At 41.6% G+C, this 64559-nt stretch overlaps 1 protein-coding gene across 1 annotated transcript; it reads left to right on the top strand.

Annotated features, from left to right (window-relative positions):
* The first annotated feature begins 20185 nt into the window (after nucleotides 1–20185).
* Nucleotides 20186–46134, top strand: LOC118362798 (prostaglandin E2 receptor EP2 subtype-like). Its single transcript, XM_035743417.2, has 2 exons — nucleotides 20186–21484; nucleotides 40420–46134. The coding sequence occupies exons 1-2, from the start codon at nucleotides 20669–20671 to the stop codon at nucleotides 40711–40713; spliced, it is 1110 nt and encodes a 369-aa protein (XP_035599310.1). The 5' UTR covers nucleotides 20186–20668; the 3' UTR covers nucleotides 40714–46134.
* Nucleotides 46135–64559: the final 18425 nt, after the last annotated feature.

Raw genomic sequence — 64559 nt, 5'->3', positions numbered from 1 at the left:
AGCTGCTGTTACAGGAATTTGTTCTGCCATGATTTTGACCACTCCTTTGTTCAGGAACAGATTTTTCAATTTGTGTTAGTCACATGTCTCGAACTTGTTCAGTTTGTGTCTCAGTTGTTGAATCTTGTTATGTTCATACAAATATTTCCACATGTTAAGTTTGCTGAAAATAAACATAGTTGACAGTGAGAGGACGTTTCTTTTTTTTCTGAGTTTACTAAGGCTATTGTAACAAGGCATATATGCCAGCATTGTAGGCCTAATGCCTCTGCCCAGAGGCCTACTAGGCTTTCATGACCACGGCCGTTAGAGCTCACTTTGCCACGTATGATCCCTGGTTAGAGTCCCTGAGTCACGTCCAGCTCACGTCTAATTATGTGATCTAGTTGTGGGAAGCATTCTGTTTTTCAACATTGTGTTGGGTTTAATTAGATTGATATATCTAGTGAACAATGGATAAGCAACAATGGGCGTGACGGATAGAGGTGGTCACTACAGGTGTGATCAAGCCTTACTACATCAAAGTTGCCTGAAGCTGAATGGAAAGTGCTATGCCCTGACCAGTTAGTTATTCAGAAAATAATCCTCTGTGACTGTCAATTTGCACAAGTTAACTTACCAGTGTGGACCCAAAACAAAAACATTACACATTTACAAACTACCTGTTTAGAGTGTTATTACAACCATCATGTTATTTTGTTACTGAAGCTTATATATCTAATAACTTGACAATGATCCACATCATTTGGGTGGACAAATCATGTGTTATGCAGCAAAACACAACTATCCTTTTTTTAGGATGCAAACCAGTAACATGAATCACTATTGATCCATCCTCTTCTGATCTAATGAGATGGATGTAGGCCTTTCCCATTCATGAAGGACAAAGCTAGGCACCCTCTTGGATCTCATTGGCGAAGACTGAACTAAAGTTAGGGGTTATATGTCAGACACTCCTATACCACTTGCCCAACATGTTATACCTCATAGGTTGTAAATAAACCATTTTTAAGGTGATATAACCTGTATCATTGTTATATGGCTGTGAAACCCGTAGCCAAATGGCTTTCAGACTGAGCATTTTTCACTGGAAATTGCTGCTGACATTGAACATAGCTTAGGGTTAGGGTAATTCATTCATTTCAGGATCTCCAATACCACTATTCCCAACATTTTATATCCCATAGGTTGTAAATAAACCCTTTTTAAGGTGATATAACTGGTATCATTATTATAGGGCTGTGAAACCCATAGCCGAATGGCTTCAGACTGAGCATTACTCACCATTTATTTACGGAGAGCAATTTCCATTTTATAACAGGTAGTGTCCATTTATTTACAGTAGTGTGTTTATTATTTATTTCTTCAGTGGAATACAGAATATGTATAAAAATAGACCAAATATACCAAAAGCTAAATCAAGCAGAGATGTACGACTATTTAGCCATGTTAATCATTATTGAAACATGACAACTGCATACAAATGTTTTATAAAAAATAATTCTAAGAAAAGTGAAGAGTTGGCTATAACATGAGTACAAACAAAATATGTGTGTAAGTGTGTGTGTGTGTGTATTATAATTTCCCATCATAAAAACATATCCCCATTCCCCAATCAAATTCCTTCATCAATACCACAAAAAAATCTGTATTTTTTCTTCAATCTGGCAACCCTCATAAAATTCAACATAGCCTTGTATAAAATGCATTATGAAAGAAATTGTGTAATGTACACGAAATATGAAATGCGTTATGAAGGCCTACTGTTACCTACATGAAAAAGTGCACCAGTATTCCAAAGTATAAGTGAAAACAAGCATAGAAAACAGTACTGGCATTAATAAATAAATAAAAACAAGGTAAGGCCACTATTATATAAAAATTATTTCGGTGACAACCTGGTTGATTAACTATATTGGGTTCTTATCACGTTTGCTTTTTATATAAATAAATGTGGGACACGAAAAAAGGAAGTGTGGAGCACCATTGCCCATCATGCATTGCTTTAATACGTTTTAAAAGATTGTTCTGAAGTTTGTCACCATTTTATTTATTTTTTGCTATGAATGAAGTTGTACAAAAACATTGTCTTTTCCTACGAATTAAAGCACACACAAATGTGTATTTTCACTTGATTTAAGCCACAGAAAAAAAGAAAAAAAATCTTGCACAAATTGAGTGTGAGATTGTGTTGTGTCAGCTAGTAGGTGGCCTTTATATGCCCCCCCTTGCACACAAACGACTATTGTCAAAGATTCTGGCCATCTAACTACGATGCCATATTGCCTGCAAGTTGATTGAGCAGTAAGCTTTCCGATTACGGAATAGTTCTCCATTCTCGCCACTAGGATTGGGAATAGGAATGTGTGTACAGTCTATTGCCCCTAGTACACCTGGAAATATAGCTCTCCTGTAAAATCCAGCTGCTTGTTTCCTCTGTAGGATTGAACCTTATATACTGATTCCTTCAGACCGGCAATAGCACTGGACACTCTGGCTACAATCCTGCAGACGGCACCACAGCCACTCTCAAGGTCCTAAACGATATCATAACTACCATCGATAAGAGACATTACTGTGCAGCCATATTCATTGACCTGGCCAAGGCTTTTGACTCTGTCAATCACAACATTCTTATTGGCAGACTCAAAAGCCTTGGTTTCTCAAATGAATGCCTCGCTTGGTTCACCAACTACTTCTCCGATAGAGTTCAGTATGTCAAATCGGAAGGCCTGTTGTCCGGACCTCTGGCAGTCTCTATGGGGGTGCCACAGGGTTCAATTCTCTATATACATCAATGATGTCGCTCTCACTGCTGGTGATTCTTTGATCCACCTCTACGCAGGCGTAGCTCTGGCCCTTCGTTGGACACTGTGTTAACTCACCTCCAGATGAGCTTCAATGCAAGTAAAACTAAATGCATGTTCTTCAACCGATCGCTGCCCACACCTGCCTGCCCGTCCAGCATCACTACTCTGGATGGTTCTGGCTTAGAACATGTGGACAACTACAAATACCTAGGTGTCTGGTTAGACTGTTAACTCTCCTTCCAGACTCACATTAAACATCTCCAATCCAAAATTAAAACTAGAATCAGCTTCCTATTTCGCAACAAAACATCCTTCACTCATGCCTTCATAAAACTGACCATCCTACCGATCCTTGACTTCGGCGATGTCATTTACAAAATAGCCTCCAACACTCTACTCAACAAATTGGATGTGGTCTATCACATTGCCATCCGTTTTGTCACCAAAGCCCCATAATATACCACCCACCACTGCGACCTGTATACTCTTGTTGGCTGGCCCTCGCTTCATACTCGTCGCCAAACCCACTGGCTCCAGGTCATCTACAAATCTCTGCTAGGTAAAGCCCCACCTTATCTCAGCTCACTGGTCACCATATCGGCACCCACCCATAGCATGCGCTCCAGCAGGTATATCTCACTGGTTACCCCCAAAGCCAATTCTTCCTTTGGCTGCCTCTCCTTCCAGTTCTCTGCTGCCAATGACTGGAACGAACTGCAAAAATCTCTGAAGCTGGAGACTCATATCTCCCTCACTAGCTGTAAGCACCAGCTGTCAGAGCAGCTCATAGATCACTGCACCTGTACATAGCCCACCTATAATTAGCCCATTCAACTACCTCATCCCCATTCTGTTATCATTTTTTTTTATTTAGCTCCTTTGCACCCCAGTATCTCTACTTGTACACTCATCTTCTGCACATCTATCACTCCAATGTTTAATTTCTATATTTTTATTTATTATTGCCTTACCTCCGTTATCCTACCTCAATTGCACACACTGTTTGTAGACTTTTTCTATTGTATTATTGACTGTATGTTTGTTTATTCCATGTGTAACTCTGTGTTGTTGTTTGTGTTGCACTGCTTTGCTTTATCTTGGCCGGGTCGCAGTTGTAAATGAGAACTTGGTCTCAACTAGCCTACCTGGTTAAATAAAGGTGAACAATTTTTTTTTTTTTTAAATGCAGCTTGGGATCCAAAGTGCCCTGTGAGATAGAGACATGTTAAGATAGCCAGTGTTCAAGTGGGGCAGAAAGTTTCCTATTCTGAGGCAGTGAAGAGAGTAAAGGTTAGCTCAAGGTTGAGTGAGTCGATTGGGAGGCCCCCAGTGAGTAGGCCTGAAGAGAGCGAGCCAGAGAGGATGAGTTTTAGTAAGGTTGAATTTCTTGCATTTATAGCCATGGTGATCAACTGCACTGCACTGATGGAGCAAAAATCCCAGAAGATAGATGTGGTAGTTGTAGAAGCAGAGAAATATTTGTGTGTGAGAGATTTTAGTGAAGATCTACAGGAAATTTGAGAGAAGGGGTTCCATCCTCCCTGTCATGGTTCCTCCTGGCACCAGAGGCCGGCAGAGACCACCCTAGACACTTTTGCTGGACTCAGGTGTGTCTTATTATTTAATAATTCTGTCCCTGTTAAAATAGGTTTTCTGTGCTCCTTTGTAGAAGCTTGAATTGTTCACCACTGTGGGACTTAGAGTTCATTTGTGATTTAGTATGGTACTCTGCAGTCACCACTTCATTGCTCCAGACCAGCGCAAGGGGGAGTTAGAGCACCAATTATGCTTTTGGGTCCTACTGTGTCTCTAACTGACAATGAATGGGCGACATAAACCTAAATTGAAGCTGATGATTGTGCGTGACTTCAGTAGTACTTTGAAAAAAAACAAGAATAAATCATTCTAAATATCAAACTGGGTTTATTTACAAATTAGTAACAATGTCTCACCCCATGTTCAAGAATGGCCTTTTTCTCACTCATTTTACGTTATTTGAAAACGAAATAATCTCCAAAATATTTAAGGCGCATTGCACTAATAATGGCTCTGACTAAGGAAACGTTCTAGCTGTTCTGTTCTTAGTGCCAGTCTGCACTTTCAAACTAAAACAATGTAACTAATATAATGGCCTCTTTATGCTTTCATTAATAAAATAATGATAAAAATACTCTTTCAAAATGCCAATGTTTATTTAGCTAGGGATCCATTACGAATTACTATGGGAATAAATATCACTGAATAACAGAAATATCCCCCAATCCTCTGTCATGATGTTGCCTTGTTGGGGAGGTTTATGTATTATGAATTTGCACGAGATGCTAACTGGATAACAGTCGTTCAAGTTCTTGCTAACCAAATGACACCTGTATCTCTAGCTGTGTATAGCCACCAAAAAACAATGAGGGGAAAAAGTCAGTCACACACCCACTCCTCCAATGGCATGACATACTCCTAGCAGCTAGTTGGCTAACGTTAGGCTCCATGTTTTTAGCTTGCTACATAAATAGATACGCTAGCCTATACATCTAAAAACCTGTTTTTTCGCTTTGTCATTATGGGGTATTGTGTTTGATTGCTGAGGAAAATTGTTATTTTATAAATTTTAGAATAAGGCAGGTAACAAAATGTGGAAAAAGACAAGGGGTCTGAATACTTTCCGTAAGCACCGTATAATCCATAGAAGGGTTTTGGAACCATTTGCCCTGGAAATTTGACTATTCAACTCATGGGTACACTAGCAATGGCTACTGTACTTTAATGGGAACTGCCATTGATGGATTATATTTCTATGGCTGTCTGTTTTGTCTTTTTTGCAAATTTCTAAATAAAATCAATGGAAAATGTACAGTTTGAATGCAAATTACTACTGCTGAAAAAAATAATTTAAGGAATTGTAGAAGTCAAGGATCATATCACCTCTACCTTACCTGACACCCTAGACTCACTTTGCTTACCGCCCCAATAGATCCACAGACGATGCAATCGCCATCACTCTACACACTGCCCTATCCCAGCTGGACAAGAGGAAAACCTATGTAAGAATGCTGTTTATTGACTACAGTATAGTATTGACTACCATAGTACCCTCCAATCTCATCATTAAGCTCGGGGCGCTGGGTCTGAACCCCGCCCTGTGCAACTGGGTCCTGGACTTCCTGACGGGCCGCCCCCAGGTGGTGATTGGGGTCATTGTCCATTTGGAAGACCCATTTGCGACCAAGCTTCAACTTCCTGACTGATGTCTTGAGATGTTTCTTCAATATACTGTATCTACATAATTTTCTTACCTCATGATGCCATCTATTTTGTGAAGTACACCAGTCCTTCCTGTAGCAAAGCACCCCCACAACATTATGCTGCCACCCCCGTGCTTCACGGTTAGGATGGTGTTCTTCGGCTTGCAAGTCTCCCCCTTTTTCCTCCAGACATAACGATGGTCATTATGGCCAAACAGTTCTATTTTTGTTTCATCAGACCAGAGGATATTTCTCCAAAAAGTAATATCTTTGTTCCCATGTGCAGTTGCAAACTGTCGTCTGGCTTTTATATGGCGGATTTGGAGCAGTGGCTTCTTCCTTGCTGAGCGGCCTTTCAGGTTATGTCAATACAGGAGTCGTTTTACTATAGATACTTTTGTACCCGTTTCCTCCAGCATCTTCATAAGGTCCTTTGCGGTTGTTCTGGGATTGATTTGCACTTTCGCACCAAAGTACGATCATCTCTAGGAGACAGAACGCCTCTCCTTCCTGAAGCGGTGTGATATCTTTGTGGTCCCATGGTGTTTATGCTTGCGTACTATTTTTGTACAGATGAACGTGGTACCTTCAGGCATTTGGACATTTCTCCCAAGGTAAACCAGACTTGTGGAGGTCTACAATTCTTTTTCTGAGGTCTTGGCTGATTTCTTTTGATTTTCCCATGATGTCAAGCAAAGAGGCACTGAGTTTGAAGGTAGGCCTTGAAATATATCCACAGGTATACCTCCAATTGACTCAAATGATGTCAATTAGCCTATCAGAAGCTTCTAGAGCCATGACATCATTTTAGCAACCCATACCTTACAGGATTAATTGACAAACAAACAAACATTGCTATGATTCACAGTGATAATTATTCTGGTGTTTTGCGCCGTGCATTGTATTGCAACAAATTGAACATTTACATGAACTGATCCAGTGTGTTTGTATGTGGTAGGTGGTCAGGGTAGGGTTGACGTGGTGGAGGGCACCTTTTCTCCCCAAGTTCCTTGTCCTTAATTTGTTTAATTCTTCAGAACGCTACACTGGTAAATGTATCACAAGGCCCTGTGGGGCTCCTGGGTCTGTTTCGACATCAGAATTTTTTTATGTGGCCCCTTTTCACAGCTTCTCATTAATGGGGAGCTCCCTCACTCATTGAATAAAAGCCTGTGCAAATGGAAAAAACAAGCAATGTAGTGAGAGAAAGACACATTTTGACACACATTCTGTCAGTGAGAATCCAAATATGTCCAGGTCAGATACGGGCCATATCATGACTTTGACACTCAGTTTGACACACCCAGAAACAGACTACATTCTGTCAAACTGAATGACAGTAATGTTGCATGGATGGTGACAATATCACGTGTCCCTGCTGGAATAACCAGTATGATGAACAGGTATGTTTACGTAAGATCCACCCACCTGAATTATAGCTTTTCTATCTTTATTCTGAATCAACTAACCACTGGAAGTAATGAATCTGGGAAACTACTTGGATGCTACAGCAGTTGAGGTGGATGGTGCTGTATTGTTAACTGTCCAACAAAGCTGAACACCAGTGTTGGGTGTAGTTACCCTAAATATCCACAGGGGGGCGGAAGAGAAAGATATCGAATTCATATATAATATCACACCTCATGGTATTTGGAATGCTGTCCTTACTGCAAATCCTAAATATCTGGATGTTTTTTCTCATCATGTTCTCTGTCTAGTCTATTATGTGTATGGGTGTGTACATGTATGCAAAGCTAAGGAGATATGGACAGCTGGGAAGTACAGATCATAAAAGTAGTGGGAAAAAATAACAGATTGTATGCTCTCTGTAAACTTTTCGGAAGACCTCATCCCAGTGGGACCCAAGCCATGATTAAAGGGTCGGTCTGTGATTGGTGCATACATTTTTGGAATTAATTATATATTTTAGCCATTGAATCTTGAAGAATATAACTTGACTTCAGTTTAGGCTGGGATTCTTTTCGATCTACGCTAGATCTGCTTAAGAGCGCACTTGACATTTAAAGATCATTTAAATACTGTGAATGCGGTCTCCGCGAACGCAGGAACATTGCTTTTAAAAGATGCATAGCCGAAAATGGTCAATCGGATTGAAGTGGCTCCAGCAATTATATGAGCAGACATTGCCATTGGCTGCATGGAGTCGCATTAAGAGAAATCCCATGCAGCCTTGTTTACAAATTCGAACACTGGAATGTGAGATGTAATCTATCTACACCTCTATTAATCCTCATTATTTTGTTTAATGATTATTCAATTTGGGTAAATATTTCTATCTAGCCTACACTTTCTCATTCTGAACTTCTAACATGAGTGGGGTGGGATGGTTTCCAGGAAATCACAAGAGCAGCTGCTTACCTATTTGAAGTCTCCAAGGCAGTAAAAACTGCCAATGTGGTTGCCTGTTATCACCAGTTAACGCTTGAAATTAATGACTCTATGCCTTAGTGCAATTGTTGTGCCCCAGCAGACTCAAACTATAAGCATATTGCACACCATTGTTTGTAAACAATGTAATTGTTTCAAAGCCTAACACGATCAAAATTATTTTATAAAGACCTTCTTCCATCAGCTGATGTCACAAAGTGCTGTACAGACACCCAGCCTAAAACCCCAAACAGCAAGCAATGCAGAAGCACGGTGGCTAGGAAAAACTCCCTAGAAAGGCCAAATTTGTAGGAAGAAACCTAAAGAGGAACCAGGCTATGAGGGATGGCCAGTCCTCTTCTGGCTGTGCTGGGTGGAGATTATAACAGAACATGGCCAAGATGTTCAAATGTTCATAGATGACCAGCAGGGCGAGATAATAATCACAGTGGTTGTAGAGGGTGCAACAGGTCAGCACCTCAGGAGTAAATGTCAGTTGGCTTTTCATAGCCGATCATTCAGGGTATCTCTACCACACCTGCTGTGCACCTCCATAGCCGCAGGCAGAATAGTTGAAACTGGAGCAGCAGCACGACTCGGTGGACTGGGGACAGCAAGGAGTCATCAGGCCAGGTTGTCCTGAGGCACGAACCCAAGGGGGGGGCGCCAACCCGGACAGGAAGATCACGTCGTTGACTCAACCCACTCAAGTGACACACCCCTCCTAGGGACGACATGGAAGAGCACCAGTAAGTCAGTGACTCAGCCCCTGTAATAGGGTTTGAGGCAGAGAATCCCATTGGAGAGAGGGGAAACGGAAAGGCAGAGACAGCAAGGGCGGTTTGTTGCTCCAATGCCTTTCCGTTCACCTTCACACTCCTGGGCCAGACTACACTCAATCATAGGACCTACTGAAGAGATGAGTCTTCATTAAAGACTTAAATGTTGAGACCGTGTCTGCGTCTCTCACATGGATAGGCAGAATATTCCATAAAAATTTAACTCTATAGGAGAAAGCCCTGCCTCCAGCTGTTTGCTTAGAAATTCTAGGGACAGTAAGGAGTCCTGCATCTTGTGTCAGTAGTGCACGTGTAGGTATGTACGGCAGGACCAAATCGGAAAGATAGGTAGGAGCAAGCCCATGTAATGCTTTGTAGGTTAGTAAAACCTTTAAAATCAGCCCTAGCCTTAATAGGAAACCAGTGTATAGAGGCAAGCACTGGAGTAATATGATCAAATTATTATTTTTTTGGTTGTAGTCAAGATTCTAGCAGCCGTGTTTAGCACCAATTTAAGTTTATTTAGTGCTTTATCCAGGTCGCCAGAAAGTAGAGCATTGCAGTAGTCTAACCTAGAAGTGACAAAATCATGGATACATTTTTCTATAAAGAAATGGACAGCTTTCTAAGGTGATGATTAATACAAAACACCTATACACATATTAGAGCTTTTGCATAATCATAGACTTATGAGCCCAAGCCGTCCGAAAAAACAAATGTAAAAATTATGATTGTGCCTTATACAATACATAGCCTACCACATATCATTCAGACAGAAAAACATAAAACAAAACCGAATTAAGATGTCTTTGGTACATAATTGGTCTCTAGCCTATACTCCAAAATGTATCAAATTTGAGTAATCGCCTTTGATTGTTGACTGTATTATTATGCATACTGGATGGACTGGTTACCTTATGCTATGCTCCCACATTTCTATCCATGAGTCTGGGAGAGAACGTATAGCCCTAGGCTGTTGGTTCATTGGTTGTGCAGGGCAGCTTACAGTTAGCCTACAATTACAGTGAATTTGTATTTGATTTTCAAATATTTTTTTTTCATAATAATTGGGTGGCACATTACCTTTAGCTACACAGAATATCTCACAACCATGTGTTTCATCTCCTCCTCTCGCTCCTTCTTTATTGCTTTCTCGAGCATGCAGAGGGGCTGTCAACAGTTTGGTTAAATGTTTATTTGCTAGAACATAATACTATCGATGTTACCAAACAGATTTAACATGGTTTACCAATTTAAGCACTGGTTTGGAGAGCCCATGGCATGCAGTTTGGGCGAAATAGGGCATCAGCTGTAGCGCAGCGAAAGCAAGCTCCTCAAACAGTTTGATAAGTGGAGTGAATTAAGTTTTATTATTTATTTCTCAGCCACTCATATTAAGCACAGCTCCGCTATAAAACTGAAGGAGCCTATCAGGCATCATTAAAAAAACGGGACCGGTGGGAAAGCAGGCAGCCTCCATTCACCATTCAAGTGCATACAGATAACATGTCTTTTTCCCCTGCTACAGTTCCTGCCCACTTGATAATGAGCCAGTCGAAATCTAAACTAATTTCACATAGTAAAGACAAGATTCAACTGAGAATAGTCTGATGGGTGAAAATATGATCACTTAATGAAAGCTGTGCAGCCTGAGACTAGGAACAGAGCGCAAGCTTTTTTTGTGTAACGTGTATGTTAAGACTCGGGAAGCAAGTACAGGGAGTGAATTTAATAAATACATGAATGAATGAAACGTACACAGGAACAGAAGCAATAATGCCTGTGGAAAGAACCAAAGTGACAGATATAGGGGAGGTAATCAGGAAGGTTATGGAGTCCAGGTGAGTCTCATGAAGCGCAGGTGTTACGGTTTTCTTCCTGGGAAGGAGAGGAGGACCAAAATGCAGCGTGGTTATGGTTGAACATCTATAATAAAGATGATAACGTGAACAATATACATATACAAAAAAAGAAAATGTGGAAAAACCGAAACAGTCCTAACTGGTGCAAAACACAGAGACAGGAAACAATCACCCACGAAATACCCAAAGAATATGGCTGCCTAAATATGGTTCCCAATCAGAGACAACGATAAACACCTGCCTCTGATTGAGAACCACTCTAGGCAACCATAGACTTACCTAGAATACTACACTGAACACAACCCCATCAATCTACAAAACCCCTAGACAAGTCAAACACATAATCACCCATGTCACACCCTGGCCTAACCACAATAATAAAGAAAACACAAAATAGACGCCCCCCCCCAAAGGGGCCGCACACCTAAACCCATAGGGGAGGGTCTGGGTGGGCGTCTATCCACGGTGGCGGCTCTGGCGCGGGACGTGGACCCCACTCCAACATAGTCTTAGTCCACTTTCTTAGCATCCTTAGAGTGGCGACCCTCGCCACCGACCTTGGCCTAAGAACCCTAACAGAGGGTCCCACTGGACTGAGGGGCAGCTCCGGACTTAGGCTCAGCTCGGGACTGAGGTAGCTCAGGACTGAGGGGTAGCTCAGGACTGAGAGGAAGCTCAGGCAGCTTGACGGCTCTGGCAGATCCTGGCTGAATGGCGTCTCTGGCAGATCCTGGCTGACTGGCGGCTCTGGCTGATCCATGGTGACTGGCGGCTCTGGCTGATCCATGCTGACTGGCGGCTCTGGACAGACGGGAGACTCTGGCGGCTCTGGACAGACGGGAGACTCTGGCGGCTCTGGACAGACGGGAGACTCTGGCGGCTCTGGACAGACGGGAGACTCTGGCGGCTCTGGACAGACGGGAGACTCTGGCGGCTCTGGACAGACGGGAGACTCTGGCGGCTCTGGACAGACGGGAGACTCTGGCGGCTCTGGACAGACGGGAGACTCTGGCAGCTCTGGACAGATGGGAGACTATGGCGGCTCTGGACATACGGGAGACTCTGGCGGCTCTGGACAGGCGAGGCGCACTGTAGGCTTGGTGCGTGGTGCTGGCACTGGTGGTACTGGGCCGAGGACACGCACAGGAAGCCTGGTGCGGGGAGCTGCCACCGGAGGGCTGGTGTGTGGAGGTGGCACTGGATGGACCGGACCGTGATGGCGTACTGGAGATCTTGAGAGCAGGGCTGGCACCAACCGCCCTGGCTGGATCTTTCACCCTAGCCCGGCAGATGTGGGGAGCTGAAATGTAGCGTACCAGGCTAAGCACGCGTACTGGGGACACCGTGCGTTCCACCGCATAACACCTTGCCTGACCAGTACCACGCCCGCCACGGTTAGCACTGCTAGGAGCACTGTAGCGCTGAGTTGGCACAGGATGTGCAAGGCTAGGGAGGTGCACAGGAGGCCTGGCACGAAGAAGCAGCCCTCCAAGCACTTGATTGGGGTAACCCCCAGAGCGGGGGTCCTTGGCACGGGTTGGAGTGACCAGTACGCCCCTCCGCAAAAACATTACTGTGACAAACAACAGTGCTCCCACGTTTGGCAAACAGGGTACTCCATCAGCCATTGCCAGAGACCCCTTCATGCAGGCTATACGGTCTCACGGAAGCACAGCGTACATTGGAAGCTTGTCCATGTTTAATGCTGCCCCCTCTGTTAAACCCACGTTCCACAGTGTTGAAGGGGTATATCAATTAGAGGTCGACCGATTATGATTTTTCAACGCCGATACCGATACCGATTATTGGAGGGCCAAAAAGGCTGATACCGATTAATCGGGTGGTTTTTTTTACATTTTATTTGTAATAATGACAATTACAATACTGAATGAACACTTATTTTAACTTAATATAATACATCAATAAAATCAATTTAGCCTCAAATAAATTATGAAACACGTTCAATTTGGTTTAAATAATGCAAAAACAGTGTTGGAGAAGAAAGTAAAAATGCAATATGTGCCATGTAAGAAAGCTAACGTTTAAGTTCCTTGCTCAGAACATGAAAACATATGAAAGCTGGTGATTCCTTTTCACATGAGTCTTCAATATTCCCAGGTAAAAAGTTTTAGGTTGTAGTTATTATAGGAATTATATGACTATTTCTCTCTATACCATTTGTATTTCATATACCTTTGACTATTGGATGTTCTTATAGGCACTTTCGTATTGCCAGTGTAACAGTATAGCTTCTGTACCTCTCCTCGCTCCCACCTGGGCTCGAACCAGGAACACAACGACAACAGCCACCCTCGAAGCAGCGTTACCCATGCAGAGCAAGGGGAACAACTACTCCAAGTCTCAGAGCGATTGAACCGCTATTAGCACGCACCCCGCTATAACTAGCTAGCCATTTCACATCACATCGTTACACCAGCCTAATCTCGGGAGTTGACAGGCTTGAAGTCATTAACAGCAGAGCTGCTGGCAAAACGCACAAAAGTGCTGTTTGAATGAATACTTATGAGCCTCCTGGTGCCTACCATCACTCAGTCAGACTGCTCTATCAAATCATAGACTTAATTATAACATAATAACACACAGAAATGCGAGCCTTAGGTCATTAATATGGTCGAATCCGGAAACTATCATCTCGAAAACAAAACGTTTATTCTTTCAGTGAAATATGGAACCATTCCGTATTTATCGAACAGGTGGCATCCATCAGTCTAAATATTCCTGTTACATTACACAACCTTCAATGTTATGTCATAATTACGTAAAATTCTGGCAAATTAGTTCGCAATGAGCCAGGCGGCCCAAACTGTTGCATATACCCTGACTCTGCATGCAATGAACGCAAGAGAAGCGACACAATTTCACCTGGTTAATATTGCCTGCTAACCTGGATTCCTTTTAGCTAAATATGCAGGTTTAAAAATACATACTTCTGTGTATTGATTTTAAGAAAGGCATTGGTGTTTATGGTTAGGTACACGTTGGAGCAACGACAGTCCTTTTTCGCGAACGATTATATGCAACGCAGGACACTTTAGATATGCACGTTCTACCATTCTTCTTTAACAAACCAACTAGTAATATCATCAGCCATGTGTAGTTATAACTAGTGATTATGATTGATTAAGTTTAATGCTAGCTAGCTAGCAACTTACCTTGGCATTCGCGTAACAGGTGAGTTCTTCGTGAGGCAGGTGGTTAGAGCGTTGGACTAGTTAACCGTAAGGTTGCAAGATTGAATCCCTGAGCTGACAGGGTAAACATTTGTCGTTCTGCCCCTGAACAAGGCAGTTAACCCAAATAAGAATGTTTTCTTAACTGACACTGCTTAGTTAAATAAAGATTAAATAAAGGTGTAAAACCTTTTTTTATAATAATAAAAAATAAATCTGCAAAATTGCCGTCCAAAATTACCGATTTCCGATTGTTATGAAAACTTGAAATCGTCCCTAATTAATCAGCCATTCCGATTAATTGGTCGACCTCTAATATCAATCTTCCAGAGTGAGAGTGACCAGTTTGGTCACTGTTTTCAAGGGGGCGCCACTCCCTGGGATTCATTGCTGATTACTGTCTGCAGCTCCCCTATGAGGTGTCTAGTGGTACAGGTTATGGGCATAGTCACAGGAAGTAGGGGTGCTGAGGGTGCTGCAGCATCCCCTAATAAAAAAACTGTTTGCTACTTTATTAACAGAAACAAATACTCGTCAGCAGGGCGGAGAAAAATCTCTGCTGCATCCTTACCCCAAAACATATTTTTGCAGCCATGGTCATGGGCTCTTTCGGTGATTAGTTGCATTTAGCGGAGTCGAGGGTAGGACACAACCATGGTTCATATGAGCCCCGAAATGAGCTGTCTGTTTCCAGCACAACGCTTTTCATTCCTGGGAGGGAGGAAATATCCTCCGTCTCCAGAAACAGGCAATCCGAGTGGTTCCTATGTCAAAGCTCTGGGACTACTGGTACAGACAGTATTCCTGGTTACGAAAAGGCACGGGGCTGACAATATGTCAGTGGTGGTGTGCGTCAAAAGATAGAGTATCTGCCTGTCTCTCTCAAATCAATTTGTTATTTGTCACTTGCTCCAAATACAACAGGTAGACCTTACAGTGAAATGCTTACTTACTACAAGCCTTTAACCATCAATTTTTTTAGAAAATACCCCCCAAAAAAGTAAGAGATAAAATAACAAATAACAAAGAGCAGCAGTAAATAACAATAGCAGGGCTATATACAGGGGGTACCGGTACAGAGTCAATGTGTGGGGGCACCGGTGTCGAGGTAATTGAGGCCATATGTACATGTAGGTAGAGATATTAAAGTGATTATGCATAGATAATAACAGAGAATAGCAGCAGCGTAGAATGGGGGGGGCAATGCAAATAGTGTGCAGCCATGTGTGCAGCCATTTGATTAACTGTTCAGGAGTCTTATGGCTTGGGGGTAGAAGCTGTTTTAGAAGCCTCTTGGATCTAGACTTAGTGCCCCGGTACCACTTGCCGTGCTGTAGCAGAGACAACAGTCTATGACTAGGGTGGCTGGAGTCTTTGACAATTTTTAGGGCCTTCCTCTGACACCTCCTGGTATAGAGGTCCTGGATGGCAGGAAGCTTGGCCCCGGTGATGTACTGGGCCGTACGCACTACCCTCTTTAGTGCCTTGCGGTCGGAGGCCAAGCAGTTGCTATACCAGGCAGTGATGCAACCCGTCAGGATGCTCTTGATGGTGCAGCTGTAAAACCTTTTGAGGATTTAAGGACCCATGCCAAATCTTTTCAGTCTCCTGAGGGGGAATAGGTTTTGTTGTGCCCTCTTCACAACTCTCTTGGTGTGCGAGACTGAGTGAGGGACAGAGTAATGGGTATAATCCCTTTCCAATGGGTGGAGGTCCCTCCAGATATCAATTAGTCCCAATTCTATCAATGAGGTGTAAAATAAAATACACCTTACAAAGTTGATTATCTTAGTACTGTCATGTCCAGATTATGATTTAACACAACGTTCAGATCACCCGCACAATCCCCTCTGCTTCTGATGCAATGGTTTCAACTGAATGTGTAAAAAATAACTTGTCACTCTCTGGAGGGGCATGAACATTAACGAATGGTATCTCTTTATGTTCTATTTTCCAAGTTACCACCGTAAATCTCCCCTCTTTGTCATTAATTTCCTTAATACTTTCAAAATGAACTGAGTTTGGAATAAAGATTGCCACCCCCTCTTGTATTTCTGTTTAAAAGAGCTGTAGAATGTGTTTTTAAAACCAAACTTGAATATATTACTCGCTAATGTTCAGTCCCTGGATAACAAGGTTGATGAGATCAGGGCAAGGGTTTCTTTCCGGAGAGACTGCCAGAGTCGCAGCCCCTCAGTCCAGAGGCGCCCCTTAGTCCAGAGGCGCCCTTCAGTCCGGAGCTCTCTACGAGGGCCTTCTAAGTGGACCGAGAATGTTTTTTCTACTGCTCCAGAGTCCAATGGCAGTGAGCTTTACACCACTCCACCCAACGCTTGGTGATCTTAGGCTTGTGTTCGGCTGCTCGGCCATGGTACCCCATTTCATGAAGCTCCAGACGAACAGTTATTGTGCTGACCTTGTTTCCAGACCAAGGCAGTTTGGAACTCGGTAATGAGTGTTGCAACCGAGGAAAGACGATTTTTAAGCACTACGCGCATCAGCACTCGACTGTCCCATTCTGTGAGCTTGTGTGGCATACCACTTTGCGGCTGAGCCGTTGTTGCTCCTAGAAGTTTCCATTTCACAATAACAGCACCTACAGTTGACCGGAGCAGCTCTAGCAGGGCAGAAATTTTATGAACTGACTTGTTGGAGCTCTTCAGTAAGACCATTCTACTACCAGTATTTGTCTATGGAGATTGCATGGCTGTGTGCTCTATTTTATACACCTGTCAGCAATGGGTGTGGCTGAAATAGCCGAATCCACAAATTTGAAAGGGTGTCTACATACCTTTTTTATGGTGTTTCGGCGAGTTGGGCATCACCACACACTTTTGTGAGGTTTTATCGTTTGGATGTCACTGCTCCCAGTCTAGCCCACAGCGTGCTTATGGTTGGGTAGGGAAAAGTCACTAGGCAGTGTGCAATACCCAGACTGTCACATCTGGCACGGTCAGGTCTGGGTGGTCTGCCATGGGCCGTTTCATTTAGTATCTGTTGGGGTCGTCTTGGGGCGTGATTATATTTCCCTATAGTATGTTGTACCGAAGTTGACTGACTCAAAGGGAAAGTGACTATAACTACTTGTGATCTTTTCAAAAGGTCCCATAGAATGTGATCAGGGGAACTGAGCTCTACACAAGGGCCAAAATAGGAATAGGGGTTGTATAAAACGTGCCTGTCACGCCTTGGTCTTAGTATTTTGTGTTTTCTTTAATAATTTGTTCAGGCCAGGGTGTGACATGGGGTTATTGTATTTTCGTATTGGGGTTTGTAGTATTTGGGATCGCGGCTGAGTAGGGGTGTTGTATAGGCTTGGCTGCCTGAGGCGGTTCTCAATCAGAGTCAGGTGATTCTCGTTGTCTCTGATTGGGAACCGTATTTAGGTAGCCGGGGTTTCACTGTGTATTTCGTGGGTGATTGTTCCTGTCTCTGTGTAGTTTCACCAGATAGGCTGTAATTAGGTTTTGTTGTTTTGCATTTGTATAGTTATTTCATGTATCGCTCTTCCTTCATTAAAGACATGAGTAACCACCACGCTGCATTTCGGTCCGACTCTCTTTTGACAAACGAAGAACGCTGTTACAGTGCCTGTGTAAAACGTAACGTTATGACTATAACTACTGTTCCCTGAAGGAGGGAAACAAGGTACAACATTACTATGTGGAGTCACACTTCCGTGACTTCGGTTGAAGGATCTACAATCACGCCTGTCAAGGCCAATGAAATCTGTGCCTTGCTGGAAGCCCCATCTCCCACAGGTGATAAGTGCGAGGCTCAGATTCATTCCGGATTCACCGCTCTTCACTGAGCACAGGAACAATCGGTGCGGGGCCAAACAGGTGTTGTACCTCATTTCCCTCCTTCAGGGAACAGTAGTTATAGTCATAACGTTACGTTTTACACAGGCACGTTTTATACAACCCCTATTCCTATTTTGGCCCTTGTGTAGAGCTCAGTTCCCCTGATCACATTCTATGGGACCTTTTGAAAAGATCACACGTTTTTCACAAGCGCAGTTTTCTATAACACCAGGCCTTTTCAGTTAAAACCTGTTATGTTCATAACGGCAAAGCGTTTTGAAATGAAAAACAAAAAGCAGCATGACCAGGGTCGTGTTCAGTAGGGCAAACCACCTTTTGAATCTGAAAACAAAAATTTGTGTTTCTTATTGGACAAGTCCAGGTCCCTCCCTGTTTCTGTCAGTTTTCTTTGGTTTGGGGCATAACGACGTTTCCGATGTACAAAAATGAACATCTTCCAGTGTTGCCACAAAACATATTGAATGAACACGCGGTTACTGTAGGTGCCTTTTTGTCTGTTACAATAAACATCCTGTTTGTGGATAAGAATCCAAAAATAAAAATGTTCTTGTCTTACCCAGACCATTTTAATTGAATAAGGCCATTTGGGTTTTATATTTCCATTAAAATGCTTTCCATGGAGTTTCTGCAAATCCAAATAAAATAGCGACTTATGATTTATATGATCCATTTTGTTTCTCATTAGTGTGACAGTTTTATTTGGCTCTGACAATAATCTGCATTATTCACCATGGTAAGTGCCTTGAAATCGAATTACAGTGAAAGGGATGAGTGTAAATGTCCGGAATGCTTTCTGTTAAGGTATTAGTCTCCGTATTGAAAGCCAATCTGACCGGTTCACTCACGATTAATTATGAATGGGAGTCACTGTACATCAGGCCATATATGATTGATCCCATCAAGGTACTTCAGAAGATGTGTTTAAACTCTTAGTCAGACATCCTGTTAGAACATAACATTGGTGTCAGCGGTCAGGACTACGTCTCTCATTGTCTTTCATTGTCACATGGCCACAAGGGCAATGAAATGACCCTGTGTGAAATGTATCAGCAATGAAACACTTCTCATGACAAAAAAACACCCACATATTGAGAGCTTGTTTGTGCCGAGTCGAGAGACCGGCAGACAGAGTGACAGACAGACGGATGGGGAAGCAGGTGGGGAGGAGGGAGAAGAACACATTATCCATGTTACTAATCATAGGGGGATCCAATAACTGTCACAACCCTGACACCTTGTCAAGGAGACCATGTGTCTGTCCCCTCCAGTATAGATGTCACATCACAGATCTATACATTTTAATCTAAGACATACATTCTATCTGTGCCTGGATAAACTGGCCATTCCATTGGCTAAAGACAGGGATATGTAGTGTGTCTCTGAATGTGTCAAATAGAAGATGTAGACTTAATAGCATAGGAGAGGTTCAGTGAGGGAGGAATCCCCTTATCCTCTGGCTCAAGTCATGGAGTGGGTAACATGCAGTGAGTGTGGTCTATCAGTTTAAGAGGGAGCTGGGTAGGGGATAGGACAAAGAAAGGGAGAGGAAAAGGTGAGATGAGCAGGAAAGGGGCACACTGGAGGGAATATGGTCGCTTGGGCATCATTAAAAGTAAAAAATACTATTCTCTGTTCTCTCAGAAGTCAAATGATGACTCAAGTCAAAACTATTTATTATGTTTCCCTTTGCACATGACTTCTGATTTGCAGTTTTGTAAACCAAGCAGTTCAGGACTTTTCGCTTAATTATGAGGCTATATAGATTAGGTTATAGTCATACTTTGATTAATTAAATGACCCTTGAAGCCTTTTACTTAATCTAATTTAATCCCCTCTATTGGCTATAAAATAGAACTAGGCTAGTCATCAATGAAATAGAAATAAGAACTTCCAAAACATACAGACCATGTTAAAATGCATTGAATAAGAGTAATTCACATTACCATGACATTCAGCTCAATCAGCTCCAACTGTGCTTGAGTGTGCCACTCTTCTGAATAAAATCTTTCCACCTCTGTATTGGAGGAGAGGGTGTGTCGACATATCGGTGACGTCCCTGCATTACTTCGCTCAAACAGCTCATTCAGGGAGAGGAACCCATGGCTCACAGACGCAGAACATCCGCGTTATCCTTACCAAAGAAAAACAAACGCCGGCAAAACATAGACCCTTAAATAATGTACGGAATGACTACACATAGGCTGGTTCGGACTTTTTTTGTCATTTTTTTCTCTGGACAGGAAACAATATAGAAGCAGGGCAAAGGGTGCCTATATTTTGTGAATCAAGACTTCGCCAGAGTCGGATGAAGAAAAGGTGGAGAGAGAAAGCGCGCGGCTCCATACTCGATCAACTTGTAGCATGATCTCGCATCACAAGCTCCGGATCACAGCAAAATAAAACAAAGGCACAAACTTTATTTCACAAGAGGAATAGAAGTTGGCATACTTCACTTTGTGCTTTTTATTTTTGAAGTGCTGAAACAAAAGCACTGTTTTATTCTCAGGAACAGTGAATCGTTTTGGAATCTCACCCAATCAGCACTGAAGTCTTGGACGGAGGCAAAACTCTTCCTATGGCAAACGACACCGAGAAGGACCCATGCCACAGCAACCTGCACATCGACAATGGGAACCCGCGCATTAGCGCGATAATGTTCTCTGCCGGAGTGATAGGGAACTTGGCGGCTTTGATCCTTCTGGAGATCCGTCGCAGGAAGGACAAGAGCCGGCAGCGACTGTCGCTCTTCCACGTCCTGGTCACCACGCTGGTTGTCACTGACTTGATGGGCACCTGTCTGGTCAGTCCTTTCGTCCTGGCAGCCTACTCCTTTAACACCACCATTATTTCTATGATTGACAGTAACCCTCCCGCAATGTGTGAGTATTTTGGATTCTGTATGACTTTTTTCAGCTTGGCCACGTTATCTGTCCTCTTCGCAATGGCGCTTGAGCGATGCCTCTCCATTGGGTGTCCATACTTCTACGGGCGGCACGTCACCAAACGTTGTGGATATATCACCATTCCATTCATCTATTTAGTTTGCGGGGTGTTTTGCCTCATGCCCTTTTTGGGTTTTGGGGACTACGTGCAGTATTGCCCGGGGACGTGGTGCTTCATTGACATGAATCCGTTAATGCCGGAAGACCGAGTTTATCCAGTCCTTTACGCAACGGTTATGCTCATCCTAGTCCTCGCTATAGCGGCTTGTAACGCCTTTGTCGTATACCACCTGATTTTGATGTACCGGAGGCGCAAACTAAACGGGGGATCCGTGACAACTCGGAGTAAGAAGGACCGGAGAGTCCTCTCCATGGCCGAAGAGGTCGAACATCTTATAGTACTGGTGTTCATGACGGTGATATTCGTGATTTGCTCCCTTCCTCTGGTGGTAAGTTAAACAATTGTTTTTCTAAGTTATACTATTCGTCTGTTTTCCTCCGGGGGGGCCCTTAAATGTATTGATTGCATATTTGTATTTCTATTACCTTCTCAAAGTCAATAAAATGAATCTGTGACTTTACAGGTTTGCAACTCCACGTTATTTTATTATTATTCTTGTTATGATTATTACTACTATTATTCATAATAGAATACATAAAAGGTTCCTACAGAAACTTTAATACCCTAGATGTTCTTTGAGTAACCTTTTTAAAAGGTTCCTCGGGGAAAAGGTTCCTGGAGGCCCTTTAGGTGTTCTGCTGGTGTTTCAATCTGAAGAACCCCTAAAGGTGCCTCCAGGAAAACATTTTTAAAGAGTGTAACTATCGCCTATCAATTGAGAAATAAAATGTTGCTTGATTCAATTGTGCAAAAAAATATCAGTGTTAGTCAATTAAGTACTCAGGGATACAAACCTGCCATTGTTCAGTGATATTCAACATTTTGATCTCAAAATAGGTCATCCATGTGAATTGTGTAGATTTGTATAAAATAAAAAAAATAAACACGTTTTGGGGGGGGGTCTGACGAAAAGTATCCAGACGCAGAGTGTATCACCCATTTAGCTATAAAAGAGAGGCGCAGACAGATATTCTCCCTGGAAGAATCTCAGTTGCATGCTCCTCGTGTCCTCTTCTCGCCCCTTCTCAAAACCCATTGGAGAATGTCAGAGGGGAGGGATCTCTGGCTTTCTCATCAATTAACAGTAAAACAAAAAGCAGTAAACAAAAGGCGAATGGAGATCCAAATAACCAAAACAGCCTACAGCCTACATTTGTTGTTACCTTTTTGGACCCTCACCAGTTTGCATCCCTGATACAATGTCAACCGTTGATGAACATTCATATTTGATCATGTATCAACAACAAGATAGGAACCTATACTAAAAATACAATAATAGTTATTGTTATCAACCATACCAATCACAATACTAATCTTACTGATAAAAATGATTTGTTTAGATACATTGAGGGGAAAAAGTATTTAATCCCCTGCTGATTTTGTACGTTTGCCCGCTGACAAAGAAATGATCAGTCTATAATTTTAATGGTAGGCTTATTTGAACAGTGAGAGACAGAATAACAACAAAATAATCCAGAAAACCGCATGTCAAAAATGTTATAAATTGATTTGCAGTTTAATGAGGGAAATAAGTATTTGACCCCTCTCAATCAGAAAGATTTCTGGCTCCCAGATGTATTTTATACAGGTAACGAGCTGAGATTAGGAGCACAGTCTTAATCTCCGTTTGTTACCTGTATAAAAGACACCTGTCCACAGAAGCAATCAATCAATCAGATTCCAAACTCTCCACCATGGACAATACCAAAGAGCTTTCCAAGGATGTCAGGGAAAAGATTGTAGATCTACACAAGGCTGGAATGGGCTACAAGCCAAGCAGCTTGGTGAGAAGGTGACAAAAGTTGGTGCAATTATTCGCAAATGGAAGAAACACAAAAGAACTGTCAATCTCCCTCGGCCTTGGGCCCCATGCAAGATCTCACCTCGTGGAGTTGCAATGATCATGAGAACGGTGAGGAATCAGCCCAGAACTACATGGGAGGATCTTGTCAATGATCTCAAGGCAGCTGGGACCATAGTCACCAAGAAAACAATTGGTAACACACTACGCCGTGAAGGACTAAAATCCTCCAGCGCCCGCAAGGTCCCCCTGCTCAAGAAAGCATATATACATGCCCGTCTGAAGTTTGCCAATGAACATCTGAATGATTCAGAGGACAACTGGGTGAAAGTGTTGTGGTCAGATGAGACCAAAATATAGCTCTTTGGCATCAACTCAACTCGCTGTGTTTGGAGGAGGAGGAATGCTGCCCGTGACCCCAAGAACACCATCCCCACCTTCAAACATGGAGGTAGAAACATTATGCTTTGGGGGTGTTTTTCTGCTAAGGGGACAGGATAACTTCACCGCATCAAAGGGACGATGGACGGGGCCATGTACCGTCAAATCTTGGGTGAGAACCTCCTTCCCTCATCCATGGCATTGAAAATGGGTCGCCGATGGGTATTCCAGCATGACAATGACCCAAAACACACGGCCAAGGCAACTAAGGAGTGGCTCAAAAAGAAGCACATTAAGGTCCTGGAGTGGCCTATCCAGTCTCCAGACCCTAATCCCATAGAAAATCTGTGGAGGGAGCTGAAGGTTCGAGTTGCCAAATGTAAGCCTTGAAACCTTAATGACTTGGAGAAGATCTGCAAAGAGGAGTGGGATGAAATCCCTCCTGAGATGTGTGCAAACCTGGTGGCCAACTACAAGAAACGTCTGACCTCTGTAATTGCCAACAAGGGTTTTGCCACCAAGTACTAAGTCATGTTTTGCAGAGGGGTCAAATTCTTATTTCCCTCATTAAAATGCAAATCAATTTGTAGCATTTTTAACATGCGTTTTTCTGGATTTTTGTTGTTGTTATTCTGTCTCTCACTGTTCAAATAAACCTACCATTAAAATTATAGACTGATCATTTCTTTATCAGTGGGCAAATGTACAAAATCAGCAGGGGATCAAATACTTTTTCTCCCTCACTGTACATGGAGAATATTTCACAGGTCAATAATAAAACTCATAGGCATGTAGAGCCACTAACAAAGCATTAGCACATCGAATAAGAACTTTCTAAGTGGTTTCTAATTTGACTAATTTAGCTGTTACAACTGAAGTCTGGTTTCCCTATCCCTCTCTACAGCAAAAAGTTTGCCATTTGTTGGTAATTTACCCCCCTCATAAATTCCAAGGATTAGGGTGAGGCTCTTCAGTTAGTACCTGCTCTCCATCCAGGAAGAGCTGTACATGGCTCTCATCCGGCAAAGGGATTCTATTCTTATGTATGAGGAATTGTACACACTCTAAGAAGAAAACAAAGAAAAAAGATTAAGCTTACTCAGGTCATATTTCAAACAGTAAGTTAACAACTGATCACACCTTACACAGTATTACTACCAACCTTGCATCTATTTATTCATCTGCTGGCAAATACATACCCTGTCTGTGATATACAGCCCACTTTTATCTTCTTTAAGGAGGTAGGGGAGGAACAAAATGGCTGCATTGACCTTGATACCTTAAATTGGAGGGTGTGTAATAAAAAAGGCAGGATTAGAATATTATGAAGCAGGGATAATCAACAAGATTCACCACAGGACGATTTTGGAATGTAATTCATCTTTTTTTCTTTTTTTTCTTCTTCTCTTAAGTGGATGGTTGGGGGGCGGGAACATGATTACAAATCATTTGTAGATTGCAAATTGACCGCAAGAAGGCCAAACAGATAGAATATTTAACCTATTCATTTCAAACCTTGCTTGCGTTTTTATAAGATCATGTGTCTCTCTATAATGCATGGGAATACTTCGGAACATATTTACAAAATTAAAATCAATTGGAGATGATTTACTGGTCTTGTTATGCTGCTGGAAATGTGATGGAATTTACAATGTGAGAAGAAAATACCCAAGCCAGCACATTATGATCTTGGTATGAACAATGGTGTTAAAATGTTATTAGTGTGTTAATTCATGTGAGTAGGAAAATTGAAGAATTTATACATATCCCTTCCCCGTCTGGTCTTTCAATGAGTAGTACATTTGAATGAGCGACATTTAGTTAGTATTGGAAAAGACAAATATTCTCCATGTACAGAACACACAATCACAGTGCAAATACATCCAAATACTTTATATGTTTGTAAATCCATAGTGAGCTTTAAACATCATCTTGCTTTGGTCTGAAATACTGAGTACCAAACAGGCCACCCCAATGCACCATCCAGAAAGACATACTGTAAATTAGACACAAACACAACATGAGTATTCAATATTAAATGCATCTCACTAATGTGATTTATTTATTCTCCTTCTTGTCAAGTTTAACAGTTTAACAGTAACATAACATGTCTTACCTGTTTGTGGAGGTTGATACATTTCTCTATCACAGCTCCTAAACTCTCTACAACTTAACTGAACAGGGGCAGGATAAGACAAGGACTAAAGGGAGGAGGATGGAAAGAGATGGTGAGAGAGTCTATCATGGGTTTAAAATATTTAGTCAAGTTTACAACTCAGTATCCTGTGTTGCAAGTTTAACATAGCCTCCATAAACAGGTAAGACCACACACACACACACACACACACACACACACACACACACACACACACACACACACACACACACACACACACACACACACACACACACACACACACACACACACACACACACACACACACACACACACACACACACACACACACACACACAGATGATCAATCTAGGTTGAGTTTCTCACAGCACCCAAACTCTCAACAACGTAGACTATGCAGAAATCACACTTCCATTTCCTGCTTGCTAAATTTCTAATAAGTTTTCCTAATTTCAGTTTATGTGGCAAAACATATGGCAAAACGTATGGTCCAGTATATCACTGGGGCCAATCTTCCTGCCATCCAGGACCTCTATACCAGGTGGTGTCAGAGGAAGACCCTAAAAATTGCCAAAGACTCCAGCCACGCTAGTCAGAATGTTCTCTCTGCTACCACACGGCAAGCGTTACCTGGAGTGCCAAGTCTAGTTCCAAGATGCTTCTAAACAGCTTCTACCCCCAAGCCATAAGACTCCTGAGCAGTTAGCCTTTTGATTATCTGGACTATTTGCATTAACCCCCCTCACCCCCATTTTTACTCTGCTGCTACTCTGTTTATTATCTATGGAATCACTTTACCTACATGTACGTATTACCTCGACTAACCTGTGCGGGGGTACCGGTACCCCCTGTATATAGGCTCATTACTATTATTTTATTGTTGCTCTTTAATTATTTATTGTTTTTCTATTTTATTCTTTACTTAACACTTATTTTTCTTAACTACATTGCCGGTTAAGGGCTTGTATAAATAAGCATTTCACTGTAAGGTAATACCTGTTGTATTCGGTGCATGTGCATGTGACAAATAACATTTAATTTGATTGTACTGTTTTTTGATAATAATTTGAATTATTATTGTTAGCTAGTGAATAGTTAACATTTACCCACCTTTCACGTCGATCCGTTGCAAGTCGTCTCTCACCTGTCTTGTCTCCAACCATCCGTGCACTTCCCGCCTCCAGTGCATCTTTGAACCAACGGTCTCCATTCGAATTATACATACAAGCGCCCTTTAATCACGAGCGCACTGCTGGTTCCAAAGCGAACCACTCTTTTGAAAAGGGTTCTCAAAAGCACACCTTAAGTCTACAAATGTTTAAAAACAAACTGATGGCAGAGTATGGGTTCTTAAATTAACCTTAAAACCTCTTAAATGTAATCAAACATATAATCTACGTACTCCCCAAACGTAATTATTTATCATGAGGGCCAAAAAAATTAACTAGTAATGCTAAATACTCCAAGAAAGTATCAAATCTCACTTCTCTGGTAAAAAAATAGTTATACATTGCTGAAGTGTAGTTACTTTTGAGGAAAAAAATACATATTTGTGTATTGAGTGTTAGAGAAAATGTGCATATTTTCTAAAGGTCTCTCTTGATCAAACCGTCTGCCCCCATCGCTGTGAACATATCACAGAGCTCTAGCTTGGCTTCCTGAACTTGTTTCATATTCATAATTTCCTTCTATGACAAACAGAAAGTGGTGTTCATTTAAAGTCTATGAATTATTTTATATGAATGGCTATGAATCGATCTCTGAATGTGTAACAGCGACGAAAACGCAATCTCCTGCTGGGTTACCAGGCATATTGTTGTTAGTGGCTGTGACATAAAGTTCAGCCAGGAGTTGATGGGCAGTAAATAAATAAAAAAAGTATGGGGATGAGGTAGGTAAAAATGGGTGGGCTATTTGCCGATAGACTATGTACAGCTGCATCGATCGGTTAGCTGCTCAGATAGCAGATGTTTGAAGTTGGTGAGGGAGATAAAAGTCTCCAACTTCAGCGATTTTTGCAATTCGTTCCAGTCTCAGGCAGCAGAGAACTGGAACGAAAGGCGGCCAAATGAGGTGTTGGCTTTAGGGATGATCAGTGAGATACACCTGCTGGAGTGCATGCTACGGATGGGTGTTGCCATCGTGACCAGTGAACTGCTTCTGTGGCTCAGTTGGTAGAGCATGGCGCTTGTAACGCCAGGGTAGTGGGTTTGATTCCCGGGACCACCCATACGTAGAATGTATGCACACATGACTGTAAGTCGCTTTGGATAAAAGCGTCAGCTAAATGGCATATATTATTATTATTATTATTATAAGGCGGAGCTTTTACCGAGCATGGACTTGTAGATGACCTGGAGCCAGTGGGCCTGGTGACGAATATGTAGCGAGGGCCAGCCGACTAGAGCGTACAAGTCGCAGTGGTGGGTGGTATAAGGTGCTTTAGTGACAAAACGGATGGCACAGTGATAAACTGCATCCAGTTTGCTGAGTAGAGTGTTGGAAGCAATTTTGTAGATGAACATCGCCGAAGTCGAGGATCGGTAGGATAGTCAGTTTTACTAGGGTAAGTTTGGCAGCGTGAGTGAAGGAGGCATTGTTGCGGAATAGAAAGCCGACTCTTGATTTGATTTGTGATTGGAGATGTTTGATATGAGTCTGGAAGGAGAGTTTACAGTCTAGCCAGACACCTAAGTACTTATAGATGTCCACATATTCAAGGTTGGAACCATCCAGGGTGGTGATGCTGGTCAGGCGTGCGGGTGCAGGCAGCGAACGGTTGAAAAGCATGCATTTGGTTTTACTAGCGTTTAAGAGCAGTTGGAGGCCACGGAAGGAGTGTTGTATGGCATTGAAGCTCGTTTGGAGGTTAGATAGCACAGTGTCCAAGGACGGGCCGGAAGTATATAGAATGGTGTCGTCTGCGTAGAGGTGGATCAGGGAATTGCCCGCAGCAAGAGCAACATCATTGATATATACAGAAAAAAGAGTCGGCCCGAGGATTGAACCCTGTGGCACCCCCACAGAGACTTCCAGAGGACCGGACAGCATACCCTCTGATTTGACACACTGAACTCTGTCTGCAAAGTAATTGGTGAACCAGGCAAGGCAGTCATCTGAAAAACCGAGGCTACTGAGTCTGCCGATAAGAATATGGTGATTGACCGAGTCGAAAGCCTTGGCAAGGTCGATGAAGACGGCTGCACAGTATTGTCTTTTATCGATGGCGGTTATGATATCGTTTAGTACCTTGAGCGTGGCTGAGGTGCACCCGTGACCGACTCGGAAACCAGATTGCACAGCGGAGAAGGTACGGTGGGATTCGAGATGGTCAGTGACCTGTTTGTTGACTTGGCTTTCGAAGACCTTAGATAGGCAGGGCAGGATGGATATAGGTCTGTAACAGTTTGGGTCCAGGGTGTCTCCCCCTTTGAAGAGGGGGATGACTGCGGCAGCTTTTCAGTCCTTGGGGATCTCAGACGATATGAAAGAGAGGTTGAACAGGCTGGTAATAGGGGTTGCGACAATGGCGGCGGATAGTTTCAGAAATAGAGGGTCCAGATTGTCAAGCCCAGCTGATTTGTACGGGTCCATGTTTTGCAGCTCTTTCAGAACATCTGCTATCTGGATTTGGGTAAAGGAGAACCTGGAGAGGCTTGGGCGAGTAGCTGCGGGGGGGCGGAGCTGTTGGCCGAGGTTGGAGTAGCCAGGCGGAAGGCATGGCCAGCCGTTGAGAAATGCTTGTTGAAGTTTTCGATAATCATGGATTTATCGGTGGTGACCGTGTTACCTAGCCTCAGTGCAGTGGGCAGCTGGGAGGAGGTGCTCTTGTTCTCCATGGACTTCACAGTGTCCCAGAACTTTTTGGATTTGGAGCTACAGGATGCAAACTTCTGCCTGAAGAAGCTGGCCTTAGCTTTCCTGACTGACTGCGTGTATTGGTTCCTGACTTCCCTGAACAGTTGCATATCGCGGGGACTGTTCGATGCTATTGCAGTCCGCCACAGGATGTTTTTGTGCTGGTCGAGGGCAGTCAGGTCTGGAGTGAACCAAGGGTGATATTAGATTGCTTCTTGTGTAAATATTTTCTGTCTGGATTTGAATGATTTGTATCATGCAGCGTTACACAGTTAAACTGTCGCTCTTTTGCATGTTTAGAAAAATATATATATTTTAAAAAATGAGTTCTTAACAGGGCATGTTTTTTTTTACCCTCGCAGGTGTCGTCTCCTTCAGACATGAGCTCGTCGTCAGAGCAGAAAGTCAATATATATAAAAAATATTTTAAAAAATAAAAAGAGTTCTTAACAGGGCATAATCAATCATCTTTTTAATTACATCATTGAAGCATAGATGCATTAAGGTAGAAAAAACAGCATGTTTCAGTTTTTCTCAATAAGTTAGTTCTGCATTTTTTGAACGGAGCATGCTTATCTAAAATGGTGAGGAAGTTACTTTTAAAGAATAACCAGGCATCCTCAACTGACGGGATGAGGTCAATGTCCTTCCAGGATACCCGGGCCAGGTCGATTAGAAAGGCCTGCTCACAGAAGTGTTTTAGGGAGCGTTTGACAGTGATGAGGGGTGGTCGTTTGACTGCGGCTCCGTAGCGGATACAGGCAATGATAACAAGATAAACAATGTAAAACATACGGGATCTGTCAAATGTATATAGGTTCGGAACTTTTGGTAAATAGCACAGTTACAAATAGAAATCAAATTGGATGAGAGGAAGGACTAAGAACAAACAAAAGAGAACTATTGTAAAGTAGACTGTGTCTGTAAAATGTGTATAGGATGTGTAAATTGAAGGTAAAAGCAGAAGTGTTTATTAGTGTACTCCAATTGGGGGATCGGTGGTAGGGTTTGCGGGGAATAATAATAATAATAATGTTTGTGTCGCTTTGCTTTATCTTGGCCAGGTCGCAGTTGTAAATGAGAACTTTTTCTCAACTGGCCTACCTGGTTAAATAAAGGTGAAATATATATATTTTTTAAATGCCCATGATTTTAGAATGAAATGTTCGACGAGCAGATATAGTGTAAGTTCCTACCATTTTTAAAAACAACTTCAAAACCCCTGCCACTGTCACTTCAGGCCCAGGCAGTATGGTACAAGGGTGAATGGTGGGACTTGGGGCAGACACAGTCCATGGAAACGTAGGCTCCTCTCTTGGGTGTACCCCCTCTCTTTCTCTCCATGTTCCTCTCCCTCCACTCTCCTCTCGCTCCCCTCCTCACTCCACATCTCTATCCCTCCAATCATCTCTAACTCCTCATCCTCCCTGCCTTCTGCTCCTGAGCCCTTACTCTCCATAGCCTTTCATTTGCTTTCACTGACTTAGAGGAACAGAGGGAGAGGAGAGGATCAACAAATAACACATCATCTTGCTCTCTCACACTGTCTGTCTCCCTTCCTGTCTTTTAATCAACCATAGACACTCTTCCTAATTAGGGGTTTCCATAATAAATTGTGTGATACAGTTACACACCTTCCAATTCCCCCAACTTGTCAGCTGGCTATGTAAACATATATCCAACTCATCATATGAGCTACACTGTCAAATAATATGAAAACTAGGCAATATATAGCCTTTGAATATTTGCACCTAGCAAACATGACAAACCATAACCTAAACACAACAGAAAACACAAATTACTCCGGCCTTCATTTCGGTGGCTAGTTAGCTGTTTGTCTGTGTGACAGCTGAGGTGACGTTTCGTGAGCGCAGCTCAAATTTACCACTACATACAGCTTTTCTTGTCTGACAGACGAACTAGCTTGTTAGCAGCAGGCCATTTCCATATGAGTTAGCTGACTATATACAGCTGAACACTGAAACTATTTCGATGAGACAGAGCGCAATCATTCGAGCTCCACCAATGATGAGCTCACCTATACCAACAAAGTTATCATGACCTGACAGGACTTGCTAATCTTAGAGCTATTCCCCAAGTTTTGACAAAGATATTATTGTTCGGAAAACAAGGCCAATCCCTGCCGCTATAGTAATTTAAAGAAAAGCTGTTGACTGCCACAATGGGTTCTAAAGAGTTCATGTGTCACGCCTGCTCCCGCTCTCTAGGGCTCGAGGGCACCAGGCTGCCCATCTTTACGCACACCTGTCACCACCGGCATCAGCGCTTCATTGGACTTACCTGGACTCATCACTTTATTGATTGCATCCTCTATATCTGTCTATTCCCCAGTTTGATCCCGTTTCAGCATTAATGTCATTATGTTTCCTTTGTCCAGACGCTGTCCGTGTTTTGTTTAATGTGTTATTTATTAAATATTCACTCCCTGTACTTGCTTCTTGTCTCCCAGCATCTGTTCTCACAGAATGCTGACACCAATATTGGAATCAGAGAGTTTTTTGTTTTGGTTGGTGTGTCGGTTTCTGGTGCCGCTGCCAAAGGAACCGGGGATGCCTCAGCTGGCTCGTCAGGCTTCCATACCTTAGCAGGTTCGAGAGCTTTTCTTGCCTCGGTTGGCTCGGCAGGCTCCCATCCCACGTCATGCCTCAGCCGGCTCATCAGGCTCCCACGCCTCTGCTGGCCTCTGTCAGACTCGCTGAGGTGGGACGCCGGGTGGTGCCCCTAGAGGGGGGAGGGTACTGTCACGCCTGCTCCCGCTCTCCCTCTCTGGCGCTTGAGGGCGCCAGGCTGCCCATCATACGCACACCTGTCACCATCATTACGCGCATTAGCGCTTCATTGGACTCACCTGGACTCCATCACTTTATTGATTGCCTCCTCTATCTATCTATTCCTTAGTTTCAGCATTAATGTTATCCGTAGCCAATGTGAGTAAGACCTTTATACAGGTCAATATTCACAAGGCCGCAAGGCCAGACAGATTACCAGGACGTGTACTCTGAGCATGCGCTGACCAACTGGCAAGTGTCTTTACTGACATTTTCAACCTGTCTGTATTACCAACATGTTTCAAGCAGACCACCATAGTCCGTGTGCCCAAGAACATGAAGGTAACCTGCCTAAATGACTACCGACTCATAGCACTCATGTCTATAGCCATGAAGTGCTTTGAATTGCTGGTCATGAGACCATTATCCCAGAAACCCTAGACCCACTCCAATTTGCATACTGCTCCAACAGATCCACAGATGATGCAGTCTCTATTGCACTCCACACTGCCCTTTCCCACCTGGACAAAAGGAACACCTATGTGAGAATGCTATTCATTGACTACAGCTCAGGGTTCAACACCATAGTGCCCTCAAAGCTCATCACTAAGCTAAGGACCCTGGGACTAAACACCTCCCTTTGCAACTGGATCCTGGACTTCCTGACGGGCTGCCCCAAGGTGATAAAGGTAGGTAACAACACATCCGCCACGCTGATCCTCAACACGGGGGACCCCCAGGGATGCATGCTCAGTCCTCTCCTGTACTCCCTGTTCACTCATGACTGATGTCCAGGCACGACTCCAACACCATCATCAAGTTTGCCGTTGACACAACAGTCGTTGGCCTGATCACCAACAACGATAAGACAGCCTATAGGGAGGAGGTGAGAGATGTGGCTGTGTGGTGCAAGGACAACAACTTCTCCCTCAACATGATCAAGACACATGCACAACCCCATTCTCAACTAACATGGTCCAAATACACAAAGACAGTCGTGAAGAGAGCACTACAAAGCCTATTCCCCCTCAAGAGACAAAAAAACATTTGACATCGTCCTCAAATGGTTCTACACCTGCACCATCGAGAGCATCCTGGTTGCATCACTGCCTGGTATGGCAGCAGCTCGGCCTCCGACCACAAGGGACTACAGAGGGAAGTGCATACGGCCAATTTCATCACGGGGACCAAGCTTCCTTTCATCCAGGAACTCTATACCAGGCGGTGTCAGAGGAAGGCCCTAAAAATTGTCAAAGACTCCAGCCACCCTAGTCATGAACTGTTCTCCTCTACCTGAGCACCAAGTCTAGGTCCAAAAGGCTTCTTAATAGCTTCTACTCCCAAGCCATAAGACTCCTGAACAGCTAATCAAAGGTCTACCCAGACCCCTCTTTTACACTGCTACTACTCTCTATTTATTATCTATGCATAGTCACTTTAACTCTACCTACATGTACATATTACCTCGACCAACCGGTGCAACCGCACATGGACTCTGTACCTGTATCCCCTGTAATAGCCGTGCTATTATTATTTTACTGCTGCTGTTTAATTCTTTGTTACTTTTTTATCTTTCTTTTATTTTAAATTACTTAACTAAATATTTTTCCACCGGCACAGGTTTCATACATTCACATATAACGATTAAATATTCACTTACTTTTTGAAAATCTTCCTCTGATTTGTCATCCAAAGGGTCCCAGCTATAACATGTAGTGTCGTTTTATTAGATAAAATCCTTCTGTTTAGTTGGCGCCATTGATTTGAGTAATCCACTCGTTCAACTTGCCATTAAAGGAATCTGAAAATCTACCCCTAAACTTTGTTTCAACCAGTCAAAATATGTTTCTATTTACTCCTCAGATATCCTAAAATGTAATCAAAATATAATATTTATTTCGGAAAAAAGTATGTTCAATAGGAAGCCGATTTTAGCAGGTGCGTAATTTCTTCATGACGTGCTCAAACACAAATTTCCAAGATTGTGTCCTTCTACTAAAACTGTTATGTCTTATTCGTGTTTGAAGTTACAAGCCTACAACTTTGAACATAGACTGCTGACACCCTATGGAAGCCATAGGAATTGCATCTAATTTACAATATGACCTTCCTCTTGCATTTCTAAGAGGGTGGTCTCTCTCAATTCTGGTTGGTTTTTCTTTGGATTTTCTCCTACCATATCTATTGTGTTATTCTCCTACATTATTTTAACATTTCTACAAACACTACAAAAAAGTGTTTTCTTTCCAATAGTACCAATTATATGCATATCCTGGCTTCAGGGCCTGAGCTACAGGCAGTTTACTTTGGGCACATCATTCAGACATGAAATGGAGAAAAAAGGGGCCTATTCCTAAGTTAACCTACTAGAGGATACCACTCCACCCACCTCATTGCTGTCTACTTAATTTCTATCCTATTAAAATCTATTTGTTGGTTAAGGGGTTGTAAGTAAGCATTTCACTGTAAGGTTGTGAAATTTGATTAGATTTTCAACTTACTATTGTATTTTTTTATTTAACCTCCTTGAGATGGGGAAAACATGTTTTTTATTATTAAGTTGAACATGTGCTCTTCATGTCAGTTTCTTCACCAACGTACGCTATTCCTATAGGGACCCAGTTGTGCTATGATAAACACATTACACAAGTCTATGTAGTTCAACACTTACATGAAGAAGTGTATTGAAATACACTTTAATAGGAGAGAAATTAAGTAGACAGCAATGAGGTGGGCAGAATGATTTCCTCTAGTAGGTCACCTTATGCGTCATGTCGGCAGGAAATCAAATATCACCCACCAGTCCCTCACAAAACCTAAACACCTTTGTTAAAAAAATTGACTTTGTACTTTTTTTATTATTGGTGTTTCCTAAATCTGTCTTGCCTTACTTTCTAACTAAAACGACATACTGTGTATTAATCATCCCACATACTATGCAGCCAATTCTACTAGATTAAACCCATAAAATAGTCTGGCATTTAAAGCATGCTAAATTTCTCATAATATAAAACTACATTTTTGGTACTATTTAGAATGTAAGTGAGGGTATTCAAACATGGCCGATGGGGTCATACATTATTACAAGTGAATACATTATTACCATATCATAATTCATTATACCTGATGAATGCACAACATCAATGAAGATACTATCTAGAATGCTCATCTTCAATTCGAGCTTCATCAGGGTCACATAGAGGCCAGTGAACTAACAGTGGGACCAAGTTTCCATCTCAACCACCCCTGCTTCATATGACGGAAGAGATGCATCGATTTATTAAATAGTCTTGTTACCAAGAAATGCTCTACTGCTAAATTGACAAGGTGCCTGCCCCTAGGGAATGTACAAAGCAAAAACAGCCCTAGACACAAACACATGGATGCCCAATGACGCTCCAACCCCCGTACATATATCAAGCGGAACATTGGCCTGGCTTATCAGGCAAAACATAGGATCCCACATAAAAGTATGCTTGTTAACCACGCAACTTGTATAGGTTGTCATCAATGACGTCATAATTTCTTCCATTTAAAACATACCATTTAGTTCGGACACTCTATTGTCACACTTATTGATAACAACCAATACGTTGAAAAAAAAGGGGATAAATGAGAATCTTAGGCTTTTTAAAAACTTATTTCCCACTTTTTGGTTAATGTCTAGCTTATCACTCAGAGGTAGTCTTATAGGCAATATAGGGCACTCTATGGTAATGCAAACAGTCAGACCCCCCTCCCCCTGTGGGATTGGCGCCTTTCCTCTATGTCTGCCTGCTGTCGATGAAACCGGATCCTGCCTGTGAGCACTGCTTGCTCGACTTTCCCTCGTTACTGTGCCCTCAGGCACCGATGAAATAATTAATAATTAAACAGCGTTTTGCTGTTGCAAATAAGACACTGACTGAGAATACAGGTTTCTGCATGTCTCCTCAATATCTGCCCAAAGTGTTCTCTAACTAATCAATAATTACACAATCCAGACAGTTTGTTCCAGATCGAGGGCACATAGGGTTCTGACAAACATAATTAGTAGAGAATTTAAAGGAGCTCCCTGAAATATTTTTATTTAGTATTAAACCCTGGGATTAAGGTGGTGTTCCCTAACAGCCTGATTATTGGCAAACAAAATGGCAGCTCGGTTGGGGGAGGGAGGGAAATACCAAATTTATATGTAAGCTATTTCTCAATGATCTTTGCTCGATTTCTCAAGTCCTATATCATGGCTTCCTACTCAAAATGCATTGAAGGAGGTCAGAAGGGAGGAACCATGGGTGTTCTTCTCCAATGTGTTCTGAGAGGGCATGGAGAAAGGACACAAGGGAAGACTATTGAGAAAGAGTCTTGGAGAATCAACAAGTTCAACACAAAGTGTTCATCTGGAGGTACTTATAAAGCCGTTACTGCACTTGCATAATGCAGACTGATACGAGAATGCATTTAAAACACGAAATAACTCTGTGTCAACAATTCACACAAGAGTTCAGCTCATTATGTTGCCCCATTGTAATTTGTGTAATCTACAGGCATGGCTGTGGTGTTTTTCCACTCTACTCAGGGTTGTTCACACTGCTAGTTCCACCCACAGGATATTGTCGTAATGATAGATGTTTCAGGAAATTGGCCCGAAAGAGTCTAGAGTACTTTCACTTTTACTGGACACAGCACTCTTGAGTCACACCGGGAAACCCCAACAGTACACACAGCTTAGCAGCATACAGTTTGTGTGTGTGTGCTCGGTCGAGGAATGTGCATCTCCACTCTTTCACTAATACAAAGAGTAATAAAAACCTGTGAGATGGTTGGTTACATTTTCCGATCATTATTGTGGAATTACATAAGAGGGAAATTGATGTAATTTTCTCCAAAAATAATATACTTTATTTGACTTCAATTTAGAAAATTGCAACTGTTATAAGGTATCTAGCGGTGGAAATTTGTACCTTACAAAATCTTGTTTCATTCCCGCAAATACCTTTTCGGCTCTGTGCCATTTAGCATGTGGAATAGCTACAGTGCCTTCAGAAACTTGACTTATTCTACAATTTGTTGTTACAGCCTGAATTCAAAATGTATTTTTTTTTTTTTTTTACTTCTAGCTCTGAAGTTGGTTGTTGATCATTGCTACTGTAGATTTTGCTACTGCCATTTTCTTGCTATAGATTCTCAAGACGATTTAACATGTCGCCATACCGGGACGGTTGAGCTAACGTGCGCACTAATGTGATTAGTATGACGTTGTAAGTTGTAAGCTTTAATTATTGTTAATCTAACTGCACTGTCCAATTTACAATAGCTATTACAGTGAATAAATGCCATGCTATTGTTTGAGGAGAGTGCACAACAACAAAACTTTTCTCACGGCAACTGGTTTGATACATTGACCTCTGAAGGTAAATAATATACTTCAGTCATTTTGCTCCGATTCGTGATCCTGAGGGTCCCAGAGATAAAATGTAGCACAGTTTTGTATGATAAAATCTATTTTTTAAATCAAATATAAGAACTGGGTTCTACAGTTTGAACCCCTGCTGTCTCTGGCTCCACAGCCACCCCATCTAGACATGTGAAAGTTAGTATATTTATTTATTTTCTTTTACAACTAGGCAAGTCAGTTAAGAACAAATTCGTATTTTCAATGACAGCCTAGGAACAGTGGGTTAACTGCCTGTTCAGGGGCAGAATGACAGATTTGTACCTTGTCAGCTCAGGGGTTCGAACTTGCAACCTTCCGGTTATTAGTCCAACTCTCTAACCACTAGACTACCCTAGGAGTGTGTAAACTTACCTTTGTATTACCATATCATTTTTGTATGTTCTCTATATTTATGGACTTAAAAAGCTATCAATTGACCAATTCAGCACATTTGGGCAGACTTGATACAAAATATTGTCCAGTATTGCAATGCTTCTCTGGATCAATCTGAAACTTTGCACACACACTGCTGCCATCTAGTGGCCAAAATCTAAATTGTGCCTGAACTGCAATATTATATTATGGCCTTTCTCTTGAATTTCAAATATATTTTTTACCAGATCTAATGTGTTATATTCTCCTACATTAATTTCACTTTCCGCAAACTTCAAAGTGTTTCCATTTGGGTATGACATTTTAGGCAAAAATTGAAAAAAAAGGTCCGATCCAGTTTGTAAGTCAAAACTGTAACTAGGCCACTCGGTGTTGTCTTACGAAGCAACTCCAGTGTATATCTGGCCTTGTGTTTTAGGTTATTGTCCTGCTGAAAGGTGAATTTGTCTTTCAGTGTTTTTTTATTTTACCTTTATTTAACCAGGCAAGTCCATTAAGAACAAATGCTTGTTTTCAATGACAGCCTAGGAACAGTGGGTTTAACTGCCTGTTCAGGGGCAGAACGACAGATTTGTACCTTGTCAGCTCGGGGGGTTGAACTTGCAACCTTCCAGTTACTAGTACAACGCTCTAACCACTAGGCTACCCTAGTGTCTGTTGGAAAGCAGACTGAACCAGGTTTTCCTCTAGGATTTTGCCTGTTTAGCTCTAATTCCCTTATTTTTGTCCCCCTCCCCAAACTCCCTAGTCCTTTCTGATGACAAGCATACCCATAACATGATCCAGCCACCACCATTCTAGAAAATATGAAGAATGGTAATCAGTGATGTGTTGAGTTGGATTTACCCAAACATAATGCTTTGATTTCAGGACATAAAGTAAATTTCTTTGCCACATTTCTTGCAGTTTTACTTTATCGTCTTATTGCAAACAGGATGCATGTTTTTGAATATTTGTATTCTGTACATGCTTCCTTCTTTTCACTCTGTCATTTAGGTTAGTATTGAGGAGTAACCACAATGTTGTCGATCCGTACTCTATTTTCTAAATGGCATATATATATTATATATTATATTATCATATATATTATTTTCTCTTATCACAGCCATTAAACCCAGTAACTGTTTTAAAGTCACTATTGGCCTTGTGGTGAAATCCCTGAACGGTTTCTTTCATCTTTGGCAACTGAGTTAGGAAGGACGCTTGTATCTTTGTAGTGACTGGTTGTATTGATACACCATCCAAAGTGTAAATAATAACTTCACCACGCTCAAAGGGTTATTAATTCATTTTTGTTGTACATTTTTATTATACACACATTTTTACACACACACACACACACACACACACACACACACACACACACACACACACACACACACACACACACACACACACACACACACACACACACACACACACACACACACACACGGTCTAAAGGTAAAAGGCCTCCTGCGGGGACAGGGGCTGGGATTAAAAATCTAGGACAAAACACACATCATAACAAGAGAGACACCACAACCCTACATAAAGAGACCAAAGACAACAACAACAGCATGGCAGCAACACATGAAAACACAGCTTGGTCGCAACACCACATTGACAACATGGTAGCAACAAAACATGGTTCAAAACGTTTTGGGGACAGACAACAGCACAAATGCAAGAAGGTAAAGACAATACATCACGCGAAACAGACAACTGTCAGTAAGAGTGTCCATGATTGAGTCTTTGAATGAAGAGATGGAGATAAAACTGTCCAGTTTGAGTGTTTTTTGTAGCTCATTCCAGTCTCTAGCTGCAGCGAACTGAAAAGAGGAGCAACCCAGGGATGTGTGTGCTTTGGGGACCTTTACCAGAATGTGACTGGCAGAACGGGTGTTGTATGTGGAGGATGAGGGCTGCAGTAGGTATCTCAGATAGGGGGTAGTGAGGCCTAAGAGGGTTTTATAAATAAGCATCAACCAGTGGGTCTTGCGACACATATACAGAGATGACCAGTTTTACAGAGGAGTATAGAGTGCAGTGATGTGTCCTATAAGGAGCATTGGTGGCAAATCTGATGGCTGAATGGTAAAGAACATCTAGCTGCTCGAGAGCAACCTTACCTACTGATCTATGAATTACATCTCCATAATCTAGCATGGGTAGGATGGTCATCTGAATCAGGGTTAGTTTGGCAGCTGGGGTGAAAGAGGAGAGATTACGAATCCAGGTCTAAATTTAACCTTAGCCTGCAACTTTGATATGTGCTGAGAGAAGAACAGTGTACTGTCTAGCCATACTCCCAAGTGCTTATATGTGGTGACTACCTCAAGCTCTAAACCCGCAAAGGTAGTAATCACACAGGTGGGGAGAGGGGCATTCTTCTTACCAAACCACATTACCTTTGTTTTGGATGTAGATGGCAGCGGTGGGATTCCTCAGTAAGTCATTTGATCAGGACTCGTTATTCAGTGTATTCTCTTCCTCTCTTGTATCTTAGATCCGTGTTTATATCAACTCCACGGGGCAGAGGAAGGAGAGCCACAAGATGGACCTCATCGCCCTCCTCTTTCTCTCAACCAACTCCATCGTGGACCCCTGGGTGTTCATCTTCCTCAGCCCATCAGTGCTGCGCTTCTTCTGGGGAGCCCTGTGCAAGACGCCCCTCCTGCGGTCCAGGGAGTCTTTCTTCAAGTCCTCCCTGGGGAAGCAGACGCACGCCCAGCTGGAGCTGTGCCATCCCAGTGCTGTCTCCGAGTTCACCCACTCTCCGATGTCCACGCATATGGTTTGACCCTTTGATGTACTGGACCTAATTGGGGCCTTGTATGTTGTCTCTGAAGGGAGAAGCCACTCAGAATAGTGCCACTGCCCAAATGTGCTGCCTGCCTAGTGGTTTGATTATATTGCAAGGATGTGGGGTGTGTGTGTAGCTACTTAGGGGCAACTTCTGGACAAGTGGAGCGGCAACCTACACATTCCTGCAAACGTAGGCTGCTGCTTGCTTGTTTTGGAACAAGCTCTGAGGCTCATTTTGGAAGCCTCCGGAGGCCAGCAACAGACATTTGACGGGCAGTTAGACTCCAACTCTGAGGAGAATGGAGTTGCAGTACAGGGTCACGTTCTTAAAAGTACTACCCATTATTTGTTTTTACAGCCTGGACTCTCAGATCAGAGGCCACTACAAGGACAGCAAACCAGGATTCACATCACTGAAGGAACTAAATCAGATAAGGACTGTTTATTCTATGTGAGTTGATCATGCTCCAGATGCATTGTTGCATTGTTACACCCTGGGACTTCCAGGGAAGTTTACATGAATTATTTCTATTGAGATGTTCCTGTTACTACACCCTGGGACTTCCAGGGAAGTTTACATGAATTTTTTCTATTGAGATGTTCCTTCAGCCATCAAATGGAATCCTTGTGGTTTTGGGAATTGTTATCAGAAAAGTCAGAGTCATGCATGTAATCCAAGCAAGATTCACACACTCCAAACCTATGTTCAAATACTATTTAGGGTATTTCAAATACATTTGGATGTAAGCATTTGGTAATTTTAGTCTGAAAACACAAGTAGTTTAATATTGGAATGTATTTGGAAATAACCTTGGAAAGTATTTGCATGTATTTCGTAAATAAATATTTAAATACTACCATGCATTTGAACCAGGTCTGTTTGGTATTTGAAATAATGTAGTTGGAAATACTTTCAAAATGTAGGCTATTTATAGTAGAAGTAGTTGATTCGGGACACATTCAAATATTAGTACGGTATTTATACTGTATTTGAGTAAAAAGTACTAAAATACGGTACACAGAAAATAACAAATAATCAAATACATGTATTTGAGCCCAGGTCTGACACACACATACACTGTCCCCTCTCCCTGCAGCTATGACCCGTTGACCTTTCCCCTGTCACCCCACTGGGTACTCACCTCAAACGGTCAAAGGGTAATAGCTCGAGATTGACATTTCTTTTTGTAACATTTACATTTTTTATCAAACATATTCATGTGGTTATGTTATGAGAATTGTGCTATGAGAGGAGGTTTCGTCTGTACCCTTATGAGGTACCTCAGTGTTTTATTTTATTTAATCTTTATTTAACCAGGTAGGCCAGTTGAAAGGACAGCTTGAGTATTTATTATGTGTCCCAGCCCTCAGATCTCATTGATGTGTTAGTGTACCTGGTGACAAGGTACTCATGAATGTTCAGTGCGCAGTTGTAAATGTGTCGTTCGTGTGTGTGTGTGTGTCAGTAAACCTTTTTATGTGACGAAAGTAAAATGTCGTATAAAAAATGTCACGACAGGCCTGATTGAAAAATAACATTTGTTGGTAAACATTTCAAATGTCCACATACAATATGCCAGACAATATGGGATTTTTTTGTGTCAGTAACATTTATTATGCATGAAATGGCGGTGGAAACGCTTTTTTCATTTCCAATATATATCGAGGGTCTTATTCTGGTGACATGATGATTCATGCTTGGCTGTCGTTTGACAAATAAAAATAATCTTGCTATTTTGTCCATAATAATGTCATAATTTAGGCTATAGCCGCACTGCATCTGCGAATGCGAGCTATTAGCTAGTGTGCACGTGCCAAGACCAGAGTGGACACATTCGCTATAAAACGCAACTTTTTTGAGACAAGACCATCAGTAGAAAATGTGATGGAAACCCATTTAACCTTTTATTCGGGACATGGGAATACACACAATGTTTTATCTGTAACATGTCAATTTGATGGAAACAACTCTCTGGTGGGAAAATGCGCATGTTGTTTTCATATGGATTTTAGATTATTTGCATGAAAATCTGTCGCCAATTGAATGGAAACCTAGCTGATGTCAAAGAGATGCCACTGAAAGAAACATGATAACAGCAAGAAATCCTACCTCTAAAGTTGAAGTCGGAAGTTTACATACACCTTAGCCAAATACATACAAACTCAGTTTTTCACAATACCTGACATTTAATCCTAGTAAACATTCCCTGTCTTAGGTCAGTTAAGATCACCACTTTATTTTAATAATATTAAATGTCAGAATAATAGTAGAGAATGATTTATTTCAGCTTTCATTTCTTTCATCACATTCTAAGTGGGTCAGAAGTTTACATATACTGTACTCAATTAGTATTTGGTAGCATTGTCTTTAAATTGTTTAACTTGGGTCAAATGTTTCGGGTAGCCTTCCACAAGCTTCCCACAATATATTGGGGGAATTTTTGGCGCACACGCTTTTTCAGTTCTGCCCACAAATGTTCGATAGGGTCAGGGCTTTTTGATGGCAACTCCAATACCTTGACGTTGTTGTCCTTTAGCCATTTTGCCACAACTTTGAAAGTGTGCTTGGGGTCATTGTCCATTTGGAAGACCCATTTGCGACCAACCTATAACTTCCTGACTGATGTCTTCAGATGTTGCTTCAATATATCCACATAATTTTAATTCCTCATGAAGCCATCTATTTTGTGAAGTGCACCAGTCCCTCCTGCAACAAAGCACCCCTACAACATGATGCTGCCACCCCCGTGCTTCACGGTTAGGATGGTGTTCTTCGGCTTGCAAGCCTCCCCCTTTTTCCTCCAGACATAACGATGGCCAAACAGTTCTATTTTTGTTCCATTGGACCAGAGGAAATTTCTCCAAAAATTACAGTCTTTGTCCCCATGTGCAGTTGCAAACCGTAGTCTGGCTTTTTTTATGGCGGTCTTGGAGCAGTGGCTTCTTCCTTGCTGAGTGGCCTTTCAGGTTATGTTGATATAGGACTCGTTTTACTGTGGATATAGATACTTTTGTACCTGTTTCCTCCAGCATCTTCACAAGGTCCTTCGCTGTACGTTCATCTCTAGAAGACAGAACGCTTCTCCTTCCTGAGCTGTATGACGGCTGCGTGGTCCCATGGTGCGTACTATTGTTTGTACAGATGTACAGATGAATGTGGTACCTTCAGGCATTTGGAAATTGCTCCCAAAAATGAACCCAACTTGGAGGTCAACAATTTGATTTTCCCATGATGTCAAGCAAAGAGGCACTGAGTTTGAAGGTAGGCCTTGAAATACATCCACAGGTACACCTCCAATTGACGTCAATTAGCCCATCAGAAGCTTCTAAAGCCATGACAGTCAACTTAGTGTATGTACATTTCTGACCCACTGGAATTGTGATACAATGAATTATAAGTGAAATAATCTGTCTGTAAACAATTGTTGTAAAAAGCACCTGTGTCATGCGCAAAGTAGATGTCCTAACCGACTTGCCAAAACCATAGTTTCTTAACAAGAAATTTGTGGAGTGGTTGAAACATGAGTTTGACTCCAACCTAAGTGTATGTAAACTTCCAACTTCAACTGTACCTATACCTGTTGTTAATGTTTATTTATTTAACCCTTATTTTAGCAGATAAAATGGGATTCCGTGGTAAATTGACTGAGAATAAATTATTATTTACATGTCAGACCCTGTGAAAGATCCTGATTGCACTGAGCTTTTAAACTTTGTCAGGCATGTGTAATTATGTACATGTGTATGCCTGTGTGCGTGTGTGTGGATGTGTGTGTTAACGCTTCTGTTAGTATGCACCTTGGCGCATCCATCTAGCCCTTTATCCATCAAACCTGTTCTGGAGCCCCGCTTCCTGTCATAGACCCACGTCGTGGATGACATCCAGATGTGTATGTTAACAAAGTTAGACTCCCAACCAGCCCTTTAAACAAAAGATTACTCTCTCATTATCAAAACAAACAGGGATTTGACTAGCTCCAGCAATATAACTTACACAAGCAAATCAGACACTCAAGTTGCCTTTGGGAGAGCATATTGAATTAACAACATGCAGACCCTTTGAATTGATCACTAGTCACAAATACTAACGAAAATAAACACAATTATATAGCATTAATTACATTGGAGATGGCTCCACAGGAACAGGCATGCGATTTTGATTACAAACGTGATTAATTCTGTTTACTCTTGCAATTGATTTAATGAAGGTGGTTAGTCAGAGGGAAATTACTTTGTTGAAACATATTGTGTCTCGTGTCTGTCCTGGGTCGTGTTGATTAGGCACCAAATATAAGAAAACCAACTGAAACAGGGAGGGACAACATGAATATGAACTTTTCTCAATTTTGTTTTTTGTTGAAAAACGTTTTCCATTGCATGCCCTAATGAACATCACCCAAATAAGTTTTCTAGGCTTTAAGGTTGGTGATGCCGTAGCTAAAGTCTGGGCTGGTAAGATGGCCTAAGGCCCCCTGCCTTGTGGTGGGAGGATGTTTGGTTTCATATAATCAAGTTCCTGCAAAGAAGCGTGAGAGTACAGAGGCACAAACCTCTCTGGTCAAAAGTAGTGCAATATATAGAGAATAGGGTGCCATTTGGGACACAGCCTTCCTCTCTCAAGGCTAATACACAACCATGCCTATGATATTAGTACAAATGCCAATTTAGATAAATTATGTAGTTCAATGTTGATTTTTAAGGCATCAAAAAATAACTGAAGTTTTATGATTGCTATTAACATTGCGGATGTGGAGTTCAATCACAAGCCAGTTATCTACACTCTATTTTATTTCTCTGTCACCCACTCTCTATTAGTCCCTCTCCCTCCTTTTTTTCTCCCACTACCTTGTTCATTCTCCCCTCACCTTAGACTTCTTGGTCACATTTCAAAAGGCCTCCTCCTTGTCCCTCACCTGAACATACAAACAGAAACACACACACACACACACACAGCGGGTTAATTTGAGGGAATGTGATTAAGTCACGGGCTCTGACAAGAGACAGAGAATGCCAGACACCCATTGGAGAGAAACGTGTTTATCAACAACGGCAATGTCTTGTCTGCCAAACTGAACCGCGTCGCCAAGAACTGACATCCTCCCAGACGTGATTGTTCCATTCCACTCACTTACCTGTCTGGTTCCATTTGGGTTTAGCTGACTAGTACATTTTGCACATTTCAAATGTACACGTGGTTGGCTTGACGTAAACCCAACATGACACATTCCAGGCACTTGTACCTACGTACCATTGGGATCTATAACTATTTCAAGCAAGGCAGCTTTTTTATGTGCTTTTTTTGTCTTGTCGCTTGCAGCAGGTACTATATGCTACCTATTGTGTCTCAATTGCTGGTTCTTGTGAATTTTCTGTCAAAATTAATGTGTTGTAATAAAGCTGGTACCACTAAAGATTATTGCTGTGCCATGTTCCTTTTTCCCCGCTATCATCAGCAGCTCTACCATTTCCTCTGTGATGGTTATCACCTAAACCCAAGGACCTCATCACGAGTCATGACCAAAATGTCAGCACTGTTCCGTCCTTCATCGATAATCCAATTCAATCTCACTTTATTTACGATGTCCTTGTTAATAGAATTATCCATTGGCAGCCATGAGTTTAATAGGCAAGGAGGGAGGAAATTCATTTATCGAGAAAGGCATAGCCAGGAAAACAGCTGCTATGTGGCATGTTGAGAGATGGTGTGGAGAGTTACACAAACATACACAAGTGAGATAGTGGAGGGCTAATGAGAGAGGCCAATCCCAAAGGCCAAACAACTCAACTCAAAAGTGACACACACTTTAAAAATATACAGTTCCTACACAAAGATAGATATATTGTTCATGAATGAAGACATGGTAAATAGATAAAGTTATTCTAAGCTATATTCTTTGTTCTCCCATCATTTCAGCATGCTAGCTAGCTATACAGTGAATTTAGGAAGTATTCAGTACCCTTGACTTTTCACATTTTGTTATGTCACAGCCTATTCTAATATGGATTAAATAGTTTTTGTTCCTCAATCGGCACACAATACCCTATAATGACAAAGCAAAAACAGGTTTTTAGAAATGTTAACAAATTTATAAAAAATGTAAAGCTGAAATATCACATTTACATAATTATTCAGACCTTTTACTCAGTACACATTTAGCGGAGATTACAGCCTTTCATCAAGGATCTCTTTGTCTACATCAAGGTTCTCCCATCTACACAAAGGAACTGTGGAACTCTGACAGAGTGACCATCGGATTCTTGGTCACCTCCCTGACCAAGATACTTCTCCCCCAGTTGCTCAATTTGTCAAGGCAGCCAGCTCGAGGAAGAGTTTTGGTAGTTCCAAACTTCTTCCATCTAAGGATTATTGAGGCCACTGTGTTCTTGGGAACTTCAATGCTGCAGAAATGTTTCGGTACCCTTCCCCAGATCTGTGCCTCGATACAACTCCTTCGATCTCATGGCTTGGTTTTTGCTCTGACATGCAGTCAACTGTGGGACCTTACATAAACAGGCGTGTGCCTTTCCAAATCATGTCCAATCACTTGAATTTACCACAGGTGGACTCCAATCAAGTTCTAGAAACATCTCAAGGATGATCAATGGAAACAGGATGCACCTGAGCTCAATTTCGAGTCTCATAGCAAAGGGTCTGAATTCTTACATAAATAAGGTATTTCTGTTTTTTATTTTTTTATGGGGTATTGTGAATAGATTGATGAGAAAAAAATGTTTTTAAACAATTTTAGAATGAGGCTGTAACGTAATGTGTAAAAAGCCAATACTTTCCAAATGCACTGTATATCAATGCATTATGTAAACTGCGAAGCTTCATATCAATGCACAATCTAAATTGAGGCTGCGAATCCGCCATAGAAATAGAAAGAATATAAGCTCCGGTAATATGTATAGCCTAGTGCCACCAGATCCACATGCGTTTTGCCGTATGTGTCACGGTCATTGTAAGAAGCGGACCAAGGTGCAGCGTGGTGAGAGTACATATTCCTTTTATTTGAATGTCGCCAACAAAACAATAAACAATACAAAACGACCGTGACGCTTAACAGGGCTATGATGCATCTAACAAAGTTAACTTCCCACAAACACAAAAGGGAAAAAGGCTGCCTAAGTATGATTCCCAATCAGAGAGAACGATAGACAGCTGTCCCTGATTGAGAACCATACCCGGCCAAAACAAAGAAATACAAAAACATAGAAAATAGAACATAGAATGCCCACCCAAATCACACGCTGACCAAACCAAAATAGAGACATAAAAAGCTCTCTAAGGTCAGGGCATGACAATATGTTGTTTTTGCGAAATGTCTAGCCTGCATTTTCCGTACTTGATGCACATGTTTGCATCATAGAAAATATAATTTTTGCCCTGTTTGACCAAAGCTAATAATTGGAAAAAGATTAGTTATTCTCCTATTGACCTACTGGCTGGCTGTGCTACCAACAGACTGGTGCACAAGGGCACATTAGAACAATAAATATAGTTTGTGTCGATTCCTCTGTCACACATCTCTAGCAACATGAATACATTTAACTGGTTGTTTCCATATTGAGTACTGATTTCAAATCACTAGCTTGCCGTGCATGATGGCATGCTGAATTAGTGCCCTGTTGGCTAGTTTTGTGAAAACTAGCCAACAGGGCACACTACCCAAGTGTAGTAATGATGAATTGTCACAGTGTCCTTCTTACTGGAGACATATTTCCAGTCGTATCTTCTCGTCTCTAACTACACAATAGCCATTATCATTTAGTCTCTGTATGGTGCCACCCCCACCATGGGGAACTTTTGTGAACTTACGGACTGTTCTATGTATGATGACTTCCGCCAGAACACAAAGAGTTTGACACATCTGGTGGACATGAAGCTTATCTATTGAACGGTTTGAAGCAATGGGCCATTTGGCATGGCCTGGTGCCCCGATTGGGTGGAGATTTCTCTTTAGGAACAATGGAATGGTCAAAAATGAGCAAACCCAGGGCACAGGGCCATGCAAAACAAATTTGCCTTAAACGTTAGTCGTCAAAACCATTCATCTTGAGGCGACTGGGGGAGCAGAGTTCTAAAATACAATCTGATTTGATTTGATTTGATATCACGCAATAAGTGAAACTGGATTATGATCATTTGCTGGTAAAAAAAGGGGAGGTGCAAAAACATTAGTTTGCTCTCTCTATTTTAAATTTGCTCCATGACAAGGTGCCCAAGTATAAGGCCGTCACTAGTTAACACCGCCACAAAGTCATGAACCTTGTCTATTTCTACTTTTTCTCTTATTTTAATCGGATTTTAAATCTAACTCTCACCTTAACCCTAACCTTAACCACACTGCTAATCTTAGTTTAACGCTTAGCTTAAATTAAGACCAAAAAGCTCAAGTTGTTTTCATGCATTTGTAAGATAGAGCCAATTCTGACTTTGTGGCTGTTTTATCTAGTGGAAACCCAAGTGTAGGCTACAGAGAAAATGTATTTCGCTCTCAGCCAATTCGGGAAAAGGAAGAACTTTGCATTAGGTGTTTCTGACTAATTAACATTGCCATGCTGGTGGGCGGCAACTTTTAAATAAATCCCAGCCCTAAACGAAATGTAGGCTGAAAATAATATACACATTATGTTATAAGAATAGACACACAAGACTCACGAAAACATCAGAAGTCACACATTCAGGTTTGGCACTTCAAGCCCAAATACACAAAAGTATGTGGAACACCTGCTCGTCTAACATCTCACTCCAAAATCTTAGGCATTAATACAGAGTTGGCCCCCCTTTTGCTGCTATAACTGCCTCCACTCTTCTGGGAAGGGGACTTGCGGGAACTTGCTTCCATTCAGCCACAAGAGCATTATTGAGGTCGGGCACTGATGTTGGGAAATTAGGCCTGGCTCGCAGTCTGTGTTCCAATTCATCCCAAAGGTGTTCGATGGGGGTGAGGTCAGAACTCTGTCTCAACAAACCATTTCTGTTAGCGACCTCTCTTTGTGCACGGGGGCATTGTCATGCTGAAACAGGAAAAGGCCTTCTCCAAACTGTAGCCACAAATTTGGAAGCACAGAATCGTCTAGAATGTCATTGTATGCTGTAGCATTAAGATTTCCTTTCACTGGAACTAAGAGGCCTAGCCCGGACCATGAAAAACAGCCCCAGACTATCATTCCTCCTCCGCCACACTTTACAGTTGGCTCTATGCATTTGGGCGGGTAGTGTTCTCCTGGCATCCGCCAATCCCAGATTCGTCCGTCGGACTGCCAGAGGGTGAAGCGTGATTCATCACTCCAGATGACACGTTTCCACTGCACCAGTGTCCTATTGGTGGCGAGCTTTACACCACTCCAGCCGACGCTTGGCATTGCGTAGGATGAAGCTGCTCGGCCACGGAAACCCATTACGTGAAGCTCCAGATGAACAGTGCTTGTGCTGACTTTGCTTCCAGAGACATATTGGAACTCGGTAGTGAGTGTTGCAACTGAGGACAAACAATTTTTAGTAAGGCTCTACTGCATTTTTTTTTCTATGGAGATTGCATGGGGGTGTGCTTGATTGTATTACACCTATCAAATAAAAAGTGGATTTCTACTGGTATGGGCACTTAAGCATATGAGTAATACACACTCCAAACTAACTAATTTAATTTAGCGTTATACAGTCAAGGAATACTTTGTTTCATTCAGTCTCCCATGATCCATCCATTTTAAGAGGTGCCATATAAAGACATCGCTCACTTGCTTTATTACTTGTGAAGGAATGCAATCAATGTAGGCACAAAAATTCCATGGTAAATTCAATTGAATGGACATGATTTGGAAATGCACACATCTGTCTATGTAAGGTCCCACGATTGACAGTGCATGTCAGAGCAAATACCAAGCCATGAGGTCAAAGGAATTGTCCGTAGAGCTCCGAGACAGGATTGTGTCAAAGCACAGATCTGGGAAAGGGTACCAAAAAATGTCTGCAGCACTGAAGGTCCCCAAGAACACATTGGCCTCCATAATTCTTAAATGGAAGAAGTTTGTAACCACAAAGGTTCTGGCCGCCTGGCCAAACTGAGCAATCGGGGGGAGAAGGGCCTTGGTCAGGGACGTGACCAAAAACCCGATTGTCACTGACAGAGCTCTAGAGTTACTCTGTGGAGATTGGAGAACCTTTCAGAAGGACGACCATCAATGCAGCACTCCACCAATCATGCCTTTATGGTAGAGTGGACATACGGAAGCCACTCCTCGGTAAAAGGCACATGAAAGCCCGGTTGTTTGAACTCTCTGGCCTGAATGCCAGAAAATACCTGGAGGAAACCTGACACAATCCCTACTGTGAAGCATGGTGGTGGCAGCATCATGCTGTGGGGATATTTTTCAGCGGCAGAGACTGGGAGATTAGTCAGGGACGAGAGAAAGATGAATGGAGCAAACTACAGAGAGATCATTGATGAAAACCTGCTCCAGAGCGCTCAGGACTTCAGACTGGGTCAAAGAATCACCTTCCAACAGGACAACGACCCTAAGCACACAGCCAAGACAACGCACATGTGGCTTCGCGACAAGTCTCTGAATGTCCTTGAGTGGCCCAGCCAGATCCCGGACTTGAACCCGATCTATCATCTCTGGAAAGACCTGAAAATAGCTATCCAGTGACGCTCCCCATCCAACCTGACAGAGCTTTAGTGGATCTGCAGAGAAGAACTGGAGAAACTTCCCAAATACAGGTATGCCAAGCTTGGAGCGTCATACCCAGGAAGACTCAAGCCGGCCAAAGGTGCTTCAAAAAAGTACTAAGTAAAAGGTCTAAATACTTATGTAAATGTGATATTTCCGGGTTTTTTAAAAATAAATTTGCACAAATTTCTAAAAAACTGGTTTTGCTTTTTCATTATGGGTTATTGTGTGTTGATTGATGTGGGGGAAAAAACAATTCAATACATTTTGGAATAAGGCTGTAACATAACAAAATGTGGAAAACGTCAAGAATACTTTCCAAATGCACTGTACTTCCTCAATCGAAACAAACTTTTTGAAGTTAAAATGTTTTTATTTTCCAACATTATAAACAATTAAGTTTCTCAGAGCTTAATTACTAGATGGTAGTGACATCATATCTATGAGATTAACATGCTGACCACACTGCTCAAGTTAGGTGTAGGAGCATTGCAAAATAAATGTACACATTCATGTTATCCAATAATGTCATCCAAACTGTGCTCATGTCAACGAGCATCTGCATAGCCAAGTGCTAAACTTGGTTATATTTTTGACGCTTGACACACTGCAAGTCCCACCTCTCCCATCTCGTCATTGGTTTTTAGGAGCATATACCCATGTGGGTGATCGAAAGCTGAATTGAGGTCCACACTCCAGTCGGTGGTGATAATGCACCTTAAAGTTGGTTGCCAACCGCCATATGAAGTCCAAAGAAGAAGAAGAAGAAGACTGAAGGAGGAGAGATTACTAGAAACGAACTCAGTTTACCATTTTATCTGTGGATTAATTGTCAGAGAAGAGGACCTTGTGCATATCAGGTAAAATAACAACTCAATGTTTATTTCCCAGGACAAATTAGTGAGTAACAAAAAGCTAGCAAAATGGCCATGAATGTTTAATGCGTTTTGACGTGTACTCAAATTAACATAGTTGGTTCAGAGTTCGCTTTGATAATTCAACCTGCGTGTCCTGATCGCGTCTGGTGTGAATTGACAAGTCTAGTCAGCATGTAAACTGACGGGCTATGTCATAAAAAAAAAAGAAATCCCCCAAAATATGAAATCCAATTATTTGGACGAGGCTCAATGTTAATTTAGCTCACGAGATGACCACAACATCTCAGTGCAAGAGGCGTCACTACAGTCCCTGGTTCGAATCCAGGCTGTATCACATCCAGCCGTGATTGGGAGTCCCATAGTGTGGCGCAAAATTGGCCCAGCGCCGTCCATGTTTGGCCGTTGTAGGCTGTCATTGTAAGTAAAAATGTGTTCTTAACTGACTTGCCTAGTTAATCTTAGGGCGCATGAACTGCTAGCGGGACACCTACGACAACATCCGGTGAAATTGCAGAACGCGAAATTCAAAATACAAAAATAGTAAAATATTAAACATTAAATGTCTGACATCATTTAAAAGCTTAACTTCTTGTTAATCCAACCGCGTTGTCAGATTTCAAAAAGGCTTTACGGTGAAAGCATACCATGCAATTATCTGAGGACAGCGCCCCACATCAAAATACTTTTTCAACCAGCACAGGCATCACAAAATCACAAATAGTGATTAAATAAATCATTTACCTTTGAAGATCTTCCTCTGTTTACAATCCCAAGGGTCCCAGCTGCACAACGAATGGTCGTTTTGTTTGATAAAGTCCTTTATATCCAAAAAAGTCAGTTTAGTTAGCGCCATTGACTTTACTAATCCACTCGCATGCAAATGAATCCAAAAAGTTACCTGTAAAGTTCGTCCAAACAAGTCAAACGATGTTTCTAATTAATCTTCACGTACTCTCATATCTAAATAAATAATCAAATTTAAGATGGAGAATAGTATGTTCAATAGGGAAGATAAATAACGATGAGCGCGCACCTCATTCACGCGTGCATCAAGACTACTTTTCTCATGAGGTATACCCTGGAAAAACTACAACTACTTATTTTCCAGATGGATTTTCCTCAGGTTTTTGCCTGCTATATCAGTTCTGTTATACTCACAGACATTAGTTTAACAGTTGTAGAAACTTTAGAGTGTTTCCTATCCAATGCTACCAATTATATGCATATCTTAGCTTCTGGGCCTGAGTAACAGGCCGTTTACTTTGGGCAAGTCAGACTACCCGAACTTCCGAACACTGCCCTGGATCCCTAAGAAGTTGTTAAATAAAGGTACTCCCATATCTTCACTCCTCCCACGCACAATCTCTCACGTCCAAACATTCTCCCTTTTGCTCCAACACTTTAACATCGTATCATACCAGAGAAAACATGGGAGAGAGATGGTTTGACTGGCTTTTGTCAATCAAGGCTGAAGAAAGGCCAACCACTTTGGGGCTCATATTCATAAAGCGTAGGAGTAGGAGTGCAGATCCAGGATCAGTTTTGACTTTTAGGTCTTAATGAATAACATTACATGGGCAGGGGAGATCTGCATTCCTACTCTGAGACACTATGAATACGGGCCCAGCTCATGTGAACAGAGGGGTGAATTAAATACCAGATGTGTGTGGCATCTGTTTTCAATTAGAGTACTACTAATCGAAGCTAAAACAACATTCCACCACCAAAAGGTGCTGAAGGCAAATTACAGAAAGTGAAAACATTGGATGCATATGAGGCAGAGAAAGGAGTGTTTGGCACTCATCTAAAACAGTAACATGGTAATGTATTAGACCGTGTCTATAGCAGGTTAGTTAAAGTTACTGTACATAATGTAAGTGACTAATGAGGGAGTTGGAAACACCATGGTTGTGAGTTCAACACCATGCTACAACCACCAAAACATTCAAAAGATACTTAAACCAACCAACTCCTTTCACCATTTATTATTCACCAAACCAATTCCTTTGACCAAACCACCCCTGTTTACCAAACCGCTCAAAACCAACCCATTCCTCCTTATTTCGTTCACAGAGAAAGGAAGTTCCCTTCAGGAAAAAAATAAATAAGTAACATACAGTTGTCCATTTCACAAATACCCAACATTACAGCACTGTGACCTCATGAGGCTGAGACTAGCTTTGTGTTCGTCTCCATGGGAACCATACGAGCAGGGAGATCCCGTCCCAATTCTGACACCAATGTAGCAAATTTGTTAATTTATTCAGACAGACAATATGGCTTCTTCTTTTACTGAACTGGAGACACACAAAAGAAAGTCACTCTCTGTATTACTCCTAGTTATGTATTATTACGTGACTGAAACTACATTTCGTTGAGTTAATGCCCAGTGTCATAACTTTTTAAAAATGTTCCAAGCTCCCTCTACTGAACCACAAAATGGGTCTGAGAACAACCCCTCTCCAAAGACCACTGGGACCATTACAAATCAATATAGCCCATTGAGTCAGCTGATAGTCTGCAGTGTTATACACAGCAGGCTGGGCATTCCCAATGACAAAACAATGGGAACAGAAATGGAAGGTATGTTACAGAAATATGAGATTTGGTATCGTTTCTATATCATATTTTTCTGTTTCTGTGTCTCATGAAGAATGGCTAAGACTGATTAGGTTAATGAAACATTTCTAAAAATGTTGGGCAGCAAATGATTAAAAAGACATGACATATGACTGCCATATGTAATGTTGAATTCATAGATGTTGACAGTACCCGTCTTATGATCTTTTTTTAGCGTTTTCGGGAAATTATTTATAAGAAATACTTTAAAAATGTTAAATCCTTTTACAGAATAGCTTAGATATTGAGTAATGGAACGCGAGGTCAGCTCAATGGCAGAGCAGTTAAAACATTTATTATTTGAACAGATGTCACTCCTTACTCACCAAGCCCTTTTACTAGAGTATCACTAGAGCCTTGTCTCAACACGTTCTGAGCTTCACACTATTCATAGTTGGTATCTCTCAGCTTCTTAGATCCTTGCCTAGGCATACCTCTCCCTCCCTTCTCCTACATAAATGGTTCTGACAGCGGAGTAAAGGTACTTTAGGTGGGTATTAATCAACCGCAACCCTCAATCTTTAGTGGAAGAGTGTGTCATGGAAGGGAACGCGTCAGAACTTGTCATGAGCATTTTTGGTTGTCTCATCAAACAGGAAGTGCAAGTGCATATCCACAGTTATAGACAGTGAATCAGGCGTTTGTCTTTTGACGCCAAAAGGTATCAGGGGACCGATATTGATGTGACACCCACGGGTGCAGTTCAGAGAAAAGCTGGCGGGGTATCAAACTTTTTAAACATTTTGTTGTGTCACAGCCTGAATTTAATATGTATTAATTTGAGATGTTGTGTCACTGGCCTACACGCAATACCCCATAATGTCAAAGTGGAATTATGCTTTTAGAGGTTTTTACAAATTAATTAAAAATGAAATGAGTCTTTAAATATTCAACCCCTTTGTTATGGCAAGCCTAAAGTTCAGGAGTAAAGATTTGCTAAACAAGTCACATAATAAGTTGAATGGACTCTGTATGCAATAATAGTGTTTACCATGATTTTGGAATAACTACCTAATCTCTGTACCCCACACATCCAATTATCTGTAAGGTCCCCCAGTCGAGCAGTGAATTTCAAACACAGATTCAACCAGAAAGACCAGGTAGGTTTTCCAATGCCTCGCAAAGAAGTGCACCTATTGCTATAGGTGCCCTGTAGATGGTTAACATTTTTAAAAGCAGACAGTGAATATCCCTTTGAGCATTGTGAAGTTATTAATTACACTTTGGATGGTGATCAATCAATACACCCAGTCCCTATAAAGATACAGGCGTCCTTCCTAACTCATTTGCCGGAGAGGAAGGAAACCCCTCAGGGATTTCACCATGAGGCCAATAGTGACTTTAAAACATTTACAGAGTTTAATGGCTGTGATAGGAGAAAACTGAGGATGAAGCAAATACCTTGTAGTTACTCCACAATACTAACCTAAATGACAAAGTGAAAAGAAGGAAGCCTGTACAGAATACAAATATTCCAAAACATGCATCCTGTTTGGAATAAGTAAAACTGCTAAAAATGTGGCAAAGAAATTAACTTTATGTTTGGGGCAAATTCAACACATCACTGAGTACCAGTATTCATATTTTCAATCATGTTGGTGGCTCATGCTATTGGTATGCTTGTCATCGGCAAGGTCTAGGGAGGTTTTTAGGATAAAAATAAACAAAATAGTTAAGCACAGACAAAATCCTGGAGGAAAAGCTTTCCAACAGACAATGAAAGACAAATTCACCATTCAGCAGGACAATAACCTAAAACACAAGGCTAAATATACACTGGAGTTGCTGATCAATATGACATTGAATGTTCCTGAGTGGCCTAGTTACAGATTTGACTTTAATCGCAGGAAAATATATAGCAAGACTTGTATGACGGCACCGGAGAGGATGGCTGCCTTGTTTGCAACCTATTCTGTACATAATATTGCTGCTAAAGTCTCTTATGACCGAAAATAGATTCTGGACAGCGATTACTCACCTCGAATTGGACGAAGAATATTTCTTTAATGAGTCAGATGGGAAGGATATACTCCAAACAGGCCCTCATCCCTGTCGATCGCAGGAGAAAAAAACAGACATTTCGCGGAAGGAGATTGTGGTGCTTTGTGAGGATCAGGCGACGAGTGGCTAATCTGCCTTTGCCATTCGTACTGTTAGCCAACGTTCAATCGCTGGAAAATAACTGGCACAAACTAAAAGCAAGTATATCCTACCAACGGGACATTAAAAACGATAATATCTTATGTTTCACCGAGTCGTGGCTGAACGACGACATTAACATACAGCTGGCGGGTTATACACTCTATCGACAGGATAAAACAGCAGCCTCTGGTAAGACACGGGGTGGCAGACTATGTAAATTTGTAAACAACAGCTGGTGAACGATATCTAAGGAAGTCTCGAGGTTCGGGGCCCTTATTATATCCACCTCATTCTGAGAACTACATTTGAATAGAAAACTATAAAAAATATATATAAATTTGTGACATCAATATGACAAAGGATTCAGTTATATGAGATTTGTATGTAAAACATTTACATTTGACATTTTAGAAATTTAGCAGATGCTCTTATCCAGAGTGACTTACAGTAAGTGCATAATCTTAATTAAGACAGCTAATTAATTAAGACAACCACATATCACAGTAAAATATAAAAGATACAAGCATTCCATTCCAGCTTAAAAATGGATACAGTACCTTCAGAAAGTATTCATACGCCATGACTTATTCCACATTTTGTTGTGTTACAGCCTGAATTCAAAATGTATTATTTTGTATGTTTTCTCACCCATCTACACACAATACCCCATAATGACATAGTGAAAACATGTTTGTAGACATTTTTTTATTACATAAGTTTTCACATAACTGAGTCAATACATGTTTGAATCACAGATCTGAGTCTTTCTGGGTAAGTCTCTAAGAGATTTGCAAATTATTATTTTTAAAATTCTTCAAGCTCTGTCAAGTTCAAATCAAATCATATTTGTCACATGTGCCGAATACAACAGGTGTAGACCTTACATTGAAATGCTTACTTACAAGCCCTTAACCAACAATACAGTTTTAAGAAAATACCTAAAGAAAGTAAGAGATAAAAGTTACAAATAATTAGAAGCAGCAGTAAAATAACTATAGCGAGGCTATCTGCAGGGGATTACGGGACAGAGTCCATGTCAAATCAAATTTTATTTGTCACATACACATGGTTAGCAGATGTTAATGCGAGTGTAGCGAAATGCTTGTGCTTCTAGTTCCGACAATGCAGTAATAACCAACAAGTAATCTAACTAACTAATTCCAAAACTACTGTCTTATACACACAAGTGTAGGGGGATAAAGAATATGTACATAAAGATATATGAATGAGTGATGGTACAGAACGGCATAGGCAAGATACAGTAGATGGTATTGAGTACAGTATATACATATGAGATGAGTATGTGCGGGGGCACCGGTGTTGAGGTAATTGAGGTAATATGTACATGTAGGAAGAGTTATTAAAGTGACTATGCATATACAATAATAGAGAGTAGCAGCAGCGTAGAAGAGGGGGCAATGCGAATAGTCTGGGTAGCCATTTGATTAGATGTTCAGGAGTCTTATGGCTTGGGGGTAGAAGCTGTTTAGAAGCCTCTTGGACCTAGACTTGGCGTTCCGGTACCGCTTGCTGTGTCTATGACTAGGGTGGCTGGAGTCTTTGACAATTTTTAGAGCCTTCCTCTGACACTGCCTGATATAAAGGACCTGGATGGCAGGAAGTTTGGCCCCGGTGATGTACTGGGCAGTACACACTACCCTGGTGTTGGAGTCGTGCCTGGCAGTGCAGTCATGAGTGAACAGGGAGTACAGGAGGGGACTGAGCACGCACCCCTGAGGGGCCACCTTGTTCAGGAACAGTGTGGTGGATGTGTTGCACATTTAACATGCTGGTAGAGATTAGGTAGAACAGATTTGAGTTTCCCTGCTAATCAAAGTGCTACCCAGACCCATTTTTTTCACTGCTGCTACTCTCTGTTTCTTATCCATGCATTGTCACTTTACCTCTACCTACAGTTGAAGTAGGAAGTTTACATACACTTAGGTTGGAGTCATTAAAACTTGTTTTTCAACCACTCCACACATTTCTTGTTAACAAACTATAATTTTGGCAAGTCGGTTAGGACATCTACTTTGTGCATGACACAAGTCATTTTTCCAACAATTGTTTACAGACAGATTATTTGACTGTATCACAATTCCAGTGGGTCAGAAGTATACATACACTAAGTTGACTGTGCCTTTAAACAGCTTGGAAAATTCCTGAAAACAATGGCATGGCTTTAGAAGCTTCTGATAATTGACATCATTTGAGTCAATTGGAGGTGTACCTGTGGATGTATTTCAAGGCCTATCTTCAAACTCAGTGCCTCTTTGCTTGACAACATGGGAAAATCAAAATAAATCAATCAGTAGACCTCCACAAGTCTGTTTCATCCATGGGAGCAATTTCCAAATGCCTGAAGGTACCACATTCATCTGTAGAAACAATAGTACGCAAGTATAAACACCATGGAACCATGCAGCCGTCATATCGCTCAGGAAGGGGACATGTTCTGTCTCCTAGAGATGGACATACTTTGGTGCGAAAAGTGCAAATCAATCCCAGAACAACAGCAAAGGACCTTAAAGATGCTGGAGGAAACAGGTACAAAAGTATCTATATCCACAGTAAAACAAGTCCTATATCGACATAACCTGAAAGGTCACTCAACACGGAAGAAGCCACTGCTCCAAAACCACCATAAAAAATCCAGACTACGGTTTGCAAATGCACATGCACAAAGATCGTACTTTTTGGAGAAATGCCCTCTGGTCTGATGAAACAAAAATAGAACTGTTTGGCCATAACATCGTTATGTTTGGAGGAAAACGGGGAAGGCTTGTAAGCCGAAGAGCAGCATCATGTTGTGCGGGTGCTTTACTGCAGGAGGGACTGATGCATTTCACAAAATACATGGCATCATGAGGAATTGTTTGTAAATACATTATAAGTGGTGTATTACTGAACTTTATTATAAAGTTTTACCGGTGCCTGAATTGACGTGTTGTACCCACTGCTTGAAGTGGACTGAAATATGTGCCATACACATTTTGGGTTCCGCTGTTGTGCCGAAAATCTTCCCCTGCCAGACCCCCCTCCGCCTCCTAATTGCCTTAGTCTTGTGGCTAGAGTCAAATACTTTCTGTGACACACACCAGAGTCAAATAGTTTCTATAGAACAAATTTCACGTCAGGATAGGCAACTGAAATTAATAATGAATGTATTTGTGTTATATTAAACATAGAGCGAGTAAAATGTTGACAGGCAATAAACATTTCAGAACAACTATGGCTGAATCATTATCCTTACACATTCAAAAATACAATTTGAAAAAGACATGGGAGAGATGATGAATATTGGCAAAGAGATTCATTTATAGACTAATACAAAGTCAGTAGCGGATTTAGTTACTGGCGACATGGGCGGGCAACATGGGCAGCTGCCCAGTGCGGCAACTTCCCGGTGGCGGCTCCGGGTACTCCAGGGTGCGGGCGGGAGTGGGCGCCCAGGGCGCCATACAAGCTAGAACTGCCACATACACTTGAAACAAATAGCCAAACTGAAAACTGCAGACAAAAATGGAGCAGTGAAATATAAGAGCAGTGAAATATAGGCTTAACTGGCAACGGAGTGAAGAGCAGAACTCTCAACTAGCAAGCAAGTCCCGGGCAATGAAGAATGCGAAGGGGGGGGATTCTGGCAGGGGAGAGATTTTGGGCACAACACCGGTACTCTTCATCTTTAGGTGTCTGTACTCATCATCTTTTTAAACCAATATTCTGTACGATTCAGAATCACCATTTAAACATACTCAGAATTGTATATGGGGATATGGCGCTGCTAGTGATAGATAACATTTAGACACATACAGACAGAGGGATTTACACCAAGTTTATATATAGTACATTATATACAAAATAGATAAAGTGAACATAGATGGGATATACAAATTTACAGTATAAATACATCTATATGCAGCGGTAGGGATGCTCCGTAACATATAATGCATATGTACAGTGTATGTAGTGTTTTGTACAGATGAATCGAGTGCGATTCCAGTATAGGGCAGTAATTATGTGCAGTTCAACGGTAGCTTGATGCAGTGAGCAGCATGTACCTATAATGTGAATTTTGTTGACAGATTCAATAGAATACAGTGGGGCAAAAAAGTATTTAGTCAGCCACCAATTGTGTAAATTCTCCCACTTAAAAAGAGAGAGGCCATTAATTTTCATTATAGGTACACTTCAACTATGACAGACAAAATGAGATTTTTTTCCCCCAGAAAATCACATTGTAGAATTTTTAATGAATTTATTTGCAAATTATGGTGGAAAATAAGTATTTGGTCACCTACAAACAAGCAAGATTTCTGGCTCTCACAGACCTGTAACTTCTTCTTTAAGAGGCTCCTCTGTCCTCCACTCGTTACCTGTATTAATGGCACCGGTTTGAACTTGTTATCAGTATAAAAGACACCTGTCCACAACCTCAAACAGTCACACTCCACTATGGTCAATACCAAAGATCTGTCAAAGGACACTACAAAATTGTAGACCTGCACCAGGCTGGGAAGACTGAATCTGCAATAGGTAAGCAGCTTGGTTTGAAGAAATCAACTGTGGGAGCAATTATTAGGAAATGGAAGACATACAAGACCACTGATAATCTCCCTCGATCTGGGGCTCCACGCAAGATCTCACCCCGTGGGGTCAAAATGATCACAAGAACGGTGAGCAAAAAAACTAAACTCGTCGTGTTTGGAGGACAAAGAATGCAGAGTTGCATCCAAAGAACACCATACCTACTGTGAAGCTGGGGGTGGAAACATCATGCTTTGGGGCTGTTTTTCTGCAAAGGGACCAGGACGACTGATCCGTGTAAAGGAAAGAATGAATGGGGCCATGTATCGTGAGATTTTGAGTGAAAACCTCCTTCCATCAGCAAGGGCATTGAAGATGAAACGTGCCTGGGTCTTTCAGCATGACAATGATCCCAAACACACCACCCGGGCAATGAAGGAGTGGCTTCGTAAGAAGCATTTCAAGGACCTGGAGTGGCCTAGCCAGTCTCCAGATGTCAACCCCATAGAAAATCTTTGGAGGGAGTTGAAAGTCCGTATTGCCCAGCAACAGCGCCAAAACATCACTGCTCTACAGGAGATCTGCATGGAGGAATGGGCCAAAATACCAGCAACAGTGTGTGAAAACCTTGTGAAGACTTACAGAAAACGTTTGACCTCTGTCATTGCCAACAAAGGGTATATAACAAAGTATTGTGATAAACTTTTGTTATTGACCAAATACTTATTTTCCACCATAATTTGCAAATAAATTCATTAAAAATCCTACAATGTGATTTTCTGGATTTATTTTTCTCATTTTGTCTGTCATAGTTGAAGTGTACCTATGATGAGAATTACAGGCCTCTCTCATCTTTTTAAGTGGGAGAACTTGCACAATTGGTGGCTGACTAAATACTTTTTTGCCCCACTGTACATCGAGAGAACTGTGTTAGAATATAGGATCAATGAAAGAAAGCCATCAATGCACATTCGTCTCAGTTTTAGCACCAACTTGTACATTATTTAGACACATTTTAGGGTTAGGAAAGTATATAAATATAAGAAAAATGGTTAGGAGAGCCTTTACGCACAAAATATATTGACCAATAAGAAATACAGTGGTTTGATTCATCCTGAAAGTTGCCATGTTGAAGTTCAACACATAAAAGATTGGAAGGTGGGAAAAAGTGTGCAATAGAGAATGAACAATAATCCTATAAATATACCCTAATTGTAACTAATCATGGAACTGTATGACAACGGTCCAGTCGTCGTGAAACAAGCGCCAGGCTCCAGGTTTAAACTGCTTTGTGTTGTCTGAGTTCCATAATGATTCAAATAGGCTACATGTCCCAAATTATTGCACAATGATAGCGACCCTCAGGAACAAATTACAAGGACATGACCAAGGTGAATGTAATGATTGAAAAATAAAGGTGGGTATTACTGGCGGTGGCTCCCGATAGCGGCTAATATTTAACATGAAAAGCCCAGGCATATAATAATAAAATTCTAAAGCGCACACATCAACTCGGCAGGTTCAGTTAACAGAAGCCTATAGCTTTTGGGTCTCCGAATTTCATCCACACATAGCAAATTCGAAATAACTGCACAGCTATTTATATCGTACCAATTTCACTGTGGAAAAGAGGAGGCAATATATGTCATGTTGTTATGATTTTCAGCCTGTTTCCATATGGCTGCTTTTTACACTTGTCTCCAGGGATCATAAGGAAAAATCATCTAAAACAATTGCTGTGTATTTACAATCCACTTCTCCAAACTCATTCACCTAGCTCGTATGAATTACAGTGCATGGAGAATGCTGTTTTGTCTATGGGAAAAAAAATAAGTCTATGCTTTTTCCACTTAGAACCGGTAGGTTCGCTAAACCTTAATCATAGTTTCATCATGCATAGAAGTAAGGGTGCTGCACCCCCTGAAAATCTGAATAAAAAATGATACAAATGTATAAATAAAAAGATTTATTTATTTATTTTTCTCACAAAAATAGTGCACTGGACCTTTACTTAGTCCTGTATTACAGGACCTATTTAGAGCAGTCCAAAATAAATTCAGCACAAGCACACACATACCCACATTTCCTAACATGGAAAACAGCATTCCTGCCACAGATGTAATGGGGACCATTAACTCCAACCTGCTAATGAGGGTATTATCAGCGACACGCTAAGTCAGTAGGTGAAAACAAATTATTCACTGTTTTTGAAGGATTTTAGCAGAACCTTTGGTGAGATTTTAACGAAATGAAGGCTAGACAACAAGCAAGCGTGAAACAGCCACGTCTGCTTTTAATATCAGTCCCCTGGTGTTATTTCAGACTTTGACATTTCTACAGTGGGATGAAACTGGACCATGGGTTAGGAAACTGCTATGAACGAGCTGGCACATGGTTATGGTTAGGTATAAAAGTCTGGAATTCAAACATGTCTATGTCCCAAAGATTGGGTCTATGTCCCAAAGATTGGGTCTGTGTCCAAAAGATTGGTCTGTGTCCCAAATGGTACCCTATTCCCTATGTAGTGCACTACTTTTAACCAGGGCCCATAAGGGGTAAATTGGTCAGTTTAATGGATGCTTACTTGCTAAAGAAGTATTGAGTTGACCTTGTGATTGTTGTTTGCGAGCGTTGTTCCACCCGAGGGGAAACTAAATGACTTAAATGTAAATGTAAATGTAAATGAAACTAATGATGTCATCACGTTTTATTGACTAAAACTGTGCGTTTACACTAGAGACTTCCTGTTTTTTGCATTGGCTGAGGCACAGTCCCCTGATTCCACTGGTATAGCCCTTTGCCTATGCAGTAGACAGGCTTGTCAGACATTCAGTGTTGCTCTACGATGCCCACAAGCTTTACACGAATCATCTCAAGTTAACCCGGAACTTGGATGAACATTTTTATGGAACTGAATTGTGCATTTCCAGAGGTATATGGGTCCTTCCACTGAAAAAAACATGTTTTTCTTATATTGCATATAGAACAGACACTTCAAAAC

This window comes from Oncorhynchus keta, unplaced genomic scaffold, assembly GCF_023373465.1.
Source record: "Oncorhynchus keta strain PuntledgeMale-10-30-2019 unplaced genomic scaffold, Oket_V2 Un_contig_5916_pilon_pilon, whole genome shotgun sequence".
In the NCBI taxonomy this organism is placed as follows: domain Eukaryota; kingdom Metazoa; phylum Chordata; class Actinopteri; order Salmoniformes; family Salmonidae; genus Oncorhynchus; species Oncorhynchus keta.
This window is presented reverse-complemented; position numbering and strand designations above follow the sequence as displayed.

Coding starts and splice junctions, on each gene's coding strand:
- LOC118362798 (XM_035743417.2), top strand. CDS start 20,669: ATGGCAAACGACACCGAGAAGGACCCATGCCACAGCAACCTGCACATC. Junction 21,485..40,419: donor TTTGCTCCCTTCCTCTGGTG/GTAAGTTAAACA, acceptor CTTGTATCTTAG/ATCCGTGTTTATATCAACTC.